This window comes from Triticum dicoccoides, chromosome 4B (genome assembly GCF_002162155.2).
Source record: "Triticum dicoccoides isolate Atlit2015 ecotype Zavitan chromosome 4B, WEW_v2.0, whole genome shotgun sequence".
NCBI classification, from domain to species: domain Eukaryota; kingdom Viridiplantae; phylum Streptophyta; class Magnoliopsida; order Poales; family Poaceae; genus Triticum; species Triticum dicoccoides.
The window spans coordinates 217,390,740-217,462,828 of NC_041387.1; positions in this window are offsets into that span (position 1 = coordinate 217,390,740).

Sequence of the window (72,089 nt, forward strand, 5' to 3'; positions counted from 1 at the left end):
ATTGTTTTTCCCTCTAACATATATTCCAGAGAAGAAGGCAACACATCTTGAGGTTAGGGATACCACCACAAAGTCATATCTTGATGTAGTGTCGAACTTACTCAGTGACACAAGCTCGATGAAATCGCCGCCTGAACATGTTGGACTTCTTCAGTCTGAAATTCAAGCAGCAAGACATGCCTCCGCTCAAATCCGACTGGAACTCCAATCTCTATGCAACATTAACCATAAGTACAGGACGTCTATTGATGCTATGCATTTTATGTTGGTGGACATAAGCGTCAAAGACGTGCAGTCTCATCAGGTTACTAAGCTGCTTGCGCTGCAGCTCCTGGGCCGGGCTAACCTTTATTGACCTGTGTTGAAGTGTTGTCGGTTCTGTCTATTATTTTGTCGGCATGTTTACTTCCACTGGTGGCGACCTACCTAGTTTATGGAATATGTTGTCTGGTTACCCTTTATTATCGCTGGCAGCAAACTTTGATGCCCATGGGAAGTAATATGTTGTAATTTCTTTGTTGTATAGTCTAGGTTTATTCTTCGTCACGATGTTGTAATTTATTTGCTGTTTATGCTGTCGTCGCTCTGAGAAAAGGTCATAATCTTCGATTGGTGTGCAACGAGCCAATATAGGTTTATAAAATAATATTTTTTGTACTAAAATTGATCGGTCGTGAATCGCTAGTATAGGCCGAACCGTCGGCCTACAATCATCTTGGTCCATTAGTTAGGTCTAGTCTTAATCTGGCCCACTATTAGTTTTGGGCCTTTAAAAGGCCGAGTAAACTGCTTGCCTTAATTGGGTCGGAAAATTATATAGGCTTTTAACAGGTTGAAACCTAGATTCAGCCTTAATTGTGGCCAATAAATCACGGGCCGACGACGTATTGTAATATAAATCGGCCCATTATTGGCCCATTCAGCTAACGGGTCAATAACAGGCTGAATTGTTTTTCGGCCTTGGCCGGCCCAATTACATGACGGGCTGGAAGCAGGCCGGATGTAAAACAGGCCAAAATTAGGCCCAACACTCTCAAGGACCTTTAACGGGCCGATAGGCAGTTTGGGCTAGAATGTATCCACGAAGACTACGGGCCGTTAAAAGGCCGAAAGTAACTACAGACCATAATTAGGCCCAGGAGCAACTCAGCGCTTTAAATGGTCGAAATTGAAACCGGCCGAAAGAGGCCCATCTATAGATAGGGCCGCTCACAGGCCGAAACTAACATCGGGCCGAACTGTTAAACGGGCCATTATGAGAACGAAGAGCAAATATGGCCCCCAATGGGTCCAATGGTACAGTAGCTGTTCAGGGGTCGTATCTGTTGTGGCCCGTAATTTGGCCTAGGAAATGAAAGTCAGTTAACGAGCCAGATTAGGTATGGACCATAATTTGGCCCAAACTATTGCAGAATGTTAATGGGTCGGATCTTATATGGGCCATAAACTGGCCTAGAATATTGCAGTCATTTAATGGGCCATATTTGATGTGGGCTATAATTTGGTCCACAAAATATTAGGTTGTTAATAGGTTGGCCCATTAGATCTAACGAAATCTTCTAGGCCTGTTCCTGGGCCGGCTTTTAAACCTATATGGGCCTTTATTGGGCCATCCCACGTGTCAACGTTCCATTGGCGATTCTTGCCAAATGGACGGTTGGCATCTGTCCCAACCCTGAGCCGACACGTGGATCTTCTAGCCAATGATAAATTTACACGTGGAAAATCCCCATTGGTCGTGGCTGTTAGCGGGTTATCGGATCCAAAACTGGACCCGATAGCTTAACGGTGACCTGTTACGGTGGATGCCATGTATCGGTCATCCTTGACGAAAGCACTTCTATGACACACGATTTGTCGTCATGGAAGTGGACACTTCCGTGAAGATAATTTTGGTAGTGTCATGGAACACTTCTACGACAGCACAGCTATGACTATCTTGATCATGTCATAAAATCGTCATGGATGTACATGCATGACAAAAAATAAGACCTACTGTGACAAACACGTACAATCAGGGAAGTGTATTTTTAGTAGTTGGTGTTGTCTCTCAACCCATGAGGCTGTAGAAGGCAAGAGATCGAGAGAACAGGCTCTGCAGCTTAGTTAGGCATCGATTAAAGTTTGTTGTAGCAAACTTGGTCAGGTTACTGTGATCAACAGAGAGATGCTAAGGACCAAATGAGTTTTCTAGGAGGTTTATTGAAGGAAGGACTATAATCCTGGGAGTTTTGAGGGGAAATGGATCACAAAACAACAGGGTTGCTTTGTAACCTCATATTTGGTCCAAAAACTTAAGCATGATGATGCACTCACATAGAGTATCAGGTTGAGCTGAAATTTGGCAAGGTGGGGTTATTTGGTCATGTGAAGATGATGTAATATTTTCATTCCAAATGGACATGTCAAAATAGTACTTGCTTCACAAACATCCCCACTGACCAGAAATTTGCAATAATATTGGTGGGAAAATTGCTTAAGGAAATGATCCCTAATTTGGTGGAGAGATGTTATAAGGATATGACAATGATCTGGTAATTTCTCGGAATTAATGAAGCAACATAAAATAGACTTGCTTCACACACTGAAAATATTGCCAGAATCAAAGATTTGAACCTGTGCTCATATAGATGATTATAGAGGGCTGAAAATAGGAGGAGTGCAATGATATGAGCACATGAAGGAGGATGCAAAATTTCAACTTATTTCGATACTCTTAGCTAGTACTTCCTTCACAAAGGCTTCCCTCAGACATGAACTTTGAAAAATCACTAAGGAAGATTCATTAGGCAAATGAAGTTGAATTTTGGTATGAGGCAAGTATTTGGACAGGAAAAGATGTCCAAAAAGTTTGGAGTCAAATGAGCGAAGATAAATAGCACTTACTTCACAATGTGCCATTTAGGAAGGATAGGAAAAGAATTATTTTTGAACATGGCAATGAAATACTTTGCCATATTTGATGAACATATGACCCAAACAATTTATGAGAATTATTTGGGAATTTTAGGAGTGATGGACATATAGTTTGCTTCACAACTTAGGGCAAATTGGGTTATTCCTTTAATAGAAAAAGGATTATTCCCAATAAAAGGAATATTGAGGTTTGTGCTAGGATGACAGGGTCTTGGGGTAGATTTGGGATGAAAAGACACTCTAGAAAGAAAGAAGAGATCATCTTCTTCAGTTTCCAGACCTCGTAGCCACGGAAAAAGAAAACTCAAGCAAAACCATAGAAAATCAAAATAAAAAGTAAGGGTCAAAAATCAGGATGTGACATAGAGCGTATCATATCACAGGGTTTGGATGCACCGACGAAGTTTTGCACTGACTCTCGAGGTGAGAAAGGGCAATGTACGGTACCATAGAGGCTAGAAAAATGCGGAAAGGTAAGAGTGCGTATAATCCATGGACTCACATTAGTCATAAAGAACTCATATACTTATTGGAAAAGGTTATTAGCCATCAAAGAAAAGTACTACTACGCATACCCCTAGGGGGATAGATTGGTAAGAAAATACCATCGCTCATCACCGACTGCCACTCATAAGGAAGACAGTCAATAACAAATCATGCTCCAACTTCATAGCATAATAAACATGTCATATTCTTACTAACCACAATCATTGAATAGTACCTCCCACATATTCCATCTCTATATCGCAATACTATTGCAAGGAATTAAACATGTCATATTTAGTGATCCACAAGTTTTATGTAGGGTTTTATGACTAACCATGCAAATGAGCACAAACCGTCTATATAAGTGACGCATGAGAGTTTAATTATTTCTACAAAACATCTTGCACTAATAAATATAAGTAATGATATAGAGCATTCAATAAATAACGGTTTTCCATGTGGCGAGAAACAGGGAATCCAAACTTCAAATTATATAAGTGAAGCACATGAAGCATTCTATAAAGCCGTACTCAAAAGAAATAAGTGAAGTGAAATGAGCATTATATAAATCAACCATGGACTATATCATACCGGGTATGGTGCATAAAAATATATTAAACTAAACACAAAATACGCTCCAAGATTTACACATATCACATGAATGAAACGAAAATGAAAACATACTGATACTTGTTGAAGAAATATGGGATGCCTTCCGGGGCATCCCAAGCTTAAACACTTGAGTCTCCTTGGATATTTAATTGGACTACTTTGGACATCCCCAAGCTCGAACTCTTGCCTTTCCTCCTTCTTCTCATATTGAGACCTCCTCGATCTTTGAACACTTCACCCACACAAAACATAATAGGAAACCGGTGAGATCCGTTAGTATGATAAAGCAAATCACTACTTTAAGTATTGTTGCAAACCCATTCATATTTTATTTTTGCATTATCCCTGCTGTATTAACTTTTCCATGTCTTATACCACCGATAAAATTGATAGTTTCATCAAAACAAGAAAAACAATGCATCAAATAAAGAATATATATTAAACAGGACCGTCTGCAGTAATATGAACTCTAACCATACTTCTGTTACTCCAAATTTTCTGAAAAATTAGGAATAAATAAACAATTTGTACAGCAATACTTTGCAAAAAGTTTCAAAAACTTTCGACCTTCAAGTAAAAAATATAAAATCACTTACTACAGTTCTGTTTTTGCACCGCATATACCAACAAGCAATCTAATCATCCTAAAGGCAAATCTTGGCACATTTTTTTATAATACAATGGATTTTTACAAGGGGATAATTATTTTTGTGAGAAACTTCCATGAAAAATATGCATTGTTTCCATGAGGATTAACACTAGTGTTCAAGGTCGACCCTCACTTCTCCAATGCATCATCTTACAATTGCTTCTCTTTTAGAAAAAGGTTTTTAGGTTCCCCTCTATATTATTTAACTTTATAAAAGCACTCAACAGAAATAAATGACTCTTTATAACTTCCGGGTTGTCTCCCTGGCATCACTTTCTTTAAAGCCATTTAGTTAGGCATAAAGTGCTCAAGTAATGGATCCACCCAGATCCCAAGGTATACCAAAGCCAATTTTAATTAACAATGATTTATAGTTTAGTAGTGAGCACAAAGCAACATATATTATGCAATGACAAAGTCTAACTCTCTTCATATGCATCGACATGTCATAAAAGAACAATTCATGCACATCAAGTAAAGGTCAATGCATACTATAAGCAATTTCTTGCAATTCTATTGTGTTGGAAACATAGAAAGGTAGAGATATAGTTCCTCTCTCATAATAATTGCAAGGAGGAGCACCAAGCACATGCATACTATATTCTTCAAAATCATCATGTGTAGCAGTAGAACGCAACCCATCAATGTAATCCTTAATAAGTGCAAACTTCTCCGATATAGTTTAGTTTGAAGAATTCAAAAAGAATATATGACTATCATGTGTTGGTGCAATAGCAACAATTTAATGTTTAACATAAGGAACAATAGAAACTTCATCTCCATAAGCATAATCCATATTGGAATCATGGCCACAAGCATAGCAAGCATCAAGTTCATCAAAAAGGGATATTTCAAACGAATTTGTGGGATCATAGCATTATCATGACAATCATGCTTCGGTAAGCATGAAGGGAGATTCAACAATGTATGAGTTAAAGAGTTACGCTCATTACAAGGTGGGCATGGGTAGCTAAACTGCTCTTCCTCCTTTTGTTGCTCGCTCTCCTCATCATATTTTTCATCCAATGAGCTCACGGTTTCATCAATTCCTTCTTCCATAGGCTCCTGCGGAATATTATACTCTTCTTGGACAACAAAGACATTCTCAATGAATACATCAACATTGTAATTGCATTTATAATTATCATAGGAATATTTATGTATAGCAAAAATTTTAGGTCTATAAACTGAATCATCAAAATTTTCATACTTGTCAGACATAGATTCAATTTCATAAGCACTCTTAAAAGCAACAAATTCTTCTATTCGTTCCACATCATAGTAATCATATCTACCTTAGCATAAGAAGCCAAGGTTTTATTATCATTAAATTGTATGATCATATCTCTGGTGTAAATTCCAAGCATAACAATGCAATATTTGAATTTGATCCCATAAAAGTTTCTCTTTTTTAGTCGAGCGATAATCCATAAAGTATTCACGTTGATCCAACATGTCTCCCATTATCATGTTGATTGGGGTTTTCTCAAGATTATCAAAGTAGTGATTAATATTTTTCACACAACGAGCATCGAGGGTTTTAGGAGGTTCCCCATCTCCATGAGTAGCAAGTACAACTAATTTTTTTGGTGTTTCGTGTTCCATATCCATAACTAAAGATAGACAACAACTTATAACTAAAAATAAAAACTACTCAGTGATAAAACAAACAAGCACACATGAGAATATTCACCCCACTCTATTGCCACCCGGCAACGGCGCCAGAAAATGGTCTTGAAAACCCACAAGTATAGAATATTGTTTGTAGCCTTTTTCGATAAATAAGAGTGTCGAACCCAACAAGGAGCTAAAGGTAGAACAAATTTTCTCTCAAGTTATATCAATCACTGATACAACTCTGCGCACACTTGACGTTTTCTTTACCTAAAACAAGTATGAAACTATTTTGCAACATTAAAACTAGGAGTAAATTGCAAGGCAATAAAAGTAGATAGATTTTGCTAACAAGAAAGTCATTTGTCACTACGCAATTCATTACTATACCGGTAATCATTCTTACAATTTTACATGAGGGAGAGGCATGAGAAAACATTCTTTCTCTACTTGCATCATATGCACTTATGATTGGAACTCTAGCAAGCATCTACATCTACCGAAGATCATTAAGGTCATAAAACCCAACCATATCATTAAGTATCAAGTCCTCTTTCTCCCGTACGCGAAAACCCACTTATCCGTGTTCAGGATTCTGTCACTCCGGCAACCGATAATAAACAAATTATGAACGTATTGCAACACCCTACACTGGGGCCCCTCACTTTTGCGTGATACGAAGGGCACCATAGGACAGCACCATAATAAAATATACGCTCAAACCAACCACAATCATCAATTAGTCCATAGGACAAAACGGATCTACTCAAACATCATAGGATAACCACATATCATTGGGAAATAATATATAGTGTTGAGCACCATGTTTAAGTAGAGATCATAGCAGGGAGAAGGGGTGTTGCACCGCTGCATAGAGGGGGATAAAGTTGGTGTTGATGGTAGCAAGATTGTTTATGTAGATCATCGTCACGATCCTTGCCCTGGTGGCACTCCGGCGCCACCGGGAGAGAGGGGAGAGATCCCCCCCTCCTTCTTCTTTTTCCTTGGCCTCCCCTGATATGGGAGAAGAGTTTCCCCTCTGGTCCATAGACTCCATGGTAGCAGAGGGGCGGGAGCCCCTCCGAGATTGGATCTTCCTCTCTGTTCTCTTCTATTTTGCGTTCCTGTTTTCTAGCCCTTCACTATTTTATAAATTCCCGGAGATCCGTAACTTCGATTGTGCGGAAATTTTTACACGATTTCTTTTCATAATTTATCTTTCGGGCATCCGAATAAGGGGCCCGACTAACCTAGGGGAGGGGACACGACACCTGGGCACGCCGGGGGGTGCCCGCCCGCCCTGGTGGGTTGTGGAGGCCGTAGGTCTCCATTAGCGTTGATTCCACCTCCCAAAAGTCACAAATATTCCAAAATTGTCCATAATTTTTTATTGCATTTGGATTTTGTTTGATATGGATATTCTATGAAACAAAAAATATGCAACAAATAGGAACTGGCACTGGGCACTCGATCAATAGGTTAGTCCAATAAATCATATAAAATGTTGTCAAAAGTATGTGAAAGTTGTATAATATTGGCATGAAACAATCAAAAATTATAGATACGACAGAGACGTATCAGCATCACCAACTTTAATTCTTGCTTGTCCTCGAGTAGGTAAATGATAAAAAGATAATTTTTTAAGTGGAATGCTACCTAGCATAATCTTGATCACATATCTAATCATGGCATGAATATTAAGAAACGAATGCTTCAAAGCAATAGTCTATAATTTGACATAAAGACATCAATAGTCAGGCATCCCAACAAATTGTGTCTTTGAAAATATCAATGCTAAAACAAGCTATCCCTACAAAATCATATAGTCTTGTCATGCTCTGCCATCTTAACATAAAGTATTTATTATGCACAACCCCTATGACAAGACGAGCAATCGGTTTGTACTTTTTAATGCGCTTCAGCATTTTCAACCCCCACGCAATACATGAGTGAGAGCCATGGCAATGGCACTACCGTTGGAATAGAGTATGATGATAGGGGTAAATCTACAGAAGACAAAAGGGTAAGAAAGTCTCACATCAACGTGGCTAACCAACGGGCTATTGAGATGCCCATCAATTGAAATCTATGCGAGGAGTACGGATTGCCATGCAACGAACGCACTAAGAGCTCTAATGTATGAAATATCAAACTGAAAACTAAGAGGGTGTGCATCTAATCTTATAATGAAAAATTGCCACTAGTTTATGAAAGCGACAACATAGGAGACTCTCTTTATGAAAAACATGGTGCTACTTTGAAGCACAAATGTGGTATTTGCATGCCCCTTCTCTTCCTTCCTTCTTTCATTATTTTTCTTTTTATTTCTTTTTATTATTTTTTTCATTTTTTCTTTATTTTCTTTCTTTTCTTTTGGTCTCGAGTCTCATCCTAACTTGTGGGGGAATCATTGTAGCGACCTGACCCGAAATCGGTCAAGGCTCTGTGTAGCTGGCACACACAGTACATTGATGCAAAGATTGAAAGTTCAATCACACCTGAATTTTATTAAACGATTCTCGTATCGAGTCTTTATTACATGATAATAAATTCGGCCAAAGGCCAACTCATGAGAAATAAACTAAATAAATCTGCGAAAGCGTAGACGAATAGCGAGTCCATCTGACTCCATAGGGAAATCGCCAAGCGTGGATCGTAGCCTCACTCCTGATCGGAAAACTCCTCTACAACATCAGATGTTGCAGCCGTGTAGAGCAGCATTTTTGAATATGCCGACAAGTCATGAAGAGAAAACAACAATAAAAATTACTAATACTATATGCAATTTGGCTGTGGGGCTCTAAGTTTCATTGTTTTGCAAAAAGGCCAGTTTTTCCCTACAACAAAGGACTTGCTTGCAATTACTACAAAATGTTGGTAGTTATTGAGATGGTTCCGCCAACCAATGTCTCATTCCCAATTATGATATAACCCCTCAATTAATTTATTTAGTTTGGTGTTGAGATATCCGAAATACTCCAAGTTCCAGAGGCTCAAATTGTCCGTAACTGGGGACACGGCTAATCGATTAGGTCTTCACTCTTCAGAGTTTGTGCACTTTACCTGCAAGAATGGTTCCCTCCTTCAAGTCTTCGCACTTCCTGGTGTTTGAGGACAGGATGAACGAAACAGGGTCTTCCGAAGAGTTCCTCTGGGCCACTACTGGTTGCTACGTCTTGAGCTTGCGTTGGTTTTCCTTGAAGAGGAAAGGGTGATGCAGCAAAGTAGCGTAAGTATTTCCCTCATTTTTTGAGAACCAAGGTATCAATCCTGTAGGAGTCTCCTCAAAAGTCCCACACACCAACACAAACAAACAAGAACTCACAACCAACGCAGTAAAGGGGTTGTCAATCCCTTCACGACCACTTGGGAAAGTGAGATCTGATAGAGATAATATGATAAGATAAATATTTTTGGTATTTTTATAATATAGATTGGAAAAGTAAAAGATGCAAATCAAAGTAGATTGAAAGCTTATATGATAAGAGATAGACCCGGGGGCCATATGTTTCACTAGTGGCTTCTCTCAAGATAGCATAAGTATTACGGTGGGTGAGCAAATTACTGTCGAGCAATTGATAGAAAAGCGAATAATTATGAGATTATCTAGGCATGATCATGTATATAGGCATCACGTCCGTGACAAGTAGACCGACTCCTTCCTGCATCTACTACTATTACTCCACACATCGACCGCTATCCAGCGTGCATCTAGAGTATTAAGTTCATAAAGAACAGAGTAATGCATTAAGAAAGATGACATGATGTAGAGGGATAAACTCATGCAATATGATATAAACCCCATCTTTTTATCCTCGGTGGCAACAATACAATACGTGCCTTGCTGCCCCTACTGTCACTGGGAAAGGACACCGCAAAATTGAGACCCAAAGCTAAGCACTTCTCCCATTGCAAGAAAGATCAATCTAGTAGGCCAAACCAACTGATAATTCAAAGAGACTTGCAAAGATAACTTAATCACACATAAAAGAATTCAGAGGAGATTCAAATATTTCTCATAGATAAACTTGATCATAAACCCACAATTCATCGGATCTCGACAAACACACCACAAAAAGAGTTACATCGAATAGATCTCCAAGAAGATCAAGGACAACTTTGTATTTGAGATTCAACGAGAGAGAAGAATCCATCTAGCTAATAACTATGGACACGAAGGTCTATGGTAAACTACTCACAACTCATCGGGAGGGTCTTGGATATGATGTAGAGGCCCTCCATGGTTGATTCCCCCTCCGGCGGAGCGCCGTGAAGGCTCCAAGATGGGATCTCGTGGATACAGAAGGATACGGCGGTGGAAATAGTGTTTCGTGGTGCTCCTTGATGGTTTCAGGGTACATGGGTATATATAGGAGGAAGAAGTAGGTCGGTGGACGCTCGAGGGGCCCACGAGGGTGGGGGCACGCCGGGCACCCTCATGGCCGTTTCCTTTGTTGCTTGACGTCCACTCCAAGTCCCCTGGATCACGTTTGTTCCAAAAAGATTGCCCCCGAAGGTTTCATTCTGTTTGGACTCTGTTTGATATTCCTTTTCTTCGTAACACTGAAATTGGCAAAAAAATAGCAATTCAGGTTGGGCCTCCGGTTAGTAGGTTAGTCCCAAAAATGAGATAAAAGTGTAAAGTAAAGCCCATAAACATCCGGTTACAAACCTACCCACCTTAAGATGAGTCTCGCCCTCAAGATTCGGGTTGGCTAGCAAATAGGTGCGGGTGGTCTCGGCGGAGATCTTCTTCTCGCTCCCAGGTGGCTTCCTCCTCGGAATGATGACTCCACAGAACCTTACAAAACTTGATGATCTTGCTGTGGGTGACTCTGTTCGCTGTCTCGAGAATTCTGACGGGTTTCTCCTCATAAGTCAGATCACCGTCGAGCTGTATGTCCTCTATGGGAACTGTGTCTCTCAACGGAATATCGGCCATCTCAGCATGGCATTTCTTCAGCTGGTAAACGTGGAAGACATCGTGAACTCGAGACAATCCTTCCGGCAATTCGAGTTTGTAAGCGACTTCTCCACGATGCTCGAGGATTTTGTAGGGGAAAATGAACCTGGGTGCCAACATTCCTTTAACACCAAACCTCTTGATTCCACAAAGTGGGGCCACATGAAGATATGCTCGGTCTCCCGCTTCGTATGTTACTTCCTTGTGTTTACTGTCGGCATAACTCTTCTGCCTAGACTGAGCTACCTTGAGTCTATCTCGAATCAGTTTGACCTTCTCTTCGGAGTCTCTGATAAGATCGGGACCAAAAAAATTCGATCTCCAACACAATCCCAGAACAATGGTGTTCTGCACCTTGTTCCTTATGGATCTTCGAAAGGGGCCATCTTCGAACTGGTCTGATAGCTATTATTGTACGAGAACTCTGCGTATGGCAAATTATCATCCCAGATAGACCCGTAGTCTAGCGCAAAAGCTCTCAGCATGTCCTCCAGAATCTGGTTGACTCTCATGGTCTGTCCATCTGTCTGCGGATGAAAAGTTGTACTAGACACTAGCCTCGTACCCAAAGTTTCATGCAACTGATTCCAAAATTTTGAAATAAACTGTGTTCCTCTATCTGACACGATACTCCTCGGAACTCCACGACTTCTGATGTTCCGCCTTTACTCGCTGGCAAACAACGCATACTGCTACGTACTCGGCAATATCCTTCTTCATACCTGTCCACTAGAAACTTTCCTTCAAATCCAGATACATCTTGGTGTTACCGAGGTGAATCGAGTATGGTGAATCATGACCCTCCTGAAGAATTAGCTTCCTGAGCTTGGGATCATTGTGTACATAAATACGATCCTTGAACTATATAGCTCCATACTCATCCTTACGGAACCCTTTTTCTTTTCCTTCATTCATCCTTTTCTTTATCTCATCAATTTCCTTGTCGGACTTCTGGGCTTCACGAATTCTTTCGACCAAAGTGGACTGAACTTCCAGAGCTGCAACATATCCTCTCGGAACTATCTCGAGTCGAAGATCTCTGAGCTCCTCGACTAACTCCTGGGGTAATCCTCCCGCTATAAGAGTATTCACATAACTCTTACGGCTCAAGGCATCTACTACAACATTACCCTTTCCTGGGTGGTAATGCAATCTCATGTCATAGTCCTTGATTAACTCTTGCCATCTCCTCTACCCGAGGTTCATCTCTTTCTACGTGAAAATATACTTCAAGCTCTTATGATCCGTGTAGACATCACAACTGTTTTTCATAAGGATATGTCTCTAGGTCTTGAGTGCATGGACTACGGCTGCTAGCTCCAAATCATGTGTGGCGTAATTCACATCATGAGGTCATAGCTGTCTGGAGGTATAAGCTACTACATTTCCTTCCTGCATGAGTACTCCTCCGAGTCCCTGACGAGAAGTGTCACAATATACTTGGTAATCCTTGTGTATGTCCGGCTAAATTAGCACTGGGGCTGTAACCTAACGTTTCTTCAATTCCTGGAAACTGGCTTCACAATCCTTGGTCCAAATGTACTTGGTGTTCTTCTTCAACAGCTCACTCATGGGCTTGGTAATCTTGGAGTAATTCTCAATAAACCTTCAATAATATCCTGCGAGTCCGAGAAAACTCCGGATCTCCTTGACTGAGGTGGGTGACTGCCAATCAGTGACTGATACAACCTTGGTGGGGTCAACTGCTATTCCTTCTCCTGAAATAACATGTCCGAGGTATCTGACTTCCTTCGACCAAAATTCACATTTGCTGAACTTGGCATACAACTGATGTTCTCAGAGTTTCTCCAGAACTAGACGCAAATGTTCCTTATGCTCTTCCTCACTCTTAGAGAAAATTAGTATATCATCGATGAACACCACGACAAACTTTTCCAGATATTCCATAAATACCTTGTTCATCAAATTCATGCAGTAGGGGCACTAGTCAATCCGAATGACATGACGGTATACACATATAAACCATACCTGGTGGTGAATGATGTTTTGGGTATATCCTTTTCACAGATATTCAACTGATGATACCCTGATCGATGGTCGATCTTAGAGAATACCTTGGATCCAACTAGCTGATCAAATAAATCATTAATCATCGGCAAAGGGTACTTGTTCTTGATGGTCACGTCATTCAACGATAATCCACAACCATTCTCAGGGTTCCATTCTTCTTCTCTACCAAAATAACTGGGGCTCCCCAAGGTGACGAGCTTGGCCGAATATATCCCTTCTCCAATAGCTCATTAATTTGCTTCTTGATCTCTTCCAAATCGTTCGGGGGCATCCGATAATGTCTCTTGGATATTGGGTCTGTGCCGGGCAATAACTCAATCAGAAATTCAATGTCTATGTCCGGTGGCATTCCTGGCAATTCGTCCGGAAACACATCGAGAAAATCTTGCACTACTGGCACTTCCTCCTGAACAACTCTCATGAGGGAATTCACCTGATTCTTTGTCCAGGTGCGTCTGGATACATACTTGATCCTCTTCTGCTCCGAGGTGGTGAGGAGAATCGTCTTGCGGGCACAATCGATGTTTCCTTCAAACTTTGTCAACCAATCCATGCCTAAGCATGCCATCATTTCTAATAATATGAAACTAATCTGACTAAAAATAATATAAAACTATTTCTAATAATTTAGACATGATTAGACATATTTTCTACAGAAATTAAAAGAAATTTGCAAACTAGCAAAAAAAGAATCAACTAAAAACAATAAACCAACTAAAAGAAATAGCAAAAATAAAAACTGAACTAATCTGCTAAAAACAGAAATTGAAAATAAATCAAAAAAGAAAAAACTAGCGCTACTGGGCCTATCTAACGCTCAGGCGTAAAATAACTAATACGCGCCCACGGCTAAACAGAAAACCAGCCGGTTCGATCTAAAATAAATCAGTAACTAAACCATAAAAAACTGTAACTAAACCGGCTTTTTAAATAAAAATTTACCCCTTCGTAGCTCTAACCTACAACGTAGGTTTCTGATCTAACGGCGGAGGGGCTCCGGTGGATTACCGCGGCGGTCGGCGGCGGTGTGGCGGATCCGGCGATCGGGGAGGAAGGTGGAGAGGTCGGGGAGGTGCGGCTACTTCAGGGCGGCGTCGGGGTGGTCTCGGTGGAGCTCGGGGACGACGGTGGCGGGGCATCCGTGACGGCTCCTTGGTGAGCTGCAGCTCCGGCGAGCGGCGGTCAAGCTCGTGGGCGACGGCTCCGGCGGTTCCTCGGCGATGAGAAGATGTCAGGGTGGGGCGAGTTGACGGCATGGATCGAGTGGGTAGTACAGAAGGGCAGGGGGTGACTCACCGACGGTGGTGGCGACGGTGAACGCCGGCAGCAGCAGCGAGATTGGTTCGGGGTGAGCGTGGGCTATGGTGGGACTTTAGCTAGGGTTTTTGGGGGGTTCAGAAGAGGAGGCCAAGGGGTTTATATAGGGCATCAACTTGGGGAAGGGGGCATCTTGGGATCACGAACCCGAGAGGATTGGAACCGCGGCGGCGGCGGGCGTGCTCCAGGCGGCTTTGCGTGCATGAGACGAAAGAGAAGGGGTGGGGCCGTCGTGTCGGTGAGAGAGAGGGGGTTAGAGCGAGCAGGAGACCAAGGAAGAGTGGGTTCGGGCGTCGTGCGCTGGCTGGGCCGGTTGGCGCCGATTGGTCCGGTTGGCCCGGCTGGCGCCTCGGGCTTTGCCCAGTTTTTGAATTTAGATAGAAGAGAAAATCTTAATTAGAGAACTAAGTATATATAGTTTATATAGTACATATATATATCAAAATTCTTAGGGGAAAATATCTGATAACTTGGACATTTTTTCCAAGGGCAAAACTCAAACTAAAAAAACACTTTCTGGAAATCCCAAATAAAATTCAAATTTTTTCTTCTTACATTTTTGGAGTGTCATGTTTACTCCTCTCATACTTTTGCTCAAGTATTTGTCAGGCATTGATTTGAAATAATTTCATTTGCCAATTTGAATTCAAATTCAAACAAACTCAAAAGCCTCTGAAATATTTCAAATGCCTCTCAATTTCAAACAATATGCATAGATGCTTAGCTACAATTGTCTCCATCATGGGAAATTTGGAAATTTGGGATGTTACAATCATAGTCTCCATCATCCGTTCCTCACTAAGACAATGCTCTAATAATGATAATTGATGATCATCACACTTCTATTTACTTAAACTCAAGGATACTTATAACATAATATGACTCTATATGAATGCCTCTGGCAATGTACCAGAATGTGCAATGATCTAGCATAACAACAATATCAAAAAATGGAAAGCCATGGAAATATCATGCTAGCTATCTTACGATCATGCAAAGCAATATGACAATGAATGCTCAAGTCATCAAAACGGAAGCAGTGGAAGTTGCATGGCAATATATCTCGGAATGGCTATGGAAAGGCCATAATCGGTACGTATGGTGGCTGTTTTGAGGAAGATATAACAAGGCTTATGTGTGATAGAGCATATCATATCACGGGGTTTGGATGCACCGGCGAAGTTTTGCACTGACTCTTGAGGTGAGAAAGGGCAATGCACGGCACCGTAGAGGCTATCAAATTGAGGAAAGGTAAGAGTGCGTATAATCCATGGACTCACATTAGTCATAAAGAACTCACATACTTTTTGCAAAAGTTTATTAGACCTCGAAGAAAAGAACTACTATGCATGCCCCTAGGGGGATAGATTGGTAGTAAAATACCATCGCTCATCCCCGACCACTATTCATAAGGAAGACAATCAATAATAAGTTATGCTACATCTTCATAGCATAACGAGAGACTATATGTGCATGCTAGGGGAATCACAAAACTTAACACCAATATTCTTACTAACCACAACCATTTACTAGTACCTCCCACATATTCCATCTCTATATCGCAAAACTATTGCAAGGAATTAAACATATCATATTCAGTGATCCACAAGTTTTCTGTAGGATGACTAACCATGCAAATGACCTATTCATGTTGACTCTCTATATAGATATACGTGACGCATGAGATTTTAATTCTTTCTACAAAATACCTTGCACTAATAAATATAAGTAATGAAAAAGAGCATTCAATAAATAACGGTTTTCCATGCGACGAGAAACAGGAAATCCAAACTTCAAATTATATATGTGAAGCACATGAAGCATTCTATAAAGCCGTAATAAAAAGATATAAGTGAAGTGCAATGAGCATTCTATGAATCAACCATGGACTATATCATACCGGGCACGGTGCATAAAAATATATTAAAACTAAACAACAAAGACGCTCCAAGATTTACACATATCACATGAACGAAATGAAAACGAAAACATAATAATACTTGTTGAAGAAAGATGGGATGCCTTCCGGGGCATCCCCAAGCTTAAACACTAGAGTATCCTTGGATATTTACATGGAGTTCTTTGGGCATCCCCAAGATTGAACTCTTTCCTCTCCTCCTTCTGCTCATATTGAGACCTCCTCGATCTTTGAACACTTCACCCACACAAAAGTTAATAGAAAACCGGTGAGATCCGTTAGTATAATAAAGCAAATCACTACTTTAAGTACTGTTGCAAACCCATTCATATTTTATTTCTGCATTATCCCTGCTGGATTATAACTTTTCTATGGCTTATACCACCGCTAGAATCTATAGTTTCATAAAAACAAGAAAAACGATGCATCACATACAGAATCTGTATTAAACAGGACAGTCTGTAGTAATATGAACTCTAACCATACTTATTTTACTCCGAAATTTCTGAAAAATTAGGAATACATAAACAATTGTATAGTAATACTTTGCAACAAGTTTCAGAAACTTTCGACGTTCTAGTAAAAAATGTAAAATCACGCACTAGAGCCAAAGTTTCTGTTTTTCCACCGCTTATACCAACAAGCAATCTAATAATCCTAAAGGCAAATCTTGGCACATTATTTTATGATACAATGGATTTGTACAAGGGGATAATTATTTTTGTGAGAAACTTCCTTGAAAATTTTACCTTGTTTTCATGAGCATTAACACTAGTGTTCAAGGTCGACCCTCACTTCTCCAATGCATCACCTTTCAATCGCTTCTCTTTTAGAAAAAGGTTTTTAGGTTCCTCTCAATATTTTTTAACTTTATAAAAGCACTCAACAGAAATAAATGACTCTTTAAAACTTCTTGGTTGTCTCCCTGGCAACACTTTCTTTAAACCATTAAGCTAGGCACAAAGTGATCAAGTAATGCATCCACCTGGATCCCAAGGTATATCAAAGCCAATTTTAATTAACAATGATTTATAATTTAGTAGTGAGCACAAAGCAACATATATTATGCAATGACGAAGTCTAACTCTCTTCCAATGCCTCTACATGTCATAAAAGAACAATTCATGTACATCAAGTAAAGGCCAATGCATAGTATAAGCAATTTCTTGCAATTCTATTATGTTGGAAACATAGAGAGGCAGAGATATAGTTCCTCTCTCATAATAATTGCAAGCAGGAAAAGCAAGCACATGCATATTATATTCATCAAAATCATCATGTGTAGCGGTAGAACACAACCCATCAATCTAATCCTTAATAAGTGCAAACTTCTCCGATATAGTGTAGTTTGAAGAATTCAAAAAGATAATAGGACTATCATGTGTGGGTGCAACAACAACAATTTCATGTTCAACATAAGGAACAATAGAAAGTTCATCTCCATAAGCATAAACCATATTGGCATCATGGCCACAAGCCTAGCAAGCATCAAGTTCATCAAAAAGGGATATTACAAACGAATCTGCGTGTTCATAGCAATTATCATGGCAATCATCCTTCGGTAAGCACGAAGGGAAATTCAATAATGTATGAGTTGAAGAGTTACACTCATTAGAAGGTGGGCATGGGTAGCTAATCCGCTCTTCCTCCTTCTTTTTGTTCGCTATCCTCGTCATCTTTTTCATCCAATGAGCTCATGGTTTCATCAATTCCTTCTTCCATAGGCTCCTACAAAATATTGGTCTCTTCTTGGACAGCGGAGTCATTCTCAATAAATACATCAATATCATAATTGCATTTATAATTATCATAGAGTATTTAAGTATAGCAAAATTTTCAGGTCTATAAAGTGAATCAGCAACATACTTTTCAAACATAGATTCAATTTCATAAGCGACCTTCAAAGCAACAAATTCTTCTATTCGTTCCACATCATAGTAATCATATCCACCTTAGCATAATAAGCCAAGGTTTCATTATTATTAAATTGTATGATCACAACTCTGGCATAAATTCCAAGCATACCAATACAACATATCAATTTGATCCCATAAACGTTTCCCTTTTTGAGTCAAGCGATAATCCCTAAAGTATTCACGTTCATCCAACCTGTCTCCCATTATCATGTTGAATGGGGTTTTCTCAGGATTATCAAAGTAGTGATAAATATTTTTCACATAACGAGCATCGAGGGTTTTAGGAGGTTCCCATCTCCATGAGTAGCAAGTACAACTAATTTTTTGGGTGTTTCATGTTCTGTATCCATAACTAAAGATAGAGAACAACTTAGAACTGAAAATAAAAACTACTTAGTGATAAAACAAACAATCACACACGAGAATATTCACCCCACGATATTGCACCCCGGCAATAGCGCCAGAAAAAGGTCTTGAAAACCCACAAGTATATGGGATCCTTTGTAGCCTTTTTTGATAAATAAGAGTGTCGAACCCAACGAGGAGCTAAAGGTAAAACTAATATTCTCTCAAGTTCTATCAACCACCGATATAACTCTACGCAAGCTTGACGTTTTCTTTACCTAAAACAAGTATGAAACTATTTTGCAAGAATAAAACTAGGAGTAAATTTCAAGGCAATAAAAGTAGATAGCTTTTGTCAAAAAGAAAGTCATTTGTCCTAACGCAATTGATAACTATACCGGTAATCATTCTTACAATTTTACATGCGGGAGAGGCATGAGAAAACATACTTTCTCTACATGCATCATATGCACTTATGATTGGAACTCTAGCAAGCATCTGCAACTACCAAAGATCATTAAGGTCATAAAACCCAACAATAGCATTAAGTATCAAGTCCTCTTTACTTCCATACGCAAAAACCAACTTATCCGTGTTCAGGATTCTGTCACTCCTGCAACCGATAATAAGCAAATTATGAACGTATTGCAACACCCTACAGTGGGGACCCCTCACATTTGCGTCAGATGGAGGGCACCATAGGACAGATCCATAATAAAATATACACTCAAACCAACCACGGTCATCAATTAGCCCATAGGACAAAACGATCTACTCAAACATCATAGGATAACCACATATCATTGGGAAAAAATATATAGTGTTGAGCACCATGTTTAAGTAGAGATTACAGCGGGAGAAGGGGTGTTACACCTCTGGATAGAGGGGGAGAAAGTTAGCGTTGATGGTAGCAAGATTGTTTATGTAGATCACTGTCACGATCATTGCCCCGGTGGCACTCCGGCGCCACCGGGAGAAAGGGGAGAGATTCCCCTCCTTCTTCTTCTTCCTTGGCCTCCCCCCTAGATGGGAGGAAAGTTCTACATCTAGTCCATAGACTCCTTGGGAGCGGAGGGGCCGGAGCCCCAACAAGATTGGATCTTCCTCTCTGTTCTCTTCTATTTCACATTCCTGTTTTCTGGCCTTTCATCGTTTCTTAAATTCCAGGAGATCCGTAACTTGGATTGCCATGAAGTTTTTACATGATTTTTTCCATAAATTATCTTTCTTGCGCGTGAAGAAGGGTCCCAGCTAACTTACGGGGAGGGCACAAAACACCTGAGAATACGAGGGGGTGCCTGGCGCACCCTGGTGGGTTATCAAGGCTTTGGGCCTCCGTTAGCGTTGATTCCACCTCCCAAAAATCATAAATATTCCAAAATAATTCTCTATAAATTTTTATCTCGTTTGGACTTTGTTTGATGTGGATATTCTGCGAAACAAAAAAACATGCAACAAACAGGAACTGGCACTGGGCATTGGATCAATAGGTTAGTCCAGTAAATCATATAAAATGTTGCCAAAATTATGTGGAAGTTATATAATATTGACATGAAACAATCAAAAAATTATAGATACGACGAAGATGTATCAAATGTTAATGATGATCTTCATGTTGATGCTCAACCTAGTAATGATAATGATGTGAAGATAGAACCTGTTGTTGATCTTGATAACCCACAGCCTAAGAATAAAAGATATGATAAGAGAGACTTCATTGCTAGAAACATGGTAAAGAAAGAGAACCATGGGTTCAGAAACCCATGCCCTTTTCACCTAAAGCTTCAATGAATAAGGATGATGAGGAATTTGAGCGCTTTGATGAAATGCTTAGACCTTTCTTTTTGCGTATGCGTTTGACTGATATTCTGAAAATGTCTCCTTATGCCAAGTATATGACAGATAATGTTACTAGTAAAAGAATGATATCGGAAGCTGAAATTTCCACCATTCTTACTAATTATACATTTAAGGGTGGAATACCAAAGAAACTAGGAGATCCAAGAATACCAACTATAACATGCTCCATTACAAGAAACTATGTTAGAATTGCTCTATGTGATCAAGAATCCGATGTTAGTGTTATGCCTTTCTCTTTATATCGTAGACTTGATTTGAATAAGTCGACACCTCCTGAAATCTCTTTGCAAATGGCCGATAAATCAACTCCTAAACCCATCGATATTGTTAGGATGTACCTGTCGTAGTTGCAAATATTACTATTTTAACAGACTTTGTTATTCTTTATATACCCGAGGATGACAATATGTCAATCATTCTTGGTAGGCCCTTTTTGAATACTGCAGGGGCTGTTATTGATTGCAACAAGGACAATGTCATTTTCATGTTAATGGTAATGAGCATACGGTACACTTTCCGAAAAAACAACCTCGAGTGAATAGTATCAATTCCATTGGAAAAATTTGAACAGTTACTATTGGAGGTTTTGAATCTGATATTTCTACTGTCAAAAAGAAATATGACATTTTTATTGTTGGGGACATGCATATCCCCGCTGAGATAACCTAGTGTTATACGAAGGTTCTCCTGTTTCATGTCATTCAGAAGAAATTTATTAATAAGACTTGATCAACCTTGTTAATGGATTCCTTTTGACAGGCATGCGGTGGATGAATTTAGTAAACACAACTTTTTGTACCCACTTTTTATTGTCTGTTATTTAGATTTAATAAAGTAGAAATGCTATTATTTTACTGTTTTCTGAACTAGCAAAGTGGCTTGCATGATGCGCGGGCTAGACTTTTTAAAATTTTAATAATAAGAAAATATATTACTAAATTTGTGATAAAATGGTTGAACCAAATGTGTTGACATTTACAAATATAAGTCTTCTACAAATGTAATTTCTTAGGCATAGTTAATCAAAGTAATTTAATAATTGGATGTGCACCTATTCTTCACTAATAAATGTTAACTTATTTGTTAAAATAAGTTTACTTGTGTTTACAGTAAAATCTAGCAATAAAATTTAAAAATCTATTTTTTGTGGTGTAAGATGTTAAAGTGTGTTGTTCCCGTGAGATATTTGGGAATTTTTTTGCCATGAGTTCCTTGAATGTCCAAACACCCTGAAATTTTGCGCGGACATCGTGCATTTGAGCATCTTGGATGATTTTTTTTCAGATTTTTGTTGAACTTTTGGACTTATTCGAATTTTACTATTCATGGATGTTGATAAGCCTTGCCCCAAATTCAATTATCAAATATTTGGTAGTTTTATGGGTTTGTCTGAATCAAGGCTTTCAAAATAAGAGGAATTCATCTTTCACACTTCGTGAAATAGTTGGAGGGCACTTTTATTTTGAATTGTTTGGAGGCAACGTGTGGCCGGTTGATCATATTTGCGGTGTTTGTCCGATGGTAGTTTATGTTGCTAACACCTATCGTGCCGTAGTAAAATCTTTCATTCTGAATTTATAAGTTGTTCTGTGAAAAGGTTGCATATGGATTAAGTTTAGGTCGAAACATAAAATGTTAGTATCAGTTAGTGATTTTGTTCATGAGATAATGCACTGTATGTTTGGTTGGATATGTTTTAACTAATTTATATTTATAGGGGATGTACACTATCCTTTTCCTGCCGATATGCTTATTTTGGATTTAGCCAAACTTGATATCCTTTTTTAGAACCAAACATAGGTTTCAAGATGCACATAGTTTCCACACATCTTCTTACCTAACAAGCAGCCACGACTCCAGCTCGACTCGTTTGTGCCGCCACAAGGTGACCAACTACAGCGGCTGGTTTAGCTCCTCGTACAACTCTTCGGTCTCCCTAGGTCCAAGGAGCAATTGCACAAGGGAGCAGGCGAGATCATCGATCTGCACGGTGACATCCCTGTCGGTGTCCGTGTAGTTTCTTCGGGCATGGATTTTGTCTATCGCTACCACCTTGGATCCAGCTCGACTATGAGGATGGAGGCAATGTTGTCTTCCCCAAGTGTGAGGCAGACACATCGTGGCTATTCCCGCTTGATACTACCCATCAAGTCGCTGTCATCCTCCACTGCATCAACATTATTGGAAGTTCGAACTTCAACCTGCAGGTCCCCCTTTTCCCTTTTCTTGAGTCTATCATATTTACAATGTAATTTAGAAAATGTCTGTTAGTGGAAAATGTTTCTTCATTTTCTATAAAACTTGGGGAAACATGTGATTCTATTTTTAAGTGCTCTATAAGTGTTGAATGAGGTAAATACTGATAAGTTTGTCAAATTTTAAACATGGAAGTATATGATTGAGTGAATTTGCTTAGCCGCCAAAAAAGTTGTAGAATTTGCAAATGTTGTGAAAGATTGACATAATTTTCTTATTGATTTATTTACTTCATGAAATTGAATATGAGTTTAGAGTGTATATATATACTATATTTATATCCATTTTATCATCTTGTATACTGGCTACTCATGAAATTGATTGGACTGACTTAAGGTGAAGGTACTAAAGGCCTGTTCGGCATCCCTCCGACTCCATGCTCTCGCTCCTGGAGTTGGCGGAGCTGAAGGTAAAAAGTACGGAGCGGGGGGACAGGTGCTCTGCAGATCCTTTAATTTCAGGGAGCAGTTTACTACCGAACAGGCCGATGTTTTGTAGATATCACATAAAATAGATTGCCGATGTTTTGTAGCAATGAACTATTTCCATGAAATGTCGATTCATGTTTGCATCCTTTGGCACTGTTGGAGACCATATCCGTCCTTCCAAATCATGTTAGCATAGTGAAGTCAATTCATCTTTTTTATGATAGTTTGCAGTGTACCAAAAAATTCATATGCATTATGTAATAGGGTACTCTCGTCAGCTAGTGAAAGAAGTGTCATGCTGAAAGTGTGTTATTTTTTCATACCTGTAGAATATTTGTACTAAATCAGCGACAATGTGGAACGAAGGGAGTATGTTCATGACTAAATCATCCTCATTGCTATCTTCATCATTTACCATTACCTGTAGTCCATCCCTTTTTGTGAGTCTTGAGAAGGCTACATATAGTTGTCCATGTCTAGAAACTTGTTTAGATATATATAGCTCTACCTTGTTTAGAGATTGCCCCTAGCCTTTGTTGATAGTCATAGCAAAACAAACCGATATAGGATTTTTCTCCTTTTTAGAACGGAACGGCCATGCAGATTCGGTTGGTGACATGATTATTCTTGGTATATATACCATTTATCCTGCATGTGTTCCAGTTATTATCTGTGCTTTGATGAATTTTGTTCGAAGTTGAAATTGCCATCCTTGCACAATTTTATATCCCATCACTTTGGTTGGTATTACGTAGGAGCAACACATGTATTCCAACTTTTAATTTGAGCTCGTGATTTAGGATCCCGGGAAACAATAAGCTATTCAATAATTCTGATGGATATAACATTTCCGTATCTGTATTTATGGTTGTTGCTTTGCATATTGTGTTGTTGTTTAAATAAGTTTTGTTTTCACCTCATAGCTGATCCATTATATACTCACTTATACCGCAAATTGTTTCATTCCTTGGACATAATATTGCTCTTTCTTCTAAGAAATATCGCTTGCGATACTACCTCTCTTGCAAATTTGGATATGCTTTACACAATTGTTTTTGTAATCATTTCCTTTCTTTAGTAGTATGCCACCTTGTATTTTTACCATCTCCTCACCTTCTGATATTGTATTTTTTTCCAGCACTAATATTCAGAATCCATTATGAGAATTTTGCTACCCTTTGTTTATCTGATTCATCGTTTGTTATGCAGTTGAGTCGCATGCTCTTTATTAGTTTTGTTATATGAATGTCCCTCCAAAGATATGACCTTTTAATGGATGTAGTGACTATTTTGTGCGTCCTTCCCTTTTATATAACATGAAATATATGGCCGAAGTCCCATCCTAGAACCAATATCATGCCCTCGAATGGTCTCTCGCTGTTATTCACATTTTTGTGCCTTAATATATCCCTAAGAGTCATGTATAGCGCCTCAAAATATATTTATGTGCAATGGGAAGGTATTTTAAGGGGCGAGTTGGTTCACATGTGCATGATGGAAAGAGAGGTTATCTGGATCGTGAGATTTTGGTTCTATTTGTAGACAGATTGTATCTCGACTACAGTACTGTGACAGTTTTTTATTTGGACATGACTATGAGGGTTTGGTTCCGCTGAGATTGTATCTCTGATTGATGTAATGAAAAAGAGAATGTATCCTGATCAATTTTTTTAATTACTGGAAATATGCCAACTAAATTCAAAAGCTTTTGTTTAGATTGTTTTTCAATCACGATAATTTTTGTTGTTATAGGACGTTGCAGATGTGGGATCGTAACCTGGGTGTCACATTGTTTACATGGTTATATTTTTTAGCAAGAGATGACCCAACTTGCTGCGTAGGGTTTTTAGCATGATATACATCAACTTGTTGTGTAGGTTATTCTTTTTAGCGTGAGATAACCAACTTGCTGCGTAGGTTATGGTTTTTTTAAACTAATTATCTTTTTTCTGATGACCCCATAAAGTACTCTTTATATATAAATAGATTATCTATGCAATAAAAAAATGACCACAAAATAAAATTTCTCCAAATGCCCTGAAAATTTAGTATGATTTTTATGCAATACGTAAGAATTTTTGGCGCTGAACACACCTCAGGGGGCTACACCAGTGGGCCACAAGCCCCTAGGGCGCGCCTAGGTAGCTTGTGGGGCCCACATGGGTCCCCTCATTTATTCCAGCCACTCATCCACTTCGTATTCCACCAGAAAAAATCACAACTTTGCTCAAACCCGTGTTCTTGCTCATCTTGCTACCATTTTCGATCTCCTTGCTCGGAGCCCCGTTCCCGAAACTGTTTTAGGAGCTTGTTCTTCGGTATGTGACTCCTCCAATGGTCCAATTAGTTTTTGTTCTAGTGCTTTATATATTGCAAATTTTTGTAGAAGGAATTCCATAACCCATATTTTTAGTAGGTCTAGTAGGTTGAAGGGTAACTAATTGTGGTTCCGGTCGAGGTGAAGATACCCCGAACAAACCCCTCAAAGGATTGTTCTCAATAGTAACAAGTGACAATAAATTTCAGCATGTAGTAAGAACTTTGCCTTACAAAGAGCGCTTCAGTCCCCAGCAACGGCTCCAGGAAAGAGCCTTGATGACCCACAAGTATAGGGGATCAGTCGTAGTCCTTTTGATAAGCAAGAGTGTCGAACTCAACGAGAAGCAGAAGGAAATGACAAGTAGTTTTCAGCAAGGTATTCTCTGCAAGCACTGAAATTATAAGTAAAATGTAGTTTGATAGCAATGTAATTTATAACGAGCTAGTAACAGTAACGGTAAGAAAAGTGCAGAAAGTTAGCGCAATCCTTTTTAGGCAAAGGATAGTCCAAAACAGTCTCTTATAATAAGCAAAGTGTTCTTGAGGGTACACGGGAATTTCATCTAGTTACTTTCATCATGTTGGTTTGATTTGTGTTTGCAACTTTGATAATTTGATATGTGGGTTGGACGGTGCCTTGGTGTCGTTCTTACTTGAACAAGCCTCCTACTTATGATTAACCCCGTTGCAAGCATCCACAACTACGAGAAAAGTACTAAGAATAAATCTAACCAGAGCATTAAACTTTTGGATCCAAATCATCCCCTTACGGAGTAGCGCATAAACTAGAGTTTAAGCTTCTGTCACTCTCGCAACGCATCATCTAATAACTACTCGACAATGCATTCCCTTAGTCCCAAGTATAGTGAAGTGCCATGTAGTCGACGTTCACACGACACCACTAAGGGAATCAAAACATACATAGCATCAAAATATCAAACAAATATCATGTTCACATGATTACTTGCAACAAGATTTCTCCCGTGACCTCGAGATCAAAAGTAACTACTCACAAATGATAATCATGCTCAAGATCAGAGGGTTATTAAATAGCATGATGGATCTGAACATATAATCTTCCACCAAATAAACCATACAGAAATCAACTAGAAGATGCAATCAACACTACTAGTCACCCAGAAGCACCAATCTAAGGTTCCAGTACAAAGATTTAACACAAGAGATGAACTAGTATTTGAGAGGAGATGGTGCTGTTGAAGATGCTTATGGAGATTGCCCTCCCCAAGATAGGAGAGTTGTTGGGGATGATGATGACGATGATTTCCCCCTCCGAGAGGGAGGTTCCCCCGGCAGGAATTGCTCCGCCAGAGGGCAAAAGTGCTCCTGCCCAAGTTCCGCCTCGAGACGGCGGCGCTTCGTCCCGAAAGTCCTCTCCTGATTTTTTCTAGGTCAAAATGACTTATATACCAGATGATGGGCACCAGAGGTGCGCCGAGGAGGGCACGACCCACCAGGGTGCTCCTGAGCTCCCTGGCGTGCCCAGGTGGGTTGTGCCCACCTAGTGGGCCCTCTAGTGCTTATTTTCTCCAATATTTCTTATTTATTCCATAAAAAATCCCTGTGAAATTTCAGCTCATTTGGAGTTGTGCAGAATAGGTGGCCTGACGTAGCTTTTTTAGGGCCATAATTCCAGCTCCCGGTATTCTCCCTCTTTGTGTCAATCCTGCATATTATGAGAGAAAAGGCATTAGAATTATTCCAGAAAGCATTATTATGCATAAAAACATTATAAATATTAGTAGGAAAACATGATGCAAAATGGACGTATCAACTCCCCCAAGCTTAGACCTCGCTTGTCCTCAAGCAAAAACCGAAATCGAAAAACATGTCCACATTCTTAGAGAGAGAGGTGTCGATAAAAACAAAATACGGACATAGAAGCATCATGTATATTATTATAATAGCAACAAATTTAACATAAAACTTTATCATAGAACTTTTATCATAACACTTCTATCATAGCACTTTTCATGAATAATAATTCATCACAACATCAAAGTATAAAGCATAAACTCTATTGAAGACTAACAAAATATGTTGTCAGTCAACTTTGCAACTACAATTCATCATCTTTTTAGGGAAGGGTCACGTATCCGAGCCTTTTGGCAAGTCCACATACTCAACCATCATATACTCTGCTATGATTGCTAACACTCACCACATACACATGAGCAAAAAGTTTCAACCGTACACATAGAAAGATAGAGGCTTATAGTTTCGCCTCCCAACGTATTCACCTCAAGGGTGATGTCAACAACATTAACTCGGGCCTAGATCCTTCCCCACCGCATGATGCTTGCCAAAAGAGAAAATAAAAGGAATAGAGGGAAATACTTTGACTCATGCATAAAAGTAAATACATAAAAGTGAAAGATAGGCCCTTCGCAGAGGGAAGAAGAGGTTGCCATGCACTTTTTGTTTGTATGCTCAATCTCTTAGTGCAAAAGAATGTCACATTATATTGCTCCTTATGGTAGCAACCTTTATTATGCAGTCTCTCGCTTTTATTCTTTGCCATCACAAGTTCGTACAACGCTCAATTTTCTCTTACACTAAATGATCCAACACTCTTAGAAGCTAACACACACAGTACTCAAGGATGTATAACAGAGGTAAATCACATGTATAAAGTAACGTAAATACTATTACCTCAATCCAAATAGCGGAAGTAACAATAAGGTTGTGGATTCCCATCAACACCAACGGCAAAGTTGAGTGTAGAAATCGTAACCCTAACGTATCACTTACTCGTGTAGAAATCCTGCAACATGAGACGTTGCAGCCATGTAGATCAGTACATTGAATGTACTGGCAAATTCACACCATATGATAAATGATGAATAAAAACTATCACTACATGCATATTTGGCTGGTGGAAAGATCTAAGTTTACTTTTGCATAAAGCCAATTTTTCCCTACAACAAAGGAATATATTTTATTTAACTACAAAGTTTGTTGAAAATATTGAGAAGGTTCCTCCAACTCAATCACAAATTAATAATCATCATCCCAACAAATTATTTAAGTAATTTAATGAGATCAACATGATAATCCAAGAACCAGATACTCAAGATGTCCATAACCGGGGACACTCTGCAGAGGTTTGCGCACTTTTCCCCACAAGACTCGATCTCCTCCGTTGGATTTCTCGTACTTCAGGGTGTTTGAGAAACGGATGACCGAGACATAGTCTTTCAGAAGCGTTAGCACCTTATGATTGGGTAGGCAGTACCACCTACATCCCCTACATCTACTAGTCTACCACTGTAAGAGTTCACATGACTTAATAAACTATGCTAGAGCCCATAATAGCTTGTGGCTGCACACGGAAGTTTCTAGCATGAAAAATCTTATGATCCCTTTGAGCCTGGGTGGCGGTCCATAGGATAATCACACAAAACCTCGGGATTTCCAAAAAAATAGGCAACACTGGATTCCCCAGGTGCCTCAATCCACCCAGATGTGTATTAAAGTTGCCACCTTAAGTTAACCATTAAGTAACAATACTCACATCTGTCATGGATACACTCACCCAATCCACGTCTACAAGCATAGCATGGCAATATAAGAAAACATAGAAGTAACTCCCAAAGGTTTGATAGTAAACAGGACAATAGGTACTACCTCATCTACTTCCCAAAACCCACATATTAATCAATTCCTAACCATGCAATGTCTGAGGGTAAAACTAATGCATAAAAATTGGGTATGAAAGGGATATGATCAAAGTGTGAACTTGCCTGTACTGTTGGTGAAGATGATTCGCACTCAACTCCTGATAGTTCTATTCGTCACACTGCATTCAATCTATCGTAAGGAAGAAATAGCAACCACACATAAGAAATCACTCAAAAGATCGGAAAAATGAAGAACAGAGTTCAGAGAACTCCAAAACCAAGCAAATAACTCTTGCAACAGAAAACAATTTCTAACAGTACCAAAATTAAGTGAATTTGGCCTTATCAGAAAGATTAGTTCAAAAGCTTTGATTTGCAAAAAGAATCAACTCAAATGGTGTTATAGAACTCGAGTTACAATCAAACGAAGTTCAAATACTAAACTGTTTGAAGTCAAATTTTAAACTTTCAAAAATATGTTTAAGTTGTTTTACTGGATAGAGGGGACCATAACGAAGAACTAGGCGTTGGTTTCGTCCAAAACGGAGCTCCGGTTCAAAAGTTATGATCGAACGAAGGTTTGAACTAGATTTGAAGTTGAATATGTCACAAGGAGTATTTTGCAAAAAGAATCGCTTAAATCGGAGTAACGGATAAAAAGTTGGAGGGTTTTGAAGTTCAGGTACTGTTCTGAAAATTCCAGGGGCTAATCTGCAAAGATAATAATCACAGATAGGTCCCTGCGATGTGGCGCAAAACTACAGGCTGAGGACCGTTCGCTGTGAGGCTGATCGAGCAAACGTCCGCTACTTAGAGCATACCGGTTCGGGAAAAAAACTACTAGATCTAATCTTTGCCGTCGCTTCTAGATTGGATGGAGGAGGAGGCTCCAGCGACTTACCGCGGCGACGGACGGTGTCGGCGGCGAGGAAAACGGCGGCGGTGGCTCCGGTGTGGGCGGTGCGGCGGCTCCGAGGCTCGGCGACTCCGGCGAAGTGGTCGGGGAGGGGCGTCTTGGAGCGGCGGTTCTGGTGGTCGCGTCGGCGGTGGTCGACAGTGACAAGGGCGGCGGCTGCGGCTTCCGGTGGCGGTGGCGGCAGCGGTGAGATGCGGCGATGTCAGCGCGATGCGAGGCGAGGGGATAGAAGAAACGGGGCCGGGTGGCGCCCTTTATAGGAGGGAGGCGGACCAGTGGCGTGCGGGAGGGGCAACGGAGAGGCGGCGGAGGGAGTCCCGCACGGGAACGGCGGCGGCGGCGGCGTGCGAGATCCGGCCACCAGCTCAAGGTCGGGGACGGTGCGACGGTGGGCTGGGTCGGGGCCTGGCTGGAGCTGGGCCGGCCCAGTCGGCGACGGAGGAAGATTTCTTTTTTTAAAGAGAGACAAAGAAAATAAATAAGAACAATAAAAACAAAAATATTATATAGGCATATAATATATCAAAATTTTCAGAAAATTATTTCCTACATCATGAACATTATTCTAACATCAAATAAAATCCTCAATAATTCAAATAAAGCAAAGAGTGTTACTGCTCTAATAAAATCCAATAAAAATCATTTTAAAAATACAAAAATTAATTCAAATTTATTTCCCTCCAATTTTCTGATGTTGGGAATCATTTTACCCTAATTTCCATATATAGTTTTTTGGAGAAAAATAATTTGAATAAAACCCAAATAACTCCCAATTGAAAATAATTTCAAAGGGACTTTAAATTGGATTTCTTTTAAACTCTCAACTCATATTTCATATGTTTTGAAGAAGTTATTTTATCTTCTCTCATGAAAATCATTGAGTTGCTTAAAGTTTCTGAATTTGAAATATTTCCAATGAAATTCAAATATTTTCAAAAACACTTTTCATTTATTTAAATGGAAGAAGTCATGTCATCTTCTCTCTAGAGTTTTATATTTGAAAAGTATTTGAATTTCCTAGATACCAAAAAGCAAGATGAAAGTTTGGGAAAGTCCTTTTATTCCCTCTCATTTAACTTTCAAAAGTTTCAAATTTCACTCAACTTCACACAATCAATCAAACAATCAATCATAACTATCTACTTAATATAACATTCCAAAATTTAGAATTTTGGGATGTTACAGTGGGTTTTAAGGGTTTTTGGATGAACAAGTAGTATCTCTACTTAGTGCGGATTTTTTGGCTAGCAAAGATGGGGGGCAAGCACCACAAGTTAAAGGATCTATGACCATATAACTTCTATGTGAATATGAACACACATAAATCATTATGTTGTCTTCCTTGTCCAACATCAACCATTTTGGCATATAATATTTTGATGGGGCCCACAATCACAAAAGATGTCCAAGATAGTATATTTGCATGTGAATCTTCTATTCCCTTATTAATTCCTCCATGAATTGCATCATTGACCAATGATGTGTTTGTAAATATCCAATAAATTTTTCTACTTATACTCTTCCCTATGTGATGTCATTACTTACGATAAGGTTAGCATATGTTCTTTTTCATTTACTTCCTTTCTTTGTATTGAACATGGAAGTAAAGAAAACAAAACTCAAACTAAACTTTATTATAAATCTAGCACACGATTACACGGATAAACCACTATGCAAGCACCCGAAAAGGAAGGATCGAACTAAACTTTTATTCTTCAAAAGTGAAAGATAACTATGGATCGAATAAGATAAGTAAAGGAAAAGATAATGGAGGTGATACGATACAGGGGCACCTCCCCCAAGCTTGGCACAAGCCAAGGGGAGTGCCCATACCAGATACTCAAGTTTCCATTGGTGATGAAGACAGAGGTGGTGGTGATGAAGTAGTAGTAGCAGTCTTATCCTTTTTGTCTAGCTTGTTTCGGAGGTAAACATTATCTATCCTCAACTCATCGTTCTCCTCCTCGAGCTTCAGTATCCACTTGCATAATGCTTCCTTGCTTCCCTTCAGGAAGCGTGGAGGGACTGGTTCATCTTCACCTTCTTCAACGGAAAACCACATGTAGGGATATGTGTCTTTGAAGATATTTTTATCTAGATGTCGATAAGAAACTGAGCTCTCCTTCTCAGAATCTTGAGACGACATATTTTCTGATCTGTAAGAAAACAACAAAGAAAAAAAATAGAAGATTTCTCCGTGATACAGAGGTCAATACGTTAGGGGGGTATATAAAGATTTTTTTTATCTTGGGAAACAAGCAAACAGAAGAAAAAAGGTGTCCGGAAGGTACCTGAAGTGGGAACAACCCACCTGGGCGCGTCTGGCTGGTGTCTTGTGCCCACCAAGGTTACCTTCCTGGTTGTTTCTTATTTTCCTAATTATTAATATATTCCAAAACTGAGAAAACAGATTTTTGCGAATTTTTTGGACTCTATTTACTTACCGTATCATGTACCTCGTCTTTTTCAGTTATTCTGGAGTGCTCTCGAAGGGTTCTCTTATGTGTTCCTCCAGTGTCATGGTTTGGATAATATTCCCTTCAACATTAATAGGCATACCTGACATGTAGTGTTTAATTCTTTGACAATTGACAACCTTCGGGTTAGTACCTTCGGCATTATTTATTTTGATGGCTCTAGATCGATAAACCTCCTCGATAACATAAGCTCCTTCCCATTTGGAGAAAAGTTTGCCTTCAAGGAATATGAAACGAGAGTTGTACAAAAGAACATATTCTCCAACTTCAAACTCACGCTTTTGGATTCTCTTATCATGCCATCTTTTGAATTTTTCTTCAAATAACTTGGCATTTTCATAGGCTTTGGTTCTCCATTCATCTAGTGAGATAATATCAAATAACCTCTTTTCACAGGCAAGTTTGAAATCATAGTTGAGTTCTTTAATTGCCCAATATGCTTTATGTTCTAGTTCGACAGGTAAGTGACATGCTTTTCCATAAATCATTTTATACGGAGACATACCCATAGGATTTTTATGTGCAGTTCTATAGGCCCATAGTGCCTCATCAAGTTTCTTGGACCAATTCTTTCTAGATCTATTAACAATCTTTTGCAAAATTAATTTAATCTCTCTATTACTCAATTTTACTTGACCACTAGACTGTGTATGGTATGGAGATGCAATCCTATGATTAACATCATACTTGGCAAGCATTTTACGAAAAGCACCATGAATAAAATGTGAACCACCATCTGTCATTATCTAGGGACTCCAAACCTCAGAAAAATAACTTCTTTAAGCATCTTAATAGAAGTGTTATGATCAGCACTACTAGTTGTAATAGCTTCTACCCACTTAGGAACGTAATAAACAGTAACTAAAATATGTGTATACCCATTAGAGGAAGGAAACGGTCCCATATAATCAAAGCCCCAAACATCAAATGGTTCAATAAGAACTGAATAGTTCATAGGCATTTCTTGACGTCTACTAATATTACCAATTCTTTTACATTCATCACAAGATAAGACAAACTTGCGGGCATCTTTGAAGAGAGTAGGCCAATAAAAACCGGATTGCAATACCTTATGTGCAGTTCTATCTCTAGCGTTGTGTCCTCCATATTTCTCGGAGTGACACTTGCGTAGGATCTTTCCTGTTCATGCTCAGGTACACAACGTCTAATGACACCATCTACTCCTTCTTTATAAAGGTGTGGGTCATCCCAAAAGTAATCTCTTTTTTCATAGAAAAACTTTTCTTTTGTTGGTATGTGAAACTAGGTGGTATAAATTTAGCAACAATGTAATTAGCATAATCAACATACCATGGAGTAGCACGAGAAGCATTTATGACGGCTAATTGTTCATCAGGAAAGCTATCATTAATAGGTAGTGGGTCATCAAGAATATTTTCTAACCTAGACAAGTTATCTGCAATTGGGTTCTCAGCTCCCTATTTATCAATAATATGCAAATCAAATTCTTGTAGTAAGATAACCCATCTAATAAGTCTAGGTTTAGCAGCTTTATTTTCCATAATGTATTTAATAGCAGCATGATCAGTGTGAATAGTTACTTTGGAATCAACAATATAAGGTATGAACTTATCACATGCAAATACAACTGCTAAAAATTATATCTCAATAGTAGCATAATTTCTATAGGCACTGTCTAGAGTTTTACTAGCATATTGGATAACATTTAATTTCTTATCAACACTTTGTCCTAGAACAACACCTACAGCATAATCACTATCATCACACATGATTTCAAAGGTAAATTCCAATCAGGAGGCTGAACAATAGGTGTAGAAATCAAGGCTTTCTTAAGTATTTCAAATGCTTCTACACAATCATCATCAAAGACAAAAGGAACATCTTTTTGTAATAGATTAGTGAGAGGCCTAGAAGTTTTTGAGAAGTCTTTAATGAACCTCCTGTAAAAACCGGCATGACCAAGGAAACTTCTTATACCTTTGATGTCCTTGGGACATGGCATCTTTTCAATAGCATCAACTTTAGCTTCATCAACTTTAATACCTCTTTCAGAAATTTTATGCCCCAAGACAATACCTTCATTAACCATAAAGTGGAACTTCTCCCAATTCAAGACAAGATTAGTTTCTTCCATCTCTGCAAGACTCAATCAAGGTTGCTTAAGCAATCATCAAAAGAAGTTCCATAAATGGAGAAATCAACCATGAAAACCACAACAATCTTTTCACATAAGTCAGAGAATATATCAGTCATACATCTTTGAAAGGTAGCAGGTGCATTGCATAAACCAAAAGGCATACATCTATAAGCAAAGGCACCTAAAGGGAAAGTAAAAGTGGTCTTTTCCTGATCCTCTTTTGACACATGTATTTGAGATAAACCAGAATAACTGTCTAGAAAGCAAAAATGTGTATGTTTGGATAGTCTTTCTAGCATTTGATCAATAAAAGGTAAAGGGTAATAATCTTTTCTAGTAGCTTTACTTAATTTTTGGAAATCAATTACCATTCTATAACCTGTAACAATTCTTTGTGGGATCAATTCATCTTTATCATTAGGAACGACAGTAATACCTCCCTTCTTAGGGACAAAATGGACAGGACTTACACACTGACTATCAGCAACATGATAAATTATACCTACCTCTAGAAGCTTTAGTACTTCATTTCTTACCACTTCTTTCATCTTAGGATTTAACCATCGTTGATGATCAACAACTGGCTTAACATCTTTCTCCAGTTTAATTTTGTGCTGGCATAGAGTGGGACTAATGCCCTTAAGATCATCAAGAGTATATCCAATAGCAGCACGATGCTTCTTTAGAGTTTTCAATAATTTTTCTTCTTCATGCTTTGAAAGGTTAGCACTAGTAATAACATGATATATCTTCTTTTCATCAAGATAAGCATATTTAAGAGTATCAGGTAATGGTTTAAGCTCAAATAAGGGATCACCCTTGGGTGAAGGAGGATCCCCTAGGATTTCAACATGCAAGTTGTGTTTCAAAATAAGTCCCTGTTTAAAGAATACTTCATCTATTTCCCTTCTTTCATTCATAAACATATCATTTTCATGGTCTAGCAAATATTGCTCTAAAAGATCATTAAGAGGCACAAAAATAGAAGCAAGACCAATAATTTCATCTTTACTTAGCAATTCTTCATCATGGGGTTGTCTATGAAATTTAGAGAAATTAAAATCATGAGACATATCCCCTAATTTAACAGTAACAATATCCTTTTTGCAGTCTATCTTAGCATTAATAGTAGTTAAGAAGGGTCTACCAAATATAATGCGACAAAAGTCATCTTGTGGGGAACCAAGAACAAGAAAATCAGGAGGATATTTAACTTTCCCACACAAGACTTCAACATCTCTAATAATCCCAATTGGTGAAATAGTATCTCTATTGGCAAGTTTAATAGTAACATCAATACCTTCTATTTCAGCAGGTGCAATATCATGCATAATTTCTTCATGTAAGGAATGAGGTATTGCACTCGCACTAGCACCCATATCACATAAACCATGATAACAATGATCTCCTATTTTAACAGAAACAACAGGCATGCCAACAACAGGTCTATGTTTATTTTTAGTATCAGGTCCAGCAATTCTAGAAGCTTCATCACAGAAGTAAATAACATGCCCATCAATATTATCGACCAAGAGATATTTAGCCATAGCAATACTAGGTTCAACTTTAATTTTCTCAGGGGGTGTATCTGTTCTAGCATTACTCTTACGAACCACAGTTGAAGCTTTAGCATGATCCTTTATTCTAACAGGGAAATGTAGTTTCTCAATATAAGCAGTAGGAACAATAGGATCAGCATTATAAGTGATAGTCTTTTCTTCAACTTTAATAGGTTCTACTACTTTTACTTCAATGGGAGGATTATATTTAAACCACTTCTCCTTAGGGAGATCAACATGAGTAGCAAATTATTCGCAGAAAGAAGCTACTATCTAAGAGTCAAGTCCATATTTAGTGCTTAATTCACGAAAAGCATCGGCATCCATAAAAGATTTAACACAATCAAACTTTGGTGTTATACCTGACTCCTTACCTTCGTCGAGCTCCCAATCTTTAGAGTTGCGTTTAATTCTTTCCAATAAATCCCATCTGAATTCAATAGTCTTCATCATAAAAGTACCAGTACAAGAAGTATCGAGCATGGAGCGTTTATTGAGAGAAAGCCGAGCTTAAATTTTTTGAATAATAATTTCTCTTGAGAGACCATGATTGGGGCATGAATATAACATTGACTTAAGCCTCCCCCAAACTTGAGCGATACTTTCTTCTTTGCGAGCCCAAAAATTATATATATAATTACGATCATGATGAACCAGATGCATAGAATAAAACTTCTGATGAAATTCCAATTTCAATCAGTTGTAGTTGCATGATCCAATATCATCACATAGCCTAAACCATGTCAATGCGTTGCCCTCCAAAGATAAAGGGAAGACCTTCTTCTTGATAACATCCTCGGGTATACCTGCAAGCCTAAATAATCCACAAACTTCATCCACATAGATTAGGTGCATATCGGGATGTAATGTTCCATCTCCTGTAAAAGGATTAGCTAGCAGTTTCTCTATCATACCCGAAGGAATTTCAAAGTAAACATTTTCAGTAGGTTCAGTAGGTTGAGGAGCAACTCTTTGCTCTACTGGTCGGGGTGAAGATTCCCTGAACAAGCCCCTCAAAGGATTATTTTCCATAGTAACAAGTGATAGTAAATTTTAGCACACTATATATATATATATATATATATAATTTTTTCCTTACTAAATTCCACCTACCAAAGGCGCTTCACTCCCCGGCAACGGCGCCAGAAAAGAGTCTTGATGACCCACAAGTATAGGGGATATATCTTAGTCCTTTCTATAAGTAAGAGTGTCTAACCCAACGAGGAGCAGAAGGAAATGACAAGCTGTTTTCAGTAAGGTATTCTCTACAAGCACTGAAATTATCGGTAATAGATAGTTTTGTGATAAGGTAATTCGGAACGGGTAACAAGTAATAAAAGTAACTAAGGTGCAGCAAGGTGGCCCAATCCTATTTGTAGCAAAGGACAAGCTGGGGAAACTCTTATATAAAGGAAAGCGCTCCCGAGGACACATGGGAATTATCGTCAAGATTGTTTTCGTCATGCTCATCTGATTCGCGTTCGGTACTTTGATAATTTGATATTTGGGTGGACTGGTGCTTGGGTACTGCCCTTCCTTGGACAAGCATCCCACTTATGATTAACACCTCTGGAAAGCATCCGCAACTACGAAAGAAGAATTAAGGTAAAGCTAACCATAGCATGAAACATATGGATCCAAATCAGCCCCTTACGAAGCAACGCACAAACTAGGGTTTAAGCTTCTGTCAGTCTAGCAACCCATCATCTAGTTATTACTTCCCAATGCCTTCCTCTAGGCCCAAATCATGGTGGAGTTTCATGTATTCGACGTTCACATAACACCACTAGAGGAAAGACAACATACATCTCATCAAAATATCGAACGAATACCAAATTCACATGACTACTTATAACAAGACTTCTCCCATGTCCTCAGGAACAAACGTAACTACTCACAAATCATACTCATGTTCAAAATCAGAGGGGTATTAATGTGCATAAAGGATCTGAGCACGTGATCTTCCACCGAATAAACCAACTAGCATCAACTACAAGGAGTAATCAACACTACTAGCAACCCACGGGTACCAATCTGTGGTTTTGAGACAAATATCAGATAGAAGAGAAGAACTAGGGTTTGAGAGGAGATGGTGCTGGTGAAGATGTTGATTGATATTGAACGCCACCCGATGAGAGGATCGATGGTGATGACGATGGTGACGATTTCCCCCACCCAGAGGGATGTTTCCCCGGCAGAACAGCTCCGCCGGAGTCCTAGATTGGTTATGCCAAGGTTCCTCCTCGAGACGGCGGCGCTACGTCCCGAAAGCGTCCTTATGATTTTTTCCAGGGCAAAAGAAACTACGGGAAGATGGGCATCTGGGGGCTTCCAGCTGGCCCACGAGGCAGGGGGGCGCTCCCACGGGGGTAGGGCGCGCCCTCCACCCTCGTGGATAGTGGGTGGCCCCCCTACGGTGCTTTCTTCGCCCAATATTTTTAATATATTCCAAAACTGACTTTCGTGGAGTTTCAGGACTTTTGGACTTGTGAATAATAGGTCTCTAATATTTGCTCCTTTTCCAGCCAAGAATCCCGGCTGCCGGCATTCTCCCTCTTCATGCAAACCTTGTAAAATAAGAGAGAAAAGGCATAAGTATTTTGACATAATGTGTAGTAACATCCCATAATGCAATAAATATTGATATAAAAGCATGATGCAAAATGGACGTAGCATTATGCACCGACGACAACTAACTTGGCGAATATTATTCAATCCATATGTAGGTATGGTGGACACTCAAGGCAAGAAACTGGGTTTGGGTTTTTTTGGATGCACAAGTAGTATCTCTACCTAGTACAAATTCTAGGCTAGCAAAAGATCCTAGGCAAACACCACATGTTGGAGGATCTATGACAATATAACTTCTATTCAAATATACACAACATAACTCATTGCGTTGTTTTCCTTGTCCAACTTCAACTAATTTGCTCAAGTTTCAAAATAATTAATGAGTATTCACAAGCATATAAGATTTCCAAGATAATATATTTGCATGTGAAAATTCTCTTCTTGTATTAATCATTCATGAATTGCTTGTATGACCAATACTGTGATTGTTCAGGTTCAAAAGATTTGACTTTCTAATCCCAAACTGAAGCCAGTACGAGGCATGATTTGAACATAATTTCAACTTGACCTCCCTCGCACCTAGATGACACCATCCCTCGGATAATTTTATTGATCCAAGATAATTTTATTGATCAAGAGGATACTAATAACTGTACAAACTGTAAGAGATCCTATAATGATCTAAAGTAAGTATAGTGGAGTTGGAATCTTTGTTTTGATGAATTGACCTAATAATATGATTTCTTGATAGTAGAAAAGATACTTGTCTTTACAAGAAAGTAAGTGGGAGCATAATATTTCTAAACACTGTGTGTGCATGACACATTGTTGATAGGAAATTATACAAATTTCTTGACAGGAATTAAGACTTTGTTGCAACTACTTTTTTAGTAAAGTACATACACAATATATAGTCCTGGTATTAGGCATAATGATCTATTGAGATAGTACTTTCTAATCAGGCTTAACCAAAATACATATTGACGTAATACTCAAACAATTTAGTATGAAATATGTGAAACAGGTTTTGTAAATTCACATGGAAGGAGTTTTAAGCAAGAATCAGTTCCTAAATTACTAATGAGTGAAATACATGATCTCAATCACACTTGTGTTAAACATGTTCCATGGTATATAAACAACTAGATATGTCTAGTACTCCAAGTAAGTTCCGAGTAAATTTACCAGAATGACCGAATTGTTGATCATAGGACAATAGTGGAAATGTCGTTAAGTACTAACAAAATGTTTCTCGCATACAAAAAGGATGAAGATATTTTTGTAATGAGTTACGTCATTATAGGCTAATTGTAAGTAGTACATCAATAAAATCTTCATCGGTGCTCTGAGCGATTTTCGGTTTCAATTAAATGATTAATTGTCGCCCAGTAAGTTGGAATTGGTCCAGGAAAGTTGCTATGGTGAATTCTAAATAGAATGATGAGTAGATTGTCACTTTAGAAGTATGAATAGAGGGTGACGAATTAAATGTTATTTTATGAACTTGTTATGGTTTCTAGACGATTGTGCAAATGAACACTATTCTCTATAGTGGTTATGTAGCTCGACCTAAGGAATCAAACGTTCTGCCAGTGATTCAATACATACAAAGCAAGTTTCAAAAAAATGAATTTATGTGAAAGCATGATAGATGCATTTAAATACAAATGATATACACAGATCTAAAGTTGTCAGATTCGATAGGACGAAGTCTATACCACAAGTAAAGCATGGACTGACATCAGATTGCCATTGGTGTAAAAGAAGTGCTAACTAGCTTATTGACTCTAGTGTAAGTGGGAGACTGTTGGAGTATGCCCTAGAGGCCATAACATTGTATGATTATATTTCCATGTTCATAATTAAGTGTTTATATTTCATGCTATCACTGCTATGATCCTGGAATATGTGATTCAGTGGAAAAATTCATATGCACGTTTGAAATAATAAATGGATAAAATGAAGGTTCCTAGCCTCACCTCTAAGACTAGCTCAAGTGTTGTTGGTGATCACATTTTCGGATCTTAGGATATCATTAAGTGTAACGATGGTCCTAAAACAACATTGAGATTATGACGCTGGAAGAACAATCATATTGAATAGACCCAAAGTGGCTGAAAAATAAACACATTGAATTAAAGGTCAGATGTTACTAATTATTATGTGATTTTCTTAGTTAATTTTTTTTTACGGTGAGCCTGTCAAATACTTTTTATATATAATAGATGATGATGATGCTACTATGTTCGTGTTTTGTTTTTATCGACACCTCTCTCTCTCTCTAAACATGTGGACATGATTTTTAATATCGGCTTTCGCTTGAGGACAAGCAAGGTCTAAGCTTGCGGAGTTCATACGTCCATTTTGCATCATGTTTTCCTACTATTATTTATAATGATTTTACTCAATATAACACTTTGTGGAGAAATTCGAATAACTCTTCTCTCATAATATGCAAGATTTACAGAAAGAGGGAGACACTAGCAGCTAGAATTCTGGACCAGAAAAAGCTATGTTAGAGATACCTATTATGCACATATCCAAATGAGCTAAAATTTTACGAAGATTTATTTTAACTTATACAAAAATATTTGAGAAAAGAAATACCATAGGGGGCCACCCAGGTGCCCACTAGGCACCAGGGCGCGCCTACCCCCCTAGCGTGACCTGGTCGGTAGTGGGCCGCCGGTGTCCATCTTCTGGTATATAAGGTCATTTTCCCTAGAAAAAAATGAAGGGACGACTTTTGGGACAGAGCGCCGACGTCTCAAGGCGGAACTTCGGCAGAAGCACTTCTGCTCACAGGCGGAGCGATTCTACCGGGGATACTTCCCTCCGGGAGGGGGAAATCGAAGCAATCATTATCACCAACGACCCTCTCATCGTGGGAGGCCCAATCTTCATCAACATCTTCAACAATACCATCTCATCTCAAAACCCTAGTTAATCTCTTGTGTTCAGTCTTTGTATCAAACCTCTGTCGGATTGACATGCGTCCTTTAGGAACGGAATCGTTGGTAATCAATCGGACTGATTTGTCCAGAAAATCTTAGGATTTGAATTTGTGATTTCGCGGGCTAAAGTGGTAACTTCGTGCGTTAGTGGGCGAGTGGGGGTGTGGCTCCACAATTTGTGTGCTTGATCCCTGCCATGTGTTGCACTTGTCCTGTTCAAAGCCACGCTGCATGGGCCGTCGATCCAGGGATTCGTGGTTAGAGATTTGTGAATGGTTCGAGGACAGCTCTAGGTCTGAGATCCCCTTTCTCTCCATACAACTCCTTCGCTTCTCTCCTCCACTCGAGTGTGTGGCGATGGCGAGGGACTCCAAAGCAAAGGCGGAGAAGGCGGGGAGCGCCACTTCCTCCAGTTTTGGCACGACTGCCGGCGGCCATGGCGGCGGACTAGATCCCGTCACGTGTCACCTCTCGGTGGTTGGAGGAGCTGGCGGAAGAAGGCTTGATCCCGCGCGAGGGATGGCGCCATCCGGGGTGCGAGGGTGGTCAAGTAGGTGCCTCAGGAGGACGAGCGTGTCCAAGGAGGAGCTGGCAGAAGAAGGGCTTATCTCGCGCGAGCGATGGCATCATCCGCCGACCCTCACCGTGGCGAAGGAGGAGAAGGTGGGCGTCGACATCTTGTCCAGTGTGTTTATTGGAGTTGTGAACAATGTGGTAAAAGGTACGGACTTGCTGGAGAATTTTTTAGTCGGCGCATCCAACCACTTCAGGCCAGGCCCACCCCATGTGGTCATACGAGGGGCCAGGTGACTCCTCTCAGGTGCATCCTGAAGACCTTACCGAGAGGGAGGTGGGTGCCAAGATCAAGGCCATCACCTGCGCTCGAGACAACCCGCGGGGGACTCTGTTGGTGCCAGCTTTAGTAGGCCCACAAGTCAGCCTCCAAATTAGGTGGGTCCCAGCTACTAGTGGGAGGAATCATTTTTCTTGCACGTAATAAGGACGCACTTTCTTGCGTGCGAAGATGTAGTTGGTGGGTCTCAGCTGTCAGGGGGAAGAAACTTTTTTCCACGTAATAAGGAGGCACTTCCTTGCTTGCGAAGATGTAGCTCATGGATCTCGCTTGTGAGTGGGAGGAATCATTTTTTTTTGCATGATAAGGAGGCACATGCTTGCGTGCGGCCATGGACTATGTGGGTCCCTACGGCTAGCCCTCCACGTACATCCCTCTTCTAGAGGCTGTCGTGTGTTAACTACATTGACCATGCCGTGTCGAGAGCACCAACACGATGGATGATGGAGACGCCTAGGAAGGGAATGACCCGGAGCTGAGGAAGACTTAGTAGTGGTTACCCATGCGATGGGGAGTACAAGGGTTTACTCGTTCGGCTGCCATCCCTGAAAAATAATAGGAGTTGTCGGTGAGTAGAGGATTGGCCTCGCCAGTGATGGGACTATGGTGGGGCGGTGAGGCCTGCATAGTTGTTGGGGTTATGATCCTGACAATGAGTACTAGGGGTACGAATAAGGGGGCAGAGACTAGCTATGACGTAGGTGTCACACTAAGTGTTTAACAAGCTCAGGCCACTCTCGATGGAGGTAAAAGCCCTACCTCTCATTCCATGTGGCTTGCTTTGATTTGATGGATATGGTTACAAAGATTGAACTCCCGGCTATGGAGAGGGGAGCAACTTATATAGAGTGCACTGCAGCCCCATGTCTCCCACGCCGCTGAGGCAATTGGTGTCATTGAATGAGACGGTTACTAGTGTAATAAGCCTCTACTACAGTAGTTACAGGTAACGGTAGTTATAACTCTATTTAGTGGATGACGTAGGATTCCTTGACCATTGCAGCTCCCACGACGACTTCTTGTCCTGTACGTCCGTGTGGTAGTTCATCTGCCAAGTGACGTGTGATTGTCCAAGTGTTGTAGAGTCGTCCGAGTGAACCTCCTGATGTATGCATCCAAATGCTGGCATGGTCCAAGGACCTTCCTATGATGGATGGGCCCTATGTGGGTCCCAAATGATGGGTCGTTGCCCCTACCTGTAATAGGTGACCGCATCATTAGCCCTTGAATCTGTTAGGATTTTGTAGGAAAACAAACTGACCCTTCGGTTGAGTCTGAGTGTTGCAGGGACACTTGGAATAATATGTTTCTAAACCATGATTTGTTGACCCTTGGACAAAAACACAACAGATTCTGGACTTTAGATTTACCTAGATGGCCGGTTGTTGTCGATCATCGAGAAAAAATCCGATGGCATTCGTTTTTTCTCTCGGAGGAAATAGACTAGGGTCTCGAGTGAGGGCATGCCATTCCAACCCGTGTGACGATTCCAACGCATGGTCTGACTCTTCGGAGAGATGCCACTCGTTATCCCAGGAGAATGCCAGCACAGGCCTCCTATGAGTCCAGGTTTACGAGTCATGTGCCTTGGAACCTACTGAAGGGCCAAGTGAACCCGCAGGGGAGCATCAAGCTCGTCACATAACGGTCCCGGAAGTCGACTTCAATCGGGTGTTTAACTTGGCCAAGTACATGGGTCCCCGCAGAGGGTGGTCATCGGACTAACGTGCGTCCTTTAGGAAACGAATTGATGGTAATCAATTGGATTGAGTTGCCCCGAAAATCTCAGGATTTTAATTTGTGTGTTTGGGTGCTAAAGCGGTAACGTCGTGCGTTACTGGGAGAGTCGGGACATGCATACAGGATTTGTGCGCACGATCCCCGCCACGTGTTATGCTTGTCCTGTTCAAGGTCACACCACGTGGGCCGTCGATCCGGGATTCATGGTGAGAGATTTGTGAAAGATTCTATGGAAGCGTTCTGGGTCCTAGATCCCCTTTCTCTCCTCCTAACTCCTTTATTTCTCACCTCCCATCGAGTGTGCGGTGATGGCATGGGACTCCAGAACAAAGGAGGAAAAGGAGAAGAAAGCGTGGAAGGCCATTTCCTATGACTCTAGCCCGGCGGCCGGCGGGGGACTAGATACCGTCACACGTCATTGCTGAGCAGTTGGAGGAGCTGGCGGAAGAAGGGATGATCTCACGCGAGGGATGGCGTCATACGGGTGTGAGGGAGGTCGAGCCGGCGCCTCAGCAGGACGAGCGCCTCCTGCTCGTTACCCATGTCAAGCGGGGCTTCTCGATGCGGCCCCACCCCTTTTTCTGGGTGTTCCTCGACTATTTCGGTGATCAACTCCATCACCTTCCTCCTACTTCTCGAGACTTTCTTCAATCGGTGCATCCAACCAATTCTCACCAGAGCCCACTGCATGTGGCTGTACGAGGGGTTGGGTGACTCCACTCGGGTGCATCCTGAACATCTCACCGAGAACAAGGTGGGTGCCAAGATCAAGGCCATCACCTGCGCTCGAGAAAACCCACGGGGGACTCAGTTTGTGCTAGCCTTTCACAAGGACATGCCATCCATCGAGGTATTTATTTTTAGTTCAGTCGGCTCGACTGTATGTTGTCTTTTGTACATCGATTCTCCCATATGTTTGTTTCTCATGACTTCTAGAACTTGATTTCCTGGATCCCAGTGGTGGACCGCTCGCCTCAAGATGTGACGAGAGACACTGAGCAGCAGTACTCGAAGAGGCCCGATGAGGACGAGAGTGACAATGACAACGACATCGAAGATGATGATGAGAGTTCAGAGGAGGGGGATGAGGCGAAATCTTCTCCTTCTTATGAGGCCCCCAAAGAACCTTGCTCTAAGGCACTATGTGAATCAAAGGGCAAGGTAGGAGAAGCTCAACAACCGACTACTCAGGTCGGGTGACTCGGAGCTCCAATTGCACTCGCACCGAGGATGAGAGTTCGGCGGAGAACACTACAAAAAATATTTCCGTGATGACACATGTTTGTCACAGTAGGTCATATTTTCTATCATGGATGTACAGCCATGATGATTTATGATAGAATGAAGATACTCATACCTGTGCTGTCGTAGAAGTGTTCCATGACATTACCAAAATTATCATCACGGAAGTGTCCACTTCCATGAAGATAAATGGCGCGTCATGGAAGTGCTTTCATCAAGGGTAACCGACACGTGGCATCCACCATAACGGGTCACCATTAAGCTATCGGGTTCTGGTTTGGATCCGTTAACCCGTTAATAGCCCGGACCGATGGCAAATTTTCACATGTAAAATTGTCATTCACCAATGATCCATGTGTCAGCTCAGCACTGGGACAGATGTCAATCGTCCATTGGACAAGAATCACCTATGAAACATTGACATGTGGGAAATCCCAATAGAGGCCCATATAGGTTTAAAAGCCGATCCAGGAACAGGCCCACAAGATTTCGTCAAATCTAGTGGGCCGACCCATTAACAGCCGAACATTTTCTAGACCAAATTATGGCCCACATCAGATACGGGCCACTAAAGGACTGCAATATTTTGGGCCAGTTTATGGCCCAGATCAGATCCAGCCCGTTAACAACCTGCAATAGTTTGAGCCAAATTATGGTCCATACCTAATCCGTCCCATTAACTAACTTTCATATCTTGGGTCAAGCTACAGCCCATAACAGATATGACCCTTTAACAGCTACTGGACCATCGGGCCCATTGTGGGCCTGATTTGCTCTTCGGCCTCTTAATGGCCCATTCAATAGTTCGGCCGGATATTAGTTTCAGCCTATCAGTGGCCCTGTCTACATATGGGCCTCTTTCGGCCCGGTTTCACTTTCGGCCATTTAAAGGCCCGAGTTGCACCCTGGCCTAATTCTGGTCTGTCATTACTTTCGGCCTCTTAACAGCCCGTAGTCTTCATGGATACATTCTATCCTAAACTGCCTATCAGACCGTTCAGGGACCTTGATAGTGTTGGGCCTAATTTTGGCCCATTACAAATCCGTCCTGCTTCCAGCCCGTCATGTACTTGGGTCAGCCAAGGCACAAAAACATTTCAGCCTGTTAATGGTTCGTCATACAAATGGGCCAACAATGGGCCAATGTATATTACAGCCTGATGTCGGCCCATGATTTGTTAACCCCAATTAAGGCTCAATCTAGATCGCAACCTATGAAAAGCCTATTTAATTTTCTTGCCCAATTAAGGCAAGCGGTTTACTCAGCCTTTTAAAGGCCCGAAACTAATAGTAGGCCAGATTAAGTCTAGACCTAACTAATGTCCGAAGATGAGTGTAGGCCCACGGTTCGGCCTGAACTAGCGATCAGCGACTGGCCAGCTTTAGTACCAATTTTCTTTATAAACCTAACCTATAGGCTCATTCCGCTCCGATCAAAGATTATGACCTTTTCTCAGAGCGACGAAAGCATAAATAGCAAATAAATTACAGCATCGTGACAAAGAATAAACCTAGACTATACAACACAGAAATTATAGCATATTACATCCTGTGGGCATCCAAGTTCGCCGCCAGTGATAATAATGGGCAACCAGACAGTAGATTCCATAAAATGGGCAAGTCGCCACTAGTGGAAGTAAACAGGAGGACAAAATAATAGTCAGACCTGACAACACTTCAACATAGTTCAAGAAAGGTTAGCCCGGCCCAGGAGCTACAGCGCAAGCAGCTTAACAACTTGATGAGACTGCACTTCTTTGGCGATTATATCCACCAACTCAAGCTGCATAGCAACCATAGACATCATGTACTTATGGTTAATCTTGCATAGAGATTGGAGTTCCAGTCGGATTTGAGCAGAAGCATGTCTTTCTGCTTGAATTTAAGACTGAAGAAGTCGAATAGATTCAGGCGACAACTTCAGCGATCTTGTGTCACTGAGTAAGTTCGACACTACATCAAGACATGACTTTGGGGTTGTATCGCTACCCTCAAGATGTGTGGCCTTCTTCTCTGGAATATATGTTAGAGGGACAAACAATGGCTTCGTCTCACTATCATTGTGGCAGTTCCTCCAAGCATCAGTGTTGTCACCCTAATAGAGAAACAAGTAGGTAGATAACAGGTTTTGCACGTATAAGCATCATCGCTATCAATTCATCTCATTTCTTTGTCAGAAATGAACAGACACACTTTAAAATAGCATTAACATAATAGGCATTGTTCATACTTAGGATGGCAGGAAATGGCAGTGTGCAGGAGCGGCTGGCTTCACCATACCACTGGATTACAGATCAAGAACACAAGCATACATGTAGTGCTAAACAACGTATAAGCATGAATGGTGAGTGTACTATCAATTTATACCATTTCAGATTGGTAAATAAGGAGACATGATTTAAATAACATTAATATAAATGGCATTATTCATAGTTGACACATAGGAGGATATGACATTGTGGTGGAGTTGGTAATTTCACCACACTATTGGAGTACAGATCAAGAACACAAGCATACATGTAGTGATAAAGAAAATAACTTACTATGTTTAGTTTAATTTACATGTTATGAATAAGGAACTAGGTTGTACAGCTAAAGACTTAAATTGAGAAGGACAAACTTATATTTATGTACTTCTTCTTTATAAACTTTGAACAAGCAATTTGATCCAGATGACAAAAATAAACAACATTTGCACTCATAGCAATCCAAATATACACAACAAACTTTGAAGGCTCGAGGAGGACAAACTTTCATTAGTAATGAGTACCGGCTCTATAAAGCCTTGTCCATATTGATGGGGGGGCAATTCAAGAAGTTTACCGCACACTCTTCTTCAAGAGCATTGCCTTTATTCTACATTTTCTGAAGAGTAAATATAGATGCGAAAATATAGGAACAAATGGCGATTATTTAACCTAAGATGCAGAGTACAAATGTAAATACGGCTTACAGGCAAAAATGCACTAACAAGACCAATGTAGAGCTAAACTTCTTCAATAACATTGGTTTTATTCAATATTTTGGCAAGAGTAAATGTAGATATGATGTGTAAAAAATGGAGGGCAAGGGAAAATAAGTTTCAAAGTGTACTTGAAGAGCTAGCTGACAATATAAGTACAGTGATGAAGGACAACATATACTTACAAGAACAATGCAGAACTAAATTTCTTCATATGCATTGGGTTTATTCTACATTAATGTAAGCATTCATATATATCTGATAATTTGGAGCGAACAGTGGATAAGCAAGCTATAATGCACAATGATGTCACATAATCCACCAGGTATGAATGTAAGTATAGCGATAGGACAATAGGTACTCACGAGAGCAAAGCAGCGACCAACGTAGTTGCGATATCCTAGGTTTTGCGGCGCTGGTCCTATCGCCAATATAAGTGGGGTGCTATCTAATTTCTCCGGTAGCACCACCTTTTTCAAGGACTGTGCTTGTACTCCTTCAGGTTCTACAATCACCCTCTTCCATTGGGATGTCTAAAACACAGGACCAACATTTGAATGGAAAAACATGGTATGACGACAAATGGAATAGGTATTGATAATGGATGGGCATGGCATCTTCACATATATCATGAGTAAACTAAGAACATGGCGGTGCAACGAAGCAAAAGAAATGCAAGACACCTTATGCAAGATACGCGCAACCAATAAAAGCTTGACAAATTAGCACAAGCACATTATTGGGTGAACAAGATAGGCCATCTTCCCTTGACTCCTTGAGCTCAGAATAGTCATTAGGATCATATTCTGAATAGGAATCTATAGGTCGGGAGCATGTGGGTTTCATTGCAGCTACAATGGACCAAAATCCCTTGATGCCAAGTTTGTTACCCATATAATTGTTCCGCAATATTCTTCTGATGTGCGCATTCTTATATTCATCTTGCTTACGTACAATATCTGAACAACATGAAAACATAAATAGTACTGAGATTATCTTTGTAATGCAGAGGATATTGTAATATAATAGGGGCTCCCGTAAACCCTTATGTGCTATCACCGGATTCTGATGAGAGAGCCCATGTGTGCTATAATATGGTGAGTAGACTAATATAATCTGGCACAACTACACAAAAAATAGGCTCCCTCTTGGGAGCTCCAGATGTAAAGATAGTTGGCAGATGATAGGTTCATAATATACCATATAGAAAGTTTATTGCCAAACCATGATAGCAAGAGCGCACAGCCACTAGGCAGATCGTACTGTTGATAGAAGGGGTACACCATACCAACCATAAATAAATCGGGAAAGCGGAACTAGCTGGAAAATATAGCCTATCAGAGACCGCGCGGCCCCACTGTCAGTGTCAAAACTGGCGGATATCGGGTAGGGGGTCCCAAACTGTGTTTCTAAGGCTAATGGTAACAGGAGGCAGGGGACACGATGTTTTACCCAGGTTCAGGCCCTCTTGGTGGAGGTAATACCCTACTTCCTGCTTGATTGATCTTGATGATATGAGTATTACAAGAGTTGATCTACCACGAGATCATAGAGGCTAAACCCTAGAAGCTAGACTATGGTTATGATTGTTGTTGTCCTACGGACTAAACCCTCCGGTTTATATAGACACCGGAGGGGGCTAGGGTTACACAGAGTCGGTTACAGAGAAGGAGATCTACATATCCGAATTACTAAGCTTGCCTTCCACGCAAAGGAGAGTCCCACCCGGACACTGGATGAAGTCTTCAATCTTGTATCTTCATAGTCCAACAGTCCGGCCAAAGTATATAGTCCGGCTGTCCGAGGATCCCTTAATCCAGGACTCCCTCAATAGCCCCTGAACCAGGCTTCAATGACGATGAGTCCGGCGCGCAGATTGTCTTCGGCATTGCAAGGCGGGCTCTTCTCCAAATCTTCTAGAGTACTATTGTAACGAGCAGTGCCAGGCTCCTCATCAATATCGCGCTCCTCGGCTTCTGTGCTTCAATAATGGTTGTCTCCATGTGTCGAGCGAATGCGAGAAGTCGAGGCATTTTTACATTTGCCACCCTGACTATGCGAGTAAATCGTCTATTTAAAGAGATGGGGATCCTCAGATCCAAATCACACCATCTCCTACCTGCGAGTATGCATCAGAGCACGCCGGGAAAAATCCATACCACCATGGCCGGTCGTCGCGGTTCCTCCTCTTGCTCCCGTAGCACTAGGTCAGGCGATTGGGAGAAATGTTCTGTCCCCCATAGCCGACTAATAGAGTTGCAGACCAAGGGATTTCTCCCGCCTGCGTACATGGTTCTCGTCCGAGCTGGACTAGCCACTTATAATTCCTGAGGGGACTCGGATTTCAATAAATCCTTTCCTCCACGGGCTCCTGGAGTTCTACGGCCTCTGGCTGCATAACTTTACCCCAGCCGCCATACTACATATCGCAGGCTACATTGCCTTTTGCGAGCTATTTCTGGGTTGCGAAGCTCATTTCGAGCTGTGGAAGAGGCTATTCTGCCTCGTACCCTGCACTCAAAAGGGGTCGGTATATCAAGTGGGGGGAGCCGAAATATGGCGCATCGCTGGGACCGGATACCTATCCGGCAACCCAAAGAAGACATCCGAAGACTGGGCCTCGGAATGGTTCTACGTGGAGGATGTCCCTCTTCCGGACCCTATTCGGAAAGGGCTTCCCGAGTTTGTAAATGCCCCGTTGAATAAACGCCACAGCTGGCGCCCCAGGAGCCCCCAGGAGGAAGATAGCAGAGAGATCCGTTTCCTGATGGACAGGATAAATAGGCTGGCCAAATCAGGACTAACAATAATTGAGGTTATGTCCATATGTATAATGCGGGGAGTGCAGCCACTTCAATATCGGGGCAAACCCATGTGGCACATCAATGGAGAAGACGATGCCACCTGCTGCGGCCGTAAAGGTCCGGACTCTCCCGCCACTCTGGCGAAGATACTGTCCGATTTGTACAAAGGAGGAGAGGAGGAGTTCATCCATATCAAGCCACGGGATGGATTCTCCATGTACAACCCCCCAAGGTGGGTGAGTCGCTATCTTTTATTCCAGTATTTCACACATTTTTAGCACAAATGTTTATTTTGTCAATTCATAGCAGGAACTGCGAAGAGCTATGAGGGATGTTCACAGCCCATCTCCACAGCCAGAGGATCCCAACCGGGCTCTCGACCCCGGACTCAAAGAAGATCCGGACACATTTGTGGAGCTCGTTGACAGGACATTTTATCAGTTAAGCTGCGATGGTGTGTTGGTGGACATCATTGCTGATTATCCTGGCCTACTCCCTGCATCCCACATAAGTAAAGCCGGAGCCCCAACTTCCAAAAAGGATTCCCTCTTTACACTTCACCCACCGCACATGTATTGTGTCTCACAGGGAAGGCCATCGGGGCGCCAAGCCGAACCCACGGTGACTCGCCAACAAGGGGCACCGAAGCTGGGTAGGCTTAAAAGGAAGGCGGTCAGGACCGAGACACCATTGCAGAGGTATGTTTAAAAACCTGCTACGAAATTATCATTGTTAAAATATAACAACGTCCACTGTCTTCTGACAGAAAAAGCACTCGCTGGACTATATCCGGAGAGCCTGTCGGTCACGCCTCCACCAGCCGGACTCCGAGGCTGGACTCAAGGGCGGAGGTCAACGCGGACGATCCTCCAACAGAGGATGCAGATAGATTTTCCGCTACAAACTCCAAAGTGGAGAGCGCCATGAATCATAGGCGCCGTCAGGCCGCACTACACGACCCTAATTTCTCTGAAGAGTCATTCGATGCCTTCAACTCAGGGACACGTACATCCGGGCTGCTCAAGGTGGCCTCGCCAAGGCCATGGACCAGTACGTAAAGGATATACGGGTAAGAAAATTTGATAAGTATGTATATCAGTAGCCCCTCAGACTTGAAGCAGTTGGCACAACTGATTTAAGGATCCTCGTGTGCATAGGTTCTAACAGAGAAGAATACCCAGCTATGTAAAGAGCTGGAGGAGTGCAAGGCCCAACTGCGGGCCGCAATTGCCGTGATGGAGGAGTCTACAAAGGCCCCATCTGGTAATACTTGTTTTCATCGGGAATAATAGCATGTACCAGTTTAGTATTCGGCATGAATGCAAATCTAACAATAGATTCTGTAGATGATGCCGGAGGCAATCCGGAGATCGTACCGGAGGATGAGCAACATGTTCGGCGACAGCTGAAGGCTGGCGAGCATGTGCTTACCAAGGTTATAAAGGAGAAAAATACCCTCTAGGATGCGAACACCCGACTGGACGTCGAATTAAAGGATGTTCGGGCCCAACTTGCTAAATCCGTAAAGGAGAATAGGAGGCTTCGGCGTGGCATATTCAGTAAGTGCTCTAACAAACCATTATAACATTTGGCGAAGAAGCATGCTAAAGAAACTATGTCTGTAGGTATGTTGACAGGTAGTCCCGAAGAGGAGATGCCTGGGTCTGCCGGCGATCTCCTTCAGGAGCTCTCACAACTGCATGAACAAGTTTGGCAGGTGAGGCAGGGTATTGCACAGGTGGATCTCGGGTAGGGGGTCCTGAACTGTGCGTCTAAGGCTAATGGTAACAGGAGGCAGGGGACATGATGTTTTACCCAGGTTCGGTCCCTCTCGATGGAGGTAATACCCTACTTTCTGTTTGATTGTTCTTGATTATATGAGTACTACAAGAGTTGATCTACCACGAGATCGTAGATGCTAAACCCTAGAAGCTAGCCTATGATTATGATTGTTGTTGTCCTACGGACTAAACCCTCCGGTTTATATAGACACCGGAGGGGGCTATGATTACACGGAGTCGGTTACAGAGAAGGAGATCTACATATCCGAATTCCCAAGCTTGCCTTCCATGCAAAGGAGAGTCCACTGGGATACGGGACGAAGTCTTCAATCTTGTATCTTCATAGTCCAACAGTCTGGCCAAATTATATAGACCGGCTGTCCGAGGACCCCTTAATCCAGGACTCCCTCACCCAACATTTCCGGGATATTATGGAAGACCAACCCGAAGTGCGAAATCATGTAGCACAACCGGCCCAATTTAGCTGTCGACTGCAGATGTCCCTGCGCCCCTTCCTGACAAGGAACATACTGTACTTACTAAAGAAAAACAGAAGAGGAACATGTTAAAGAATACAAGGGGAATTATATTACTGAGATTCCCATTCTTTCTATACAATGTTGATAGCCCAGACATGATGAATCAGTGCATTAAAATAAATGCACTCCATGATGTCTCTATATGGGAGCATTAGCTAACCAATTAAATGTGTGTCTGTTAGCTAAGGTCTGTATCATATCACATTCGTATTTGAAGAAGCTTAGGACGTCTGATTGGTGTGTTATTTAGCTTTAACAGGTGGACATCTGCTAGTAGGACACAAAACACCTACACAGATCATAGTGTAGATATAATGGGAAAACCCTAAGCATCAGGAGTAAAATCAAGAAAGTGGAACTTGCTAGAAAATATGTGCTAGTAATTCCGGTACGGCTAGAAAGGCTTCGGATACCAGCTCTCTACAACTGAGGGCGCAGTACTGTTACTATCTCTCTAACTCTCAAAGGCGACACATACGACCAAATACGAAGAGTTGAAAGCGTCCATGACAATCGACATGAAGACCAATACGAAGAGTTGAAAGAGTCCATGACAAGCGACTGAATAGACTGTACACTGCAAGTGTCCCTACTCCTCTTCACTACAAAGAACACATTGTACAACTATTATACTCCCTCTGTTCCTAAATTCAAGTATTTGTAGAGATTCCACTGTGGATCACTTACGGATGTATATAGATACATTTTAGAGTGTAGATTCTCTCATTTTGCTCCATATGTAGTCCATGGAGGAGTCTCTAAAAAGACTTATATTTAGGTACGGAGAGAGTACTTACAAAAGAAGAATAGAAGAGGAGCATGCTAAAGAAGAGCAAGAAGATTTTGGATAATAAAATGTTGGTTGGCCATCGATGACGAACCAGAGCACACAAAGAACGCAACTCCCTGCCGTCCCTCGATATGTAGCGCATGTGCTTTTCAAAAGTAAAGTAGAAACATTACCTGACCAATTAAACATTCTCTGCTTTAGTACATGTGAGCATCATACCAGATTCGTATTTGAGAAACTAAGTTTGGAATTATGAGTGGCATGTTGTTTAGCTTGATGGGTTGAGGAGCATTGCTTGCACGTACGTCTCGAAGAACCTACGACGATGGTACTAAAAATATAAGGGAATGTCTACATGCAAGTCGCCTAACTTTTGTCATTTGGGTTAGTCGACCATTTCAGGCAGTTGGATGAAGATCCTATGTCTCCTAATACTTATTCCTCCTCACCTCTTATTCTTCCCCTAAATACCACTGCACAGGCCGCCGGCCGAACCATTGGCCCCCACCCCCCCCATAACCGCCCACCACCTTCGGTCTTCCGCCGCCTCCGGCCATCCCTATAGCTAAACCCACTACCCGAACCGCGTCGAGTTTTGCCTCTGGTGAGGCCCCACCATAGCCCGATGATAAACCCCCACAACTATTGTCCCCACCCAAAACCCTAAGATAGAAAACTGGATAGCCCTCCAGCGAGCCCCTTCCTTCCCTCTGGCGAACTCCAAAAAATGGACTGTCCCCAATTTGAAATTCAGTCGACTGTCATTTAAGCTAATGTGTAATATAAAAGGGGAAAACCATAAGCATTGTGAGTATAGTCGTGAGCGTGCCATGGTTGATCTAAAGGTGCAAACCAGACAAAGGCAACTTTGCAACCAATGGTTGGTTTCAACTAACAAGTAAGATTCTAAGTGATGGACAAGAAATCACAGTAAAGTAGTGGCGATCTATTTTCTTGCTGAGATAAATAACTTGAGTAGATATGAAAGAGTACCGCCTCTGGTGTGGCGCCGTGTAAGCATCTGCTGAGGCGTTGAGGGTGCTGCGGTAGCGATGGCTATCGGTGGCGTGGAAGCAGATGTAGGAGGGCAGACGGTGGTGGCGAGGGAAATATCCGGTGCGGTGGACGAGACAGTCGCACGAGCGCCTTGGCAAGGTGGACGACAGTGCGGATGAAGCAAGAGCACGCGATGCAAGGATCCTGGTTCGAAGCCGTGGATGAGAGAGGTTGATCTCTTGTAATGGACAACGGCGTCGAGGTATCAGCTCCAGCATGCTGGAGTAGGACAGCAATGGATAGGCTGGCGGACGGAGGAGACTGTGATGGAGAGGGTGTTTTGGCGGCCATGAAGTACAAATGGGGAAATGGAGGGAGAGAGGTAGGGGGAACCATGTCTCCAGGGCGTTCTTGTCTCAAATGCGAGGAAATTTACAAACTTAGCCTGTGTTTAAAATTTCCTACATCATAGCAATATTAGTCAGTTGGGGACGGTAATCTCGCATACACTGAATATTTGCCGACGGAGATTTCGATCGATGAGAGTTTGTTTTGGCGCCCACCGTGTTTGAATCGGGGAGGGAGGTGAGAGGCGATTTCGGCTGAGGAGAAACTGTGTTTTGGTGCCCACCGTGTATGAATCCAGGGAGCTGAGAGGCAGAGGCGGCTATGTCACGTTTGAGTGAAACTACAAGCCTACCCCTATCAAAACCTATAGAAATCAAGCCGATAGGCTTTGCATGTCACGGATAGGTAGTAATTTTCATCTCGCATATTTTGGTTCAATTTTTTGCAGAGAAAGAGTGCACGTTTACCGTTCCAACTCAATTCGATACCACTTTGTATTTTCTTGGGAAGGATCCATCTTGTATTCGAATACAAATCTATATACATCATTTTTTATATATACTTTCAAAAGCACAACACCCTTTATACATAAATATGGGTTACAAATGGCATGTTCTCACATTCATAAGGCTGGATCCATCTTAATTTCGATTTTCAAATAATTGAAACCACTTTATGTTGAAATCTGATGTATGCATTCCTCGCTAACTGTCTCCAATTAATGTGTGTTTCATGCGGGCTTTTTTACTTCTCAAACATGTATAATGTGTTTGACACACGCAACATATAGTGTAATCTCGTTTAGACATTAATTGCATATAAACCATCCATTGTCTATAATTAAAGAATCTATGGATCAGTAATATTGATAAACTATATAACATTACATGTGTCCCCAAATTCAGATGAATATGCATGTTTGATAGACCAATTTTTGTTATGATATTATCGATGTCATGATCTCTAGTTTAAATATTTCAATCCCCTTTAGTCCATATATTCGTCTCATATTGTTATGCTATACACCTTCATTGTCTCCCGGGTATCTCTCGTGCTACTTGTATGTCGACAATGATCTTTTATCTTCGTAACACACTGATGGTACTGCTACCTCTTGAGCTTGCATTGGTTTTCCCTTGAAGAGGAAAGGGTGATGCCGCAAAGTAGCGTAAGTATTTCCGTCGGTTTTGAGAACCAAGATATCTATCCAGTAGGAGACAACGCACAAGTCACTGAATACCTGCACAAACAATCAACAACTTGCACCCAACGCGATAAAGTGGTTGTCAATCCCTTCATGGTCACTTGCAAAATTGAGATCTGATAGAGATAGATAAACGGTAAAGTAAATATTTTTGTTATTTTTTGTTTATAGATCGGAAACTATTAAGATGTAAAAGAGATTCAATATAATAGAAAAGAGATTCAATATAATGGAAAAGAGACTTGGGGCCATAGGTTTCACTAGAGGCTTCTCTCAAGATAGCAAATATTATGGTGGGTGAACAAATTACTGCTGAGCAATTGATAGAAAAGCACATAGTTATGACGATATCCAAGGCAATGATCATGAACATAGGCATCACGTCCGTGTCAAGTAGACCGAATCTTGCTTGCATCTACTACTATTAGTCCACACATCGACCTCTATCTAGCATGCATCTAGAGTACTAAGTTCATAAAGAATGGTGTAACGCCTTAAGTAAGATGACATGATGTAGAGGAATTAACTCAAGCAATATGATGAAAACCCCATCTTTTTATCCTCGATGGCAACAATACAATATGTGTCTTGCTGCCCCTACTGTCACTGCGAAAGGACACCATAAAATTGAGCCCAAAGCTAAACACTTCTCCCATTGCAAGAAAGATCAATCTAGTAGGCCAAACTAAACCGATAATTCGATGAGACATGTAAAGATATCAAATCATGCATATAAGAATTCAGAGAAGAACCAAATAATCTTCATAGATAATCTGATCATAAATCCACAATTCATCGAATCTCGGCAAACACACCACAAAAGAATATTGCATCAAATAGATCTCCAAGAACATCGAGGATAACATGGTATTGAGAATCAAAGAGAGAGAAGAAGCCATCTAGCTAATAACTATGGACCCAAAGATCTAAGGTAAACATCTCACGCTTCATCGGAGAGGTAATGGTTTTGATGCAGAAGCCCTCCGTGATCAAATCCCCCTCCGACCGGATGCCAGAAAAGGTTGCTAGATGGGATCTCAGAGGTACCGAAGGTTGCGGCGGTGGAAAAGTTGTTTTGTGGCTCTCCTGGATGTTTTCAGGGTATAAGAGTATATATAGGCGAAGGAAATAGGTCAAGGGAGCTACGAGGGGCCCACGAGGTAGGGGGCGCGCCCTACCCCCCTGGGTGCACCCTCCTGCCTCGTGGCCACCTCGTTGCATCTCCGACTTCATCTCCAAGTCTCCTGGTTTGCTTTCGGTCCATGAAAGATCACCGCGAAGGTTTCATTCCGTTTGGACTACGTTTGGTATTCTTTTTCTGCGAAACTCTTAAATAGGCAAAAAACAAAAACTTGCACTGGGCCCTCGGTTAATAGGTTAGTCCCAAAAATAATATAAAATAGCATATAAATGCCTATTAAACATCCAAAACAGATAATATAATAGCATGGAATAGTCAAAAATTCTTGATGCGTTGGAGACGTATCAGGTACTCTCTCCGTCGACCTTCACTCTATCTCTCTCTAAGTATATCTTGCTCCCTACTATGTGTCTCTAACTATGATTCTACCTGTGAAATATCGTTCTCTCACACAAACACAAAAAATTCAAATCATGCACAACCCCATTTTCAGCGAAGCAATTGTTTCATACTTTAGTATTCTCAAACTTTTTCAATTTTCATGCAATACATGAGCCTATGAAGACTAAGTTGGTGTGCATCGAACTTTCTTGCTCATGAAGACCTAGGGCATTTTAGGAAGCCCATTGTTGGAATATACAAGCCAAGTTCTATAATTAAAAATTCCCACTAGTATATGAAAGTGACAAAATAAGATACTCTCTATCATGAAGATCATGGTGCTATTTCGAAGCACAAGTGTGGGATAGTAACATTGCCCCTTCTCTCTATTTATCTTTTTTTTATTGGCTTCTTTGGCCTTTTTTATTTCCTCGCATGGGACAATGCTCTAATGATGATGATCATCACACTTTTATTTACTTACAACTCGAAAAATTACAACTCGATACTATGAACAAAATATGACTCTATGTGAATGCCTCCGGCGGTGTACAGGGATGTGCAATCAATCAAGAGTGTCATGTATGAAATAATTATGAATGGTGGCTTTGCCACAAATACGATGTCAACAACATGATCATGCAAAGCAATATGACAATAATGAAGCGTGTCATAATAAACGGAATGGTGGAAAGTTGCATGGCAATATATCTTGGAATGGCTATGGAAATGCCATAATCGGTAGGTATGCTTGCTATTTTGAGGAAGGTAAATGGTGGGTGTATGGTACCAGCGAAAGTTGCGCGGCACAAGAGAGGCTAGAAATGGTGGAAGGGTGGGAGTACATATAATCCATGGACTCAACATTAGTCAAAAAGAATTCACATACTTATCGCAAAAATCTAGTCATCAAAACCAAGCACTACACGCATGCTCCTAGGGGAACGGTTGGTAGGAGTTAACCATCACGCGATCCCGACATCCACATAAAGGATGGCAATCAAAGAGATATCTCATGCTTCAAATTTGTTACACAACGGTTACCATACGTGCATGCTACGGGACTCCCAAACCTCAACACAAGTATTTATCAAATTCACAATTACTCCACTAGCATGACTGTAATATCCCAATCTTCATATCTCAAAACAATCATAAATAATCAAACTTCTCATAGTATTCAATGCACTTTATATGAATTTTTTTATTATGTCCATCTTGGATGCCCATCATATTAGGACTAGTTTTATAACCTAAGAAAATTACCATGTTGTTCTAAAAGACTCTCAAAATAATATAAGTGAAGCATGAGAGTTCAACAATTTCTATAAAATAAATCCACCACCGTGCTCTAAAAAGATATAACTGAAGCACTAGAGCAATTTTGCCTAGCTCAAAAGATATAAGTGAAGCACATAGAGTATTCTAATAAATCATGATTCATGTGTATCTCTCCCAAAAGGTGTGTACAGCAAGGATGATTGTGGTAAACTAAAAACCAAAGACCCAAATCATAAAGATGCTCCAAGCAAAACACATATCATGTGGTGAATAAAAATATAGCATCAAGTAAAGTTACCGATAGACGATGAAAGAGGGGATTCCTTACGGGGCATCCGCATGCTTAGGCTTTTGGTTGTCCCTGACTATTACCTTGGGGTGCCTTGGGCATCCCCAAGCTTAGGCTCTTGCCACTCCTTATTCCATAGTCCATCAAATCCTCATCCAAAACTTGAAAATTTCACAACACAAAACTCGACAGAAAATCTCATGAGCTCTGTTAGTATAAGAAAATAAATCACCACTTTAAGGTATTGTTGCAAACTCATTCTTTATTTATATTTGTGTAATATCTACTGTATTCCAACTTCTCTATGGTGCGTGCGGAGATCTCAACCTGCCCATCCTGACTACTCGCGATCCTCTAGGCTTAGCACGTCGAGCTCAAAGGGACAGAGAAACACTGCAGTTTATCCTGGTTCGGACCACCTTGCGGTGTAATACCCTAATCTAGCGTTTTGGTGGATTGCCTCGAGGGGATGAGGATGAACTAGTATAGTGGATGAACTAGCCTCAGGAGGTGAGGTGTTCTTGAGCTAAAGAGAGCTGGTGAGGTGGTCGAGTGAGAATGGATCTAATCCTGTTCTACTCTCCATCACTCTCTGATTTGACCTCCCTTCCTTTTTGCCCCCGCTATGTTGGTGGTTAAGTCCTATTTATAGTGGCCTTGGTCCTCTTCCCAAATGTTGGTGGGAAGGGATCCCACAACGGCCAGATTTGAAGCGGGACAAGAAGTACATCCTATCCTGACTAAAGCGGTCTTCGCCTGCGAAAAGCCTCTGGTCGTGACGGTGCGGTGGGCTCGGTGTCGGTGTCAAAACCGGCGGATCTGAGGTAGGGGGTCCCGATCTGTGCGTCTAAGGCTGATGGTAACATGAGGCAAGGGACACAATGTTTTACCCAGGTTCGGGCCCTATCGATGGAGGTAAAACCCTACTTCCTGCTTAATTGATATTGATGATATGGGTATTACAAGAGTTGATCTACCACGAGATCGTAGAGGCTAAACCCTAGAAGCTAGCCTATCATGATTATGAGTGTGTCTCTAAGGACAAAACTCTCCGGTGGGCTACGGTTTACATGGAGTCGGTTACAAAGAAGGAAATATAATATCCGGATCGCCAAGCTTGTCTTCCACGCAAAGGAGAGTCCCATTTGGACACGGGACGAAGTCTTGAGTCTTGTATCTTCACGGTCCAATAGTCCGACCAAAGTATATAGTCTGGCTGTCCGAATACCCCCTAATCCAGGACTCCCTCAGTAGCCCCTGAACCAAGCTTCAATGACGATGAGTCCGGCGTGCAGTTCTATCTTCGGCATTGCAAGGCGGGTTCCATCTCTGAATACTCCAAAGTAATTGTTGAACACTGGAACCGTGTCCGGATCTGCAAGACAATCTTCACAGCGTAGCAGTTTATAAATCTGATCTGCTGGCAATTTTTGCACGGCATGCTCCTGCATCGTGGCCAGGCCCCACACGAACCGGTTTTACTTCGCCTCCCCCGATACGCATTGCGAGAGCAGGGATCGTGCTTCCCTTAGCGCGAGATCTTCCATTAATATAGGTGCACGCATCCCCACGACGTCTATTGGTATGACTCTGTGTTTTTAGGTAAGTCCCGAGCGGTTATGTTGAGGACGCTTGATATTCACCCCCTATATAAAGGGGTCGAGGCCTATCCCTCTTTTACAACACCCTTGCGCCTTTTCGCATCTCGAGTTCTAACACCCGAAGCCCAAGCTCAAGCGCCTCAGATCCTTAACCATGTCCGGATCCGACCTTCAAGGCCGATGGGTGGCCACTTCGGTCACGGAGGAGGATATTGCGAAGCTTAGGGAGGTCGGATATCTGACCGCCGACATCAAGCACAGGCTTCCTGCTCCAGGGCAGGTTGTCCCTACTCCCGAGCCCAACGAGAGTGTCGTATTTGTTTCCCACTTCCTCCACGGCTTGGGCTTCACCCTTGATCCCTTTGTGAGAGGGCTCATGTTCTATTATGGATTAGATTTTCATGATCTAGCTCCAGACGCTATCCTCCATATCTTGTCATTCATCATTGTGTGCAAAGCTTTTCTCCACGTCACTCCTCACTTCGACTTGTGGCTCAAGACCTTCAATGTGAAGCCGAAGATGATTGAGGGGCGACACGCGGAGTGCGGAGGTGCTGTAATAAGCAGGAATGCCGACACCCCATGGCCAGAGGGCTCCTTCCCAGAGGTGTCCGATCTATGGTAGCGTAGGTGGTTTTGCGTTACGGCTCCTAGAGGCACAAAGTGGGTGGCTGCCCCCGACTTCCGTCTGGGCCCTCCTTATCAACTGGAGTTATGGACCAATGTAGGACGGGATTGGGGATCTGCTAGTGATGTGCCAATACTGTAGAGCCGTATTCGGGAGCTTCTTGAGAGGGACATTAGCCTTGTCAGCATAATTCAGGTGATGCTAATCCGACGGATGTTGCCGTGCAAACGCCAGCCTCTCTGGATGTGGGAGTTCAATCTGGATGGTCCGCGGACTATTCTGCACTTCTTCGGCCTGACGCTCAAAGGGATATGTAAATTATTCTTCGGACCACAAGTAAAGTGTCCGGATACCACGGAAGATGCGGGCCTGGGATGCAATCGCCTAGATACCCAAGTCAGTAACCCACAAACCGAACACTTGGTCTATTTTTGTCATAGCCATTATTCTGAAAGTCCTCCATGGCCAGGAATGGCTCAGCAAGGCAGAGAGAATCAGGTGTCCGGCGCCACTTCCCGAAGGCTCACCAAGTCCCACCATAGCCAAGATGCTTGGTCGTGTGCTAAGCAAAATGCCCCCAGGGAAAGACGAAGGGAAGAACAGGGAAGCAGAACTTCACACATTGCGCATCCAAACCGGTGGAATTGTTACCTCCCCAAAGGAGGATAGCCGGGAAGAGGAATCTAAGGCCTCCTCCCCTCGCAGGAAGAAGAGGGCCGCCTCGGAAGACTTGGAGATGGAGGTGCCCAAACAGGGGAAGAAAGCTTCACCAGGCGGTCCTACCCCGAAGGGTGTCCTCACCGCGTCGTGCCCGCCAATTGGCTAGCCCTCAGCCGAGCTGTAAGTTAATCGTAAATACGAAGGTACTGCTTTTCTCCAATAATAATAACAAAGATCCATTCTTTGCAGTCCGACTAGCAACTCTTCTCGATAGAGTTCGTCTTCGGGGGATCTCCTTCCGGCGATGATGGAGAGTGAGACCCCACCAACCTCTCTGCCTCATGAGGCGGGCGACCCCGAGGTGTCGTCACGGAGGGGTCCGGATCTGCCGAAGCCAGAAGTTAATCCTTCGGCCACCCTGAGCCCGGAGCATTCGGCTCCCACGGGGTGCGATGAGAAGGGTCTGGCGCAAATCGGTGTCCGGTCGGACACACTGACGGGCCTTCTGGAGCGAGATGCTCTCTCGTGGGAGCACCGTTCATTAATGAGCACGGTGCTCGAGAAGATTTCCTCCGCCACAAGCGGGTTGAATGAAGCCTTTACGAGCTTGCTCAGAGGCTTTGAGGTATGAAAAATACGTAATTTTTGGTTGTGACGCATGCGCTAGGTGTGCTCCATATGGATAGTAGCCCCTGAGACTCTGGTTGCCCGCCCTAGGTGGCAAACGGAGGATCATATTGTATGAGTAATGATTGCGTTGTATTTATGCGCAGGTGTCTAAGGATCCGGCAGCCGACCGGTCCGTTGAAGTTGCCGAACTAAGGAGGCAGATTGGAGCTATTGATGCCGATATCACACTGGTGAACGAGCGGCTTAACGAGTCACAAGGTATGTCCTCTTCTTTCCTTATTATTATTTTTTATAGGAAAAACTAAGAGGGGCATAATGCTGATGTTATATGCTTGGACTGTTGACGGTGTTGCTGTTGTGGAAGCCCTAAGGGCGGAACTAGCCCTGTCCAAGGAACAGGGCCGGGTGAGCAATGCGGCTGCCCTAAAGGCGGCCGAAGAGTTGAGAGCCGAACAGGCTGCTCGTCGCTGGAGCGAAGACAGAATAGCTGAAATGGCTGTGGAGCTAGAAAACGCCACCAACCGGTATGAGCTTCTTGAAAAAGAAAATCACGCGAATAAGGCTGACCTGAAGAAGGCCCTTGATACGGCCAAGGAGACGCGTTCCGATCTTAGGGATGCGCGGGAGGAGCTTCGACAGGCCGGAGAAATCGCGACTGGAAACCCCTATTTGTTGCGGTTGAAGTTTTTAGATCTGAAGTATGCTCCTCTGGATCTACGCTGGAGTCCTCCAGACGCCTACGCTGATTTCTCGAAGAGTACGGCTGATGTAGCCAAGTTTTTTGAGGATCAAAAAGATGATGAAGTGGAAAAGTTGTTCTAGTCGCAGTTCAGCGCTCCAATGCACAAATTGCCTTTGAGTGAGAAGATGGCTGCTGTGGCCGAGCTCCACGGGCTGTCCGGTCTTGCAATGCGGTCTGTACTAGACCATCTATGGCCGAAGGGGCCGAAGCCGGATAGTTATTTTGGTTTAGTGGAACAATTCCTTGGTGCCGTATCGCGGATTGATGCCATGAAGAGGTCGACATGCATAGAAGGTGCCCGGATGGCTCTTGCCCGTGTTAAAGCATACTGGACAGATATGGAGGCCACCGTCGTTGCGACCCAGAATCCAGCGGGGGGCCAGGATCCGGCTGAGCACATCTTGGAGCAGGTAGCAGAAGGTGCTCGCTTAATAGAGGCTCAGTGCTCGAAGAATGTCATGTCTGACTGACAAATCGTGTCATTGTAAAAACAATGTTATTTTGATTATGGGGCTATATTTATACTTTTTGCCTGAAAGTATTATCGTGCCTCCTGTGCGGCCGTTTTTATGTATATGTGTAATCTGAAAGTTAGCAATCGTTGGCTTCAGCCCCCACGCATACAATGCGGGGGTGTTCGCAAAAAATATGCATAATCACAATCGATCCAACATCTTGGTCCGTTCAGGAGGTGATCGCACGTCGAACTAGGCAACCGGACTATATAGCTGTAACACTTTCACTTAGCCATAGGAGTTTGACGGTGGGGCTACTATGTAGCCCCTGGTACCTTTGTGTGCATCCGAATACAGGCGCGTATGTACATGACCGGAAAATGGTCCTTCGTTAATGCGGCAGAATCCTAAAGATTCCGATAAGTCTTCGAGTGGTTGAACAGTCTCTCGCTATATCATGGCAATTAGTTTTCAGCTTTCTCTACTGAGGTGCTCATCTGGAATAACCAGGGCACAATCGCAGTAGTTCTCCTTTGGCCGCCTTAGCCGATAAGAACGGTACATAAGGCAGCGAACCCAGGAGCCGGGCAAACCCAACATTTGACCAAAGACATGATTCGGAGCTGATGCACATAAGGCCAAACTCGCGACGCTGAACACTCCTGAAGGTATTCGGACTTTATAACATATACTGAGCTGAGTAACGCCCTTTATTATGAACCATGTATTCCCAGGTACGTGCATTAGTCTTTCGTGTTGAAATGCCAATAACGGCAGTATCCCCTGTGGGTGTAGTACCCGTGGGATGTGTAAGCAACAAGAGATAATAAAGAAGGTTTACACATGGGCTTAATCTAAAGAGAAACCTTTGGGAGGGGCCCTGCTGCATGTCTGCGCCTTTGTCTCCATTGTGCCGTGTCCTGGGAGGGTGTCGCATGAATGGTGTCTGTAAAAAGAAAACCTCATGTAGAAGAGTATGACGTAAGTGTGCGAAAAGTTGGGTATCACTAATGGATAGCAAAAGTGTAAGACATTGGCATGTTAATAAGGTCAGGCCGAGAATTAGGCTTTATTAATTATCTATAGCCCCCGGTGTTCTCTATAGGATTACAGGTTTGGTGCCTAGATCACGTTGATCTGGACTGCCAGACTCGTCTAACCGTGTCCGTGGTCTTAACGACCAATCATGCTTTCTGGTATTAGAGGCCGCTTCGAGTCCGGCTGCTGGAGCCGGCGCGTATTCCTCTGCATGTAAAGAATGCTTTGTGTTTCCGTTGATGGTGATGACAACACGTGGACCGGGCATCTTGAGTTTAAGGTAGGTGTAGTGCGGTACCGCGTTGAAGCAGACGAAGGCTGTTCTCCCAAGCAATGTATGATAGCCGCTTTGGGGGGGCGATGGTGAAGAGTAGTTCCTCGCTCCTGGAGTTGCCTGGGGAACTGAATGCTACCACTAGTACGAGGGAGCCCCTACAGTGGGCTTCGACGCCAGGTATCAGCCCTTCAAAGGTGGTGTTACTGTGGTTGATTCTAGATGGGTCTATCCCCATCCTGCGGACAGTGTCCTGGTATATTAGATGGTATCTGTCTATTATTGGGTCAAGCACCAAGGCATATGATCCTCCGTGCCGAATACTAGTCGGGCAGTCCCTATGGTCGAAAGTAACCGGGCAAGCCGACCAGTGGTTAAGTTTGGGTGAGACGGGATCTATAGCGTACGCGTCTCTGAGCGCGCATTCGGGCCTTCTTGTATATGTGAGTTGTGTGGATCATGTTTACTTTTTTTACCTCCGGTGGGAATTTTTTCTGTCCCCCAGTGTTCGGCTGGTGAGGCTCATCCTCGTCTTCACTTGGTGTTTCCCTTCCCTTGTGTTCGGCATTTAATTTGTTCGCCTGCTTGAAGACCCAGCATTCTCTGTGAGTGTGGTTCGCAGGTTTTTCGGGGGTGCCATGAATTTGGCACAGTCTGTCTAGGACTTTGTTCAGGCCGGACGGTCCCTCTTTGCCCCCTTTGAGTGGCTTCTTTTGCGGACCGGGTCGAGAGCCCCTGAATCCGGCGTTGACCGTTGTGTTGTCCGGACTTTCTTCCTTGTTTTGACGTTTGCTTTTATTGCACCGTGGCTTCCCGTTGCCATCCCTGATTTTGGATGTACTTGGGTTGTTGGTTCCTTTACGGGCCAACCAGCTATCTTCACCTGCGCAAAATCGGGTCATAGGGTTTGTTAAGGCTTCCATTGTCCTCGGCTTTTCTTGGCCGAGGTGTCTGGCGAGCCACTCGTCCCAGATTCTATGCTTGAAGGGCGCCAGGGCTTCGGCATTCGGACAATCGAGGATTTGATTCTTCTTAGTGAGGATTCTGTTCCAAAGCTTGCGGGCGGACTCTCCAGGCTATTGAATTATGTGACTTAAATCGTCGCATCCAGAGTTCGGACATAGGTCCCTTGAAAATTGGCCCTGAAAGCATCCTCGAGTTCCTCCCAACTTCCAATTGAATTTTCGAGGAGGCTTTTCAACCAGTGTCGAGCTGGTCCCTTCAACTTGAGGGGAAGGTATTTGATGGCATGGAGGTCGTCCCCACGAGCCATGTGGATATGTAGGATAAAATCCTCAATCCAAACCTCGGGGTCTGTCGTTCCATCGTATGCCTCTATTTTCACAGGTTTAAAACCCTGTGGGAATTCATGGTCCAGCACCTCTTCGGTGAAGCACAGGGGGTGAGCAGCCCCTCTGTATCTGGACGTGCTGTGGCATGCCGTCGGTTGTTGTTGTGTCCAGTGCTGATTCCGAACTGGTATCCGATTGGTATGATCGTTTTGGTGAACATTGTTCTGCGCCGGGGTGTGTCCTTTAGATCCATAGATGGACCTAGCCGCGCCGGTCTTTTTATCCAGGAGCTCGCGTAAATCGTGTGCGGCGTCGGTAGCTGCTCTATTGTGGTTTCGAAGTAGTTTGTCCGGCCTCCTGGCCGTATTGTTCTTTGGCGGAACAGCCTCATCATCGAATTTTGGCAGTAGCTTACGTTTTGGATAACTCTTTGTGTGGCGGTCGTCGCTGTACTTTTCTTCAGTGTCTAGCAATTTATTCCATCTGCGATTGAGCGTTTCCTGTGCAGCCTTAAGCCTTTGCTTCTGGTTCTTTAGACTTCTCGCAGTGGCCATAAGCCTTCTGTGGAGGTTATCTCGTTCCAAGTGTGTTCCCAGGATGATGAATGCATCGTCATCCGGACTGTGCTCTTGTCCTGGGGCGCTTTGATGAATTCATCCCTCGGGATTATTGTGATCAGGCGTCTGCTCCGAGCTGTGTTCGGCGTGACCTGGTTCATCCCGCTCCATTGCTGGGTCCATATGGTCGTTGTTGCCTTCGGAGTTGACTGGGGTGTCGATCTTTCTAGCGCTATTATCGCTATTATCGCTATTTTTACTATTACTGGACTTGGAGCAGCGTCTGCGCCGTCGTTTTGGCTTTTGTCCGGGGGTTTTATCCTCCGGTTTGTCACCGTCGTCTTCTTTAGGCGTATCCACCATGTAAATATAATATGATGAGGTGGCAGTCCAGCGCCCCGTTGGTTCTGGGTCGTCTCCTGCGCCAACGTCCATACCGTCGGTATCATTGGAGTCGAAGTCGAGCATGTCTGATACATCGTCGACTGTGGCTATGAAGTGGGTGGTGGGTGGGCAACGGATTTCTTCGTCACCTTCTTCCCACTTGAGTCGGACATAGTTCGGCCAAGAGTCTCCTGGCAAAGAGAGAGACTTTAATGAGTTTAGCATGTCGCCAAAGGGCGAGTACTGAAAGATATCCATAGTGGTGAACTCCATTATCGGAGCCCATCCAGATTCAGCGGGCTCGGGAGTGCACAGACTAGGACCTATAGCCAGATGCGAGTCCGAGGGTCCGGTTTCATAGGCTTCCTTGGGGGTGAAGTTTGTGTTCAGATCTACCGCCGACGAGTGTGCGGCCTTCGGGGCGGGGTCCATCCACCCGTCCTCGGGCGACGCAATCTGCTCCAGATTTAGATCCGGGGCTCCTGCAGGGGCGATATCCCGAGCATTGTCCGACAGCAGGTCTAAGCCGTGCTCGTCGTTACTGTCCGGCGCCCCTGGCGGAGGCCTGAATCCGTTGAAGATCAAGTCTCCACGGATATCGGTCGTGTAGTTCAAGTTTCCGAACCTGACCTGGTGGCCAGGGGCGTAGCTGTTGATTTGCCCCAGTTGGCCAAGCAAATTGGCCCGCAGTACGAAGCCGCCGAACACGAAGATCTGTCTGGGGAGAAAAGTCTCACCATGGACCATGTTGTTGTTGACGATTGAAGGGGCCATCAAGCCTTGCAGTGACGACACAGAAGAACTCTCAATGAAAGCACCAATGTCGGTGTCAAAACCGGCGGATCTCGGGTAGGGGGTCCCGATCTGTGCATCTAAGGTTGATGGTAACAGGAGGCAAGGGACACAATGTTTTCCCAGGTTCGGGCCTTCTCGATGGAGGTAAAACCCTACTTCCTGCTTGATTGATATTGATGATATGGGTATTACAAGAGTTGATCTACCACGAGATCGTAGAGGCCATACCCAAGAAGCTAGCCTATGATGAATATTATTGTGTCTCTAAGAACAAAACTCTCCGGTTTATATAGACATCGGAGAGGGCTAGGGTTTACATGGAGTCGGTTACAAATAAGGAAATATAATACCCGAATCGCCAGGCTTGTCTTCCACGCAAAGGAGAGTCCCATCAGGACACGAGACAAAGTCTTGAGTCTTGTATCTTCACGGTCCAACAGTCCGGCCAAAGTATATAGTCCGACTGTCCGGATACCCCCTAATCCAGGACTCCCTCACTCGGCGATGACCTCCATCCTGCAGTATTGGCGTTCTTGGTCTTGTTGCACCAGATTGGAAACCTTTGGGTGATTCCTCGGGACTCCGCACCTGCTTCTTGCCTCCTTTGCACCAAAGAGGAAACTGGTACTCTACACCCACTAGCGCCCACCTAGCGCCCGCCTGACCTTGGTCTTCATGGCTCACATCAGCTGAGCCTCGTGAGGTGCACCTTGCATATAACTCTCCGCCCCTCAGGAGCCGCCTGAGGAGGCCCATTCCCTTGGAGGTCTTGGCGTCGTCCGCCTCGCGAGGCTTGGCCCCTCGCGAGGGTCTTGACTTTGTCGATGCTGAAGTTGGGCCATACCAGGCCGTTGATGGAGCCACACAGTGGGCCGCAGACAGGCAAGTCTGGGTATCCCCGTATCTAGAATGCCAACAGTAGCCCCTAGGCTCAAGGCGCGCTCAGACTTGGCTTCTAGGCGAAGCCAAAGGGCAAGTGCGGAGCGCCGCGGACCCTAACCACTTGGGGCCTTAAACGATGCATGGCGATTGATGGGACGTGGGTGTCTCCACTTCCCCACGCTTCCTCGGCAACCGTTTCCATCTGACAAAAGGGGCTGCCACCTACCGCAGAGCCTTCATTGCCTTTCCTTCGTCTTGCTCCAGATCCCCTTCTCCCAACGCCGAAGAAATCCTCCAGATCTGCCGGTCCTCCCCACCAAGCTTTCATCCGATGGCCTCCGAGAAAGGCAAGGCTTCAACCCTGGCTGCCGACCCCTCCTGGTTCGAGCCGGCGCTGGTCACGCCCTCCGTCGTCGAGGAGAAGCTCCTGACTGCGCTTCTCCTTACGATGAGCGATGATAGCGAATGGTGGAAGACAGTGCTCCGGGTCGCCTCCGCCGTGCCGGAGCCCGCGAACAGTAACTTTTAACCCTTCTTCATGCACAACGTCTATTTGGGGATGATTCCTCCCTGCTCCCGCTTCTTCTATGTCGTCCTCCAGCAATACATCCTTCATGCGCTCCACATCCATCCCAACTCTGTCCTCCTCTAGTCCTTCTTCTCCTTCTACTACGAGGCGTTCGTGGGAGTGATGCCTTCCATCGACATGCTCTGCCACTTCTTCTACCTCCGCTTGACCGGCCACCAGCCTGTAGGGTGTGTTAGTTTTGTCGCGTCCCGCGGCGGCAATGCGATCTCCCACGCCGGGAAGAAGTTAGAGGACTTCCGGACCAAGTGGGTCCTTACAAACGCCAAGTGCTCCCACGACCAGCTGGAGCTGCCGACCGAGCTCCCTGCCTCCGAGAAGGGGTGGTTTTCCAAGAAGATCACCGACCCCCAGCTGAGGCCACTAATGAGGAAGATGGAGGCCGACCTGAAGGCCGAGAAGCTGACGGGGGCCATGATCCTCAAGGATTTCCTGACGCAGCGCCTGGCGTCACTCCAGGATCTCTCCCGCCCCTATGGAAGCTTGCGAGAAGATAGCTGCCGCCATGCCTGTCTTCAACGAGCTGGGCTCGTGCCGACGGGGCCTCCCCCGCTGGCTGCCTCCTTGGTGAACCTGTCCTCTGGCGATCATTCCTCCGAAGCCATCGAGGAAAAGGACCGGGAGCGGGAATCTTCTACCCCGAGGCAAGGGGACCTCCTCCGCAACTTCTCCAACGACAACGACGAGAGCGTGCATCCGGTCGTGAAGCTGGCCAGCCCTGCCGGGGTCACCACGAGGTCCAGGGTGGCCTCCTCAAAGCAACCGAAGCGAGTTGCCGGGAGGAGGGGCAGGACTGCGCTGATCCCCCTAGGAAGCACTCCTTGTTTGCCGTCACCATCCCGTACAGCGCCGACCGCGTGCTCTCCTACTTGCAAGAGAGCGGCTCCAGCTGCACCAGTGAAGCCCCACTGATGAGCCTGAATAGGAGCTACGTCGGCTCGGACCAATAAGTGTTCTTTCTTGGCCTTGCTCTTGAATCTCAATGCCATGCTTAGTGTCTTTGTTCGATGTTAGGCCACAGTCGTTGGTGAAGAAGAAAAAGGAGGTCGCCGTGGTCGAACATGTCATGGCGGTTGTCGCAGCTTTGGCACAAAGGGGTACTGCGGATCCGGTGGCTCCAGCAGCATCGTCATCTTCTCGGAGCTCGGAGGCCCGGCCTCAGGAGGAGCCGGCGCCCACGGCAGGGCTGACCCTAGCGGCACTAGTCCTCGTCATGAGTGCTGAGGTCGCAAGGCCTCCGGAGCCCCCTGCCCTTCATACTGCTGCAGTTCCACCTATCTCGGCGCTGAGAGCACCTCTTCTTTCGCCCACCATGTCGCTGGACCATGGTGCTCCAACCACCTCCGGAGC